Here is a 70463-nt window from a genome sequence, read left to right as displayed (position 1 = left end):
ACACACACACACACACACACACACACACACACACACACACACACACAAGATCTGAGAAGAAGGACGCTCAGTCGAGGAACTGCCTCTATCAGATTAGCCTGTGGGCAAATCTGTGGAACATTTTCTTGATTAGTTATTGATGTGGGAAGGCTTAGTCTACTGTGTGTGGGCCCATTGCTGGCAGGTGGTTTTGGGCTGTATAGGAAGTAAGCTGAGCAAGACATTGAAAACAACCCAGAAGGCAGCATGGTTCCTGTTTCTGCTCATGCTTGAGTTCCTGTCCTAAGTTTCTTCAATGATGGACTATGATTGGGGCATTTAAGTCAAATAAACCTTTATTCCCCCAAGTTGCTTTTGGTGATAGTTGTTTATCAGAGCAATGGAAAGCAAACTGGGACAGAAATTGGTACAAGGAATGGTATCTAGTTTCATATTACTAAGCTTTGCTGCCTTGACAGGACAAGGGGCTTCCTAAGGTAGGGACCCTCCACTAGGTATAAAGGAAACAGCAGGAGCAAGTGTGGGATAGATGTTGTCTCTGCCCTAGCTAGGAAGAGGACAAGTAAGGTAGCCATATTCAGCCCTAGCCACAACAGCACAGCAGGATGGGCCAACATGATGTCGCTGGCTCATGTCATTCTATTGTTCTTCTGCAACTGAAAATATTCACAGACTTACATATGGCATCTCTGGGCCAAGATAGCGTTCAAGCTAGATTCAAGCTCTCTTGAATCCCAAGCACAGTTTGTCCTCTTCCTGGTCCTATGTAGAGTCACAGGATTTTTTTGTAACTCATGACTCTCAACAGCATAGCAAGTCAATCCACGGAGTAAGGAGGAGGGTGGGCATGGCTGGGAACCTGGTGGTACCTGTGGAGTGAACATTCGTATCATCATGCCGGGTGATACGGAGGAGCAGAAGGCAGCACCAGGCCCAGGGTGCTAGCCTAATCAGAACTCAGCTATGCCAGAGACGGCCCCACTGCCCTTGGCTACTGGGCTGTTTGAGAGGAAAATTGAATTATAATCTTAACATCCTTTGTACATTTGGAAATTTGTCAGAGCAATTAAATGCTAATAAGGCGAGGGAGATTAAATGGATAGTTTCCCTAAAGATTACCCTCCACCACCCAAGGTCAGGTAGAAATCGGAAGTTATGCAGTGATGGAGTCCAATCACTCTGGCTGAATAAATGTCACATGAAAGCAAGGAGTCATTCAGTTTTCCGTATTTGAACATCTCATTAGAGTCCGTGTCATTTAAAGATGTATTGGGTGGAAGAAAGGTGACATTTGAGGTTTCTCATGGTAAGCCAAGCCCTTAATTATCTGATAGAGGTTAATGTGGCCATGGTATGGGGGAAAGCTCGGCATAAAAAGGACTAATGGATTTTGTTAAGAACAGGTTTCATGGTGAGCCAGTAGCGTGGGCCATCCACTAGAGTGTCTAGCAAGAGTGATTCTTTCTTGCTGGTTCCCGGACAGGTTGAGGTGGAGACCATGGGGAAAGGGATGGCAGGGTGGGGAAGGTAGCTCAGTGGGAAAAGTGCTTGCTGAACAAGCATGAGGACCTGAGTTTAGACCCTCAGAACCTCTGTAAAGACAGGGCTTGGCTATGACGTACAGTGCTGTGCGCATGCTCTCTCTTTCAGACGACCACGAATGCAAAGGATGAGACTGTAGGAAACTATCCCTCACCTCCAGAAACGATGAAGGCAGGAGCCCAGACACAAACTTTTCTAGAGAAACCCAGCTGAGGATGCTGAAGGATTTGTAAGATTGAGGTGAGGCCCAGTGCAAACAGCCTGAGGATCGGCCGTGATTCAGGCCCCCTCAGTGGGCACGTAGTAGGCCCTGATGTTTACTGCCCTTGGAGTTCTGTGCTGTCCTGGAGTGGACTGGGTGACTGCTTCTGATGGGCAGAGTGATGATCCAAATGATGTGCTGCCTTTCCCAAGAATTTGCTGCAGAAGATGGTGGCTGTGGCCTGTCCCCACCCCTTTAATGTGATGGATTGAAACCAGGGATTTGTGCATGGTAAGCAAGTGGATTTTTACCAACCTGACTACATCCCAAGCCTTAGAAGTAAAGAAAAAGAGCATAGCTGTAAACTTAAGAGGTTGGTTTTACATAAGGAACCATAGAACCATGACAGGTGGGGAAGCTGCCATTCCCCACCTGTCCTGAGGCAAATAAGCACAGCACTGGCTGTAGGGTAGAGCCAAAGTGTGGAGCCAGTCTTTAGACTGCCTTTCTGAACATCCATGTAAGGAATTTTGCCAATTTGTGGTCCTGTTCTTCTCCAAGAGTTAGGAACAGATGGTTGGCCACAAACTAGTGTGGTGGCTCAAAACAGCACGCCAACAGAATTTGGTGTGCGCCATATTTCTCTCATCTTCACACCTGCTGCTCTGAGTTGTTACAGCTCTGATCCATCTCTGAACTATTTAACAAAATGCTGATGGTGACAGTTGGCCAACTGTCCACTGCAGCATCTTCCAAACAGCAAGGACACAGTTGCATTTCCCAGGACAGTAATATTTTCTTAGAAAACTCAAAGGTGATCTTGAATCTTCATTAGTTCCTCTTTTTATTCTACTTACATTTCCTGGGTCTCCTGGGTAAACCAGGTCTTGTGCTAGTGGTGGAGGTCACAAAGATAAATACAAAACTACCATACTGCCCGTGCCTTCAGGGGCTTAAAATTCTTATGATGGAAATATATGAATACAGCTTTTCAAGTGAATGAGAAGTGTTGGAAAATATATTTATTGACTTAAGAAGATTTAAAATAAAGAATGGAAGGGGTAAAACAAAATTACCATTAGTATTTTGTTTTGCCCAGTGCACTCTCCATTTGGGGAATAACGACCAAAATTAGGAAACCGAGCAAGTGAAAGCCTGTCTGCTGCCATGTCATTGGTGAAGTCCTGTGTTTTGAGTGAGCTGTAGAATCACCCTTTTCACATGATTATGTGGATGAGTTGAGCCAAGTTAATTTAAAATCCACAAGCTGGATGCGGATTTAGACAATTCTTCAGCTTTAATTGTTTTTAAAAGAAGAAATTGATATGCAGAGAGAGGAGATACTTGCCCAAGGCTTTGTAACAAGTAAATTATCCTCCCAGATGGGAGCCCCGGTCTTTATAGTCTGAGTCAGCATCTGTATGAGGCTCCCAGGATGTCTGAGAGCTGCAGTAGGTAGGCTTGGCAATAGATTAGTTAGTCACCAAGTATCTCTTTTTCATATATATTACATGAGATATATGATAGTAGGCCAAGAAAGCACATGCTTCATTCCAAGAGTCACTGGGGCTTTGGCATTAGCTCACTTGATCATTCTTCCTCCAGCAGACAGAGCTGCCATGCCCAGACGATACTGTGCTTCACTCCCACTTTAGAAGGAAGGGCACACATCTAGTGTGTGTCTGGAGGTGGCCCAGAATTCCCCCTGAGCAGCTTTCCAAGTAGTTGGGATGCTGGATCAATGGCCTTAAGAAGAGAACTCAAGTACTCAGTGTAAAGTATCTTGGCAAAAGATTGGCAGTGAAACAAACATGTCCTTCCAAATGAGCTGATAAGCACATTTATTGAATTTCCATTGAGTAATTTAAATTTTTATGTTTGAATGTGTGTGTGCACATGTGTATATGCCAGAAGGTGACTCTTGGGAGCTCTCTCCTACCATGTGAGTGCCAGGGATCGAACTTAGGTTGCCAGGCTTGGCAATAAGCACCTTCACCCATGAAACCATCTTTCTGGACCTCCAATAACTTCATGAAAGGTGCCAGGGATGTAGTATGGAGGCGATAAGAATTTTCTAGAGGAAAGAACTACCTTCCAGTCCTCACTGCAGCCCACACCCTCATAGCTTTACCCTATCTAGCACCCATTCTGAACTCCATTTTTCTCATCTGAAAGATAAAAGGGCTAAACTTTGGTCAATTCCAGAAACAAGAGTTTCTCTTTTCCCACATGTAAATAATGTTTACCTCCCTCAGACATGCTGAGAACTTGGTGACCCATGAGATCACTAATGTCATTATCATCAGTAACTCTTCCTTCAAGCCGAGGATGTCATCATTGAGATCAGGCACTGAGAGGCCCTTGGAAAGGTAGTTCATTCAGCTCATGTTATGCTTGCAACCTCAGTTGGTGGTGTTGTCATTTGTGTTTGATATCAAGAGTCCTCAATTTATAGAAGAAAACGCATTTGCAATTTTTGGTAGACTTGCTCATATTCCCATGGTAGGAGCTGGGGTTTCTCTGATGTTTCTGCACAGTGGGTAGTCTCAAGAGGGCCTGGGAAATCTATCTTCAACCACAAAGGGTTAACTATGAACAAAGCTACTCATATTGACCTCCTGAGATGCTTGCTCTTTCTCTACACACAGAGAGACCTCTAGCCTGGCATACTGTAGGCCATTCAGACCTAATGAGCTCACAGGAAGAGACAAGATATCACTTCATTTTCCTTGCAGTTTTTAGTCCACAATGGGGTGCCAGGGGGCAGGGCAGAAGAGAGGACTCCACTAGCTTCAGCTCCACACTCCAATGACACCACTGCTGCTCTACCCCAAACTTTCAGATTCCATTTGTAAAAAAAAAAAAAAAAAGCTGGATGCTTCACCATGTCTTCTGTGATAGTTGTTTTCATTTACTTTGCCGACGCACCTGCCAAAAGCAATTTAAGGAAGAAAGTGTGTACTTTGGTGTGCAGTTTGAGGAAGCAGTCCATCACTGAAGGAGCAGCAGCTGGAGTACGAGGTCACATTACACCAGCAGTTAGGAAGCAAAGAAAGATGGGTGTTAATGCTCAGCGTGCCTTTTCCTCTTTGCTCAGTCTGACACTGCAGTCCATGAAATGGAACTGCTCACAGTCAGCAGGCTCTTCCCACCCCCAATGAACTCAGTCTGGAAACTTCCTCATAGACATGCCCTAAAATTTGTCTCCAAGGTGAGTCTAGATCCTGCCAACCTGACAATCAATACAAATAATCGTTTCTACCTTCTTACGGAAGGCAGCTCATGTTATGCTTACAACCTCAGTTGGTGGTGTTGTCATTTCTGTTTGATATCAAGCGTCCTCAACTTATGGCACATGCTGCCGTTCTCATCTGTTATTTCTTAGAGCGGGTCTCACCTGCAACTTAAGTCAGTTACCAAGAATACTCCTTAACACCACATGATTTTCTCCACAAAAAAAAAATGTTATGGGAGGGTTAGGCCTCATACAGGCACCATAGCGTTTTTCTGGTCTTCTCATCTGTCAAGCAGAGATAGTAATCAGGTAGTAACTACATCAAAGGGTTGATGAGGACTGAGACAATGGACAGTCCAGGCCAAGTGTCTAGGAGGAATTCTTTCTTTAGGAGATCCAGGTCACCTTCAGGAACTGACTTAAACATGTCACTTGTCTTGGCACAAGTCTTGTCTTCCCACTACGTCTTTCACATATAGTCTCACCCCAGAGAAAGGGACCTTCCAATTCCAGCAGCTTTCCTCCTTCCCTTCTGGAGTGATTCCGTCAAGGTCTCAAGTCATCTAGCCACTCTGGAGTTACTTTCCTCCCCTTACACATCTAATCTGGGCTGATAAGTGCTTCTCAGTAGTCTCAATATTCCCAGACAAGGACTTAGCTTACATGGTTGCCCAAAGACCAGTCACTGTAGCCAGAGACATGGACTGTGTTGTTGACATAAGCTCAGACAAAGTGTTCTACCTGATGATGGTGAGAGTCAGGTTAAATAAAAGTCCAGAAGAAATGAGAGGCTGTGGGGACAGAAAAAGGGTTGAACAGACACTGGGAATGAAATCAACATCCACCACACCTCTCATTTTCTGAATGAGACCAGAGATGGAAAAGTCCACAAATTGCCCCATTATTCCCCATTATTCAGAAATATCTCTCTTCCTGCCTTGTTCAGGTCAGCACCAGTGACAATCAACATGAACTCAGAGCAATCAGCACCTCCCTAGATCTCCATGGTCAGCTTTGGATACGTTGGATTTCAACGTCCCCCAGTCTCTGAGTCTAAGGGAAAGCTGGGCTCTAAGAATTTTTGCAGCCACAAGGATAACCTTCAGTTCTTCCTCCCTCTGCTCTCAGGGCCTCCGTGAGAACCAAGAAGCTCCTGCTACTTTTAGGAGGAAAAAGTGCATCCTGATGTGCAAACATGCTCGCATATTCATGTGCTCAGAATCTCATTTTAGCTGCAAGAAGCTTCATTATAAGATGTTCACGTAATTAAGCAGTTTTCTTCCCAGGGCCCGGGAGCCTGTCTATTCTTCTCTCTCATTTACACATCACTGAGATTATCAGAATGTGTTTTACTACTTTAAAATGATATATTTTGGTTTTTCCAAATTGATCCACAACAGGAGATAAAATACATGAAAATTACATGTTTTAAACACAGGTTTGTGCCACTTCACAGCCTTGCTACTAGAGCTGGAATCTGTAGGTTCAGGTTTTGCTGTTCTGTTCTAACTGGGTCCTGAAGCATTTGTCACATGCCTTCCCTCCAGATTGGCGTTTATGACTGTCTGGTGGGTACAGCAGCATTCTCTCTACTGAGAGGCTGAGAGCTGCAGATGAGTCAAATGGACTTCTCCAAAAGGGTGGGCAGAGCCTCCTGACGGGTACCACTGAGGGTCAGCCATTACCACAGGGCTTCTGCACTCTCTCACTCTGCGACCAGTGAGCCTCAGGGCCATGTGAGCTGATGGCACTCTGCCCGAGAGGAGGTCAGGCCTTAGGGTACCCGGGAGCCAACTGCCCAGTTAAACTCTTGGCGATTGCTGCTCTCCCAGACGAGTGGGATGGTAGGGGAAGTCTAAGGCATCATGTCTGGCTGCAGACCCTTCTAAGCCTGCCTTTGAGGATCTATTGGGTGACCAGCAGTAGGCCATGAGTCATCTCAGGAGGAAGCTAGCTTCCTGCTCTCCAAAGTCTGACTTCATGTCTGGGATGCAATGGTTGCTGCCTCCCCTTCAAGGCATCATGGATATTCCCAGAGTGGGGCCTCAATTCCTCCTTGAGAATGGACCATGGAGCTATTCGAAGCCAGTACATATCAATGGAGACCCCAGCCTCCCCAAATTCATGTTGAACTGAGTGACATTGGCGGAGGGCTAAGAGTAAGATTTGGTCTTTGGTCCTTAGATTTGGTCTTTGCATGGTGCTTCAAAGATCCTGCATGTTAGATTTGTGTGATTTAAAAAAGTTATTTCCTTTGAGTAATTTGTTCCTCTACCCTGTCTTCAAACTCCCAAACTATGTCTTTCATGTAATCTATTTTGTTGGCAAGGATTCCCACTAGGCTTTGTATTGGATTTATTGATTTTATTTTTCATTTCCAGTTGTATTTCAATTTTTTATTTAGAATTTTTACCTATTCATTGAATTCTACTTCCATATCCTAAATTGTCTTTCTTATTTCATTCATTGGTTTGTTCTTTTTCCATCCTTCAAACACTTTATTCTTATATTCTTTGAGTTCATTCAAGTGTTTATCTGTTTTATTTAATTTTTTTGAACATGTTTATAATTGTACTTTTGAACTCTGTGTCTTCTCTTAAGTAAGGGACGATTACCACGGGATTGGCAATTCCTGTGGTGGACAGAGTGTCTTGGCTCTTGTGCTGCTTATGTTATTCCCATGAGTCCTGGGCATCTAAAGTTAGGTCAAGGGGTGATAGCCTGCATGGTTGAATAATGCTGAGCCTGAATGCCAGGGATTCTTAATACAAAAATTCCAGTGCCAAGTATAGGATACTTCATTATGAGTTGCTGGCCATTCATTGTCTTCTTAGTTAGAGTTTCTATTGATAAAACACAATGACAAAATGCAACTTGGGGAGGAAAAGGTTCATTTCACTTTACACCTTGTAAGTCCATCATTTAGGGAAGTGAGGGCAGGAACTCAGAGCAACAACCAGGAGGCAAAAAATGGAGCAGAAGCTATGGAGGAGTACTACTTATTGTCTTGCTCCTCTGGCCTCCTTCCTTGGCCTGCTTTTTTATATTCTCTAGGACCACATGCCTAGGGATGGCACTGCCCCTAACGACCTGGGTTCATTAAGAATAATCATTAATCAAAACATGCACTAAAGACTCACTTACAGGAAATCCAATTGGGCCATTTTCTAAGTCGAGATCCTCTCTTCCAAAATGACTCTAGCTTGTGTCAAGTTGACAAAAAGACTAACTAGAGCAGTCACAGAGGCCCCAGAGTAATAAGAAACCAAAACAATATAAGCCACAGAACTAGTTGACAAGACACTATTGCTGAAGATATCACACATCTTGGGTACAATATGCGGAGAAAATTAAACTGTAACTGAACTGGCATCCTCTTCCTGATGCCAGCTTTCACTGTCCTGCAAAGTGCAAGGCAAGCTATTTGGGAGAAAAGACTTTGTCATAGTTAGCTTCAGTTGTCAACTTGAGATTCCTGGGAAGAGGGAACTTTTCCCTCTTCCCCCATTAGGGAAGCTATGGCCACATCTATGGGGCATTTTCTTTATTGCTAATTGGCGTGGGAGGGGTCAGGCCATGGTGGGTGTACTATGCATAGGTAGATAGGCCTGGGCTGTATAGGAGAGGTGACTGAGCAAGACTGGGAAAGTAAGTCAGTAAGCAGCATTCCTTCATGGTCTCTACTTCAGTTCCTGTCTCCAGGTTCCTGCCCCAATTTCCCTCGGTGATGGACTATAATCTATAAGGCAAAATAAACTTTCTACCTCAAGTTGCTTCTGGTCATGGAGTTTACCATTGCGACAGGAAAGCAAACTAGGACAGACATTGATGGCTTTACCAAGGACTCCACAGACTATGGAATCAACCTGCCAGGCAGTGTGTGCCTGCTGGTGCAGTAAGGGCATGGCTGCTACGGGGCAACCACCCTATGCTTAGTTTTGAGGCTCATTCCATATAAGGGAACCTGTGCCTGGTACGTTAAAAACCCATGACTAAGCAGGTCTTAAGCTGCAGAACTTACTAGCGTTGTTTAGTTGATGCAGAACTGTCCTGCTTTATAAACGTGTTTATACTCACAGGCAAGTGCTACTCTCAGTTTTGATGGGGGAAACTACCTTGAAGGGGGATGAACAGAGACTCATGGCTGCTCAAGCTATTGAGAATAAGTGATGGTCATTTGCTCAGCCCTTAGGAAGACAGCTAAACCACCATTTCTAAGGATCAGAGAACAATTCAGAAGAGGAGGTGGGAAGAGAAGAACTTCACTATAGAGCTATGAAATACTGTCTTCTGGCATGTGCCATGGCACAGACAGTGGAATGATGCTCTCACAGCGGCAGTGGGCCTGTAAACAGTCAACCCCAGATGGGAATGCGTGTTGCATACCCCCCCTGCTCAACAATGGGACACTGATGGATTCTGGGGATGGGCAGATACTGCCTTCGGTTATGTACTCACTGATGTGCTCATCCAGCCCCCGCAAATAGTTTCAAACCTGTGGTTTCACAGATGGCCTGATTAAACTTAGTGGGTTACAAAACAAAATAAAAAGACACGGATGTGGGAACAGGACTTGTAGGCAGGAGGTGGAGTGTGATTAAGGAAGAACAGACTCTGCAGGAAGGACATGGCAGCTTAGGACCAGATATGCCTCTGGGGGAGGCAGTTCTGTGGTAATGCTACCCCTCCATACACCCAGATATGGACCCCAAGCCCACGGTCTAGCCAGGGAGCATCTCAGGGCTTTCCTAGGATCAACCTCTCAACTGTCCACACTGCTTCTCCTATACAGCTTTGGGTTGGGGGATGTTTCCCTATGGCCTTCCTACACCCTGCTGGGGTCCCCTTACATGGAAAAGGCCTCCCGAGTTAGGTCCATTTTGCTCTTCACACTTGTCAGGGCCCACCGATCCCTACCCCTTACTCCCACACCTGTCCCCTGCTCACAAAATACACCCATCTTTGAGCACAAGACAGGCAGCAAGGGTGGCCCAAGAAGGCTGTGAACATAAGCGGTCATTCTGGTCTCAGGCTGGCAGGCTGGGCTGAAAGCTAAAAGGCTGTAAGTCCATTTCCACGTCCCTCCTCTGTCCTCACCTTCCACTCCTTCGTCCCACTGCACAGGTAAAGGGACCTGCATATAGGGATATACCATCACTGTACCCCAAGGTTTCTAGGCCTCTGAACCTCTGAAGTGTGTATGTGCTCTTTGCCCAACTGTTCTTCCTTATTAGCAGGGGTCATGCCCATTCAAAACCACCTCAGGACTGCCGTGAAGCACTCCCTGAAGATCTTGGAGATGTAGCTCAGCATTTGTGAGACACATACATTCCTGTTTCTGATTTTCCACGCTCACCAGGACAATCCCAAGGTGGTGAGAAGGGCAGGAAGGGGGCTAGAAGGAGCTGTCACACCCATTTTCTCCCTGTGAGCAGCACAGAGGGCAGAGTGAGGATGACTGAGGAAAACCCTGTCAGTATCTTTCTGTCGTTCAGTGAAAGAAAAGCACCGAGGGGGAGAAGCATTGTTGGCTACAGAAATAAAGCCATAGGATGTGGCAGAGGCAGTGGCATGGCAGCAGTGTCAGAGTGAACGCGGTATCAGGGAGCGCTCTGTCACGGGGGGAGGCAGGGGTGTGTGTGTGTGTGTGTGTGCCAGGCTAGCCTCAGATTCACTATGTAGCTAGAGAGTCTGACTCTAGGGCTTCCACCTCCCAAGTTCTCCGACTGTCTCTCTCTAGGCTTGGTTTGCATACTTTTCTGTGTGACCTCCACAGAGCTGGGGCGTGTGGGGAAACTGGTCCTAGTGGCCCTGAGACATACCACCCAGGGCCTCTCCTGCCACCACGGGCTCTTCCTCTGGCATATGGCATCCCTTGGGTCTGGAGATCCCTGGAGGCCAAGCCCCCATCCCATCCTTGGGCCCTGACTCCTTACCAGAAGCATTTGATGCCTCAGCTTCCAAAGAGAGTTGGACAAGAAGCAAGCGGAGCATTCTGAGCTGCCCTGACGTTGTTATTTGAAAGAGGGTGATGGGTATGCTGAACGGTAGTGGCTAAAAGTTAACACGTGTGCCTGGAGGTGTGAGGGTGGGGGCAACAGTGGGTTCCACGCTGCCACAGTGTTGTCAGTCCCCATCCAGGGAGAAGAGAGAGGCAGAGAGACCGTGTTTGCAGTGCCAGGATGTCACAGCACACACATTTATGGGATGTCGGACAAGCAGCCAGGGTCACACAGTACTTAGCAGCCACAGTCCGTCTGTGTCCCTCCATCCCCACAGTTCCCAGTGTACTGCTCCGGTCAACAAGGCCTGCCCGGCACAGCGTTCCGGAGCCCAGGGCCTCCCAGAGCCTTGGGTGTGTGCACATGTGTATGTGTGAGGCAGACAACCATACGCAGGTGCCTGCGTGTACGCGTCCACCCTGCGTCCACCCTGGCTGGGTGTGCAAAGCTGGGAGTGTTGGGCCCACCTGCTCAAGTGGCTTGAGCACAGTAAAATGGGCCCCGACTCGGGGTGGTGCCTAAGTGTGTCTGAGGGTGTGTAAGTGTCTGGCAAGGCATGTCCTGTGACGCGCATCTCTCCGGGTGGGCTCTGTGCTGCCCAGGACCCCCTGCGCATGAAGCAGCTCCCGCAAGAGCACCCTGCTGACCGTGGACCAGCCGCCATGCATCCCAGGGTCCATGGACCAGTGCAGTAGAGCAGTGCCCAGCTCGTTAGTGCAGCTCCAATCAGCAGGGGCAGAGCGGGCCTATCTGGGCACATATTCCCTGGGCAGCCCAGCCCAGTTGTGGTCACGCAAGGCCTGGTCCACTGTCCTGATATGGCCATTGATCAAGTCCTTCATCTCAGGCGTGAAGGGTTCCTGATCGTGAGGGCGCCGGCCACGCCGCCTGAAGCTGCCTTCTTTGTTGTTCTCCACGCAGAGAAGCCGCTCCTCACTCACCGACACGTTGAGGAAGGCCACCATCTCCCGCAGTGTGGGCACCAGGCTGCGTCGCAGCTCCTCATAGTGCACAACCAGCAGCCGCTTCCCATACTTGAGCCAGTCTAGGACGTGTGAGGACCACCATGAGGCGTAGCTGTTCACGAAGTCTGGCCATTCTGGAGCAAGGAGAGAAGCGCTGCGTCAGGGCTGCCTTCCGGGGCTACTGGCTCTGTAGGGCCTGCCTAGGGGGCAGAGCTGCCAGTTTTAGACTTCTCACTCCCGCTGACCCACTTGGGAGTCCACTATCAGGTTAGACCTGGAAGAGTCCTAGGACTTGACTCTTGAGTCTGAACTTGGGCAACAAACAGCCTGCCGTGGGCCAAGGGAAAGCTACCTTTTTTGACCTTTGGGACTATCCGGGACAGCAAGAAGTGTATGTGGGCCCCAGGGTATGATGTCATAGAGAGATAAAAGGATCAAAATCCAGAGGAAGCCCAAGCGATCCATCTCATGTCAGGAAACCTGGGTGATATGTGTTACAAACATATGTGTTACAATCATATATCACCCTGTAATAACATAACAATGTTTGTAACATATACTGAACATGTAACGATGAACATGTGACAATATATGTTTGTACATTGTATATCTGTATATTGACATACACTGAAGTCCTTAGACCAGGATGATGGCATGTACAGAAGGGGCTTTTGGGAGGCAGGCTAGGTTAGATGAGGCCATGGAGCAGAGGTCCCTTGAGATGGGATTAGGAACAGGCTTCTCTGCCATGAGGCCATGCAGCACTGTCTGAAAGCTTAGAGAAAGGCCTCACCAGACATTGAGTCACTCTGCTTCTAGAACCACAAAGAATAAAGAACGATTACTGAAGCCCCTCCCTTCATCTGTGATGCCTTGTTACGGTTGTTCAAGCTGACTAGGAAGGAGGGCTGGAGACCAGCACTGCCAGCCACCACCCAGGCGCCCTGGACAGATCAGGCTACTCTGCAGGCACATCTGGAAATGTGGATCTACAGAGATCTCCCTCCCGACTACAGCAGCCAGTGAGGGCAGCCTAGGAAGGACCGCCACGCCAACCTCTGAACACAAAGCGGGCATGCACAGCCTCTTCCCATCTCTGAATGGCATGTGGGTATGGCCTCATCTTCTAAAGGAGGATCTAACTGACTCCAGCAGAGAGGCAGACAAGGCCATGCCAGCTAGAGCTGGCTCAGGTCCGGGCAAGCTCTGGGTCTCCATGCCCTCATCACCCACCTAGGAGTGGAGAGAAGAGAATTTTGGCCTGCCGCCTGCATGGCAGTCACATAAAATGAGACACTGCGCGGACAGAGAAAGCTTGGAGAAGGTGGGAAAGAAGTGACTGCAGCCAGGCCCTTCCACAGCCAGGAGTGTGCATTCTGAGCCTGCAGTCAGTCCCCTGCTCAGGCCACCCATCCCTCACCTTTGCTCTTCCAGTTGCGGTCAGGGGCATAGCCCAGGTGTCCGGCGCATTTCCTGTTGAATTCAGCAACTAGGGACCGGTAGGGGTTCCGGATCAGCAGGATGGCAGAGTCAAACATCTCAATCTCCCTCCGGCCACTCTCGTGCGTCTTCACACAGATGGTGCGCCGGCTCCGCCAATGGTCCTTCTCACCCTTGAACCCTGCTCAGGGGGAATGGAAGGACCTCTGCAGAGGAAGGTTCCCCCGCTCTCATTTGGGGTGATCCTACTTCCACCATAACACAAGGACTGACGCCACCTGAGGGGACTCTTTCGGGGCGTGGCAGATATACCGACAGGAGAAGCCTCCAGGGGAGTGACTCTCGACTCAGGTAAAGTGTTAACAGGAGGTGTCTACCAGTGGGGAAAATGATGTCCACATTTACAAAAGGCAAATTACCTACTGCAGCCCCCAGGGGTCAAAGGGCAGGGTCCTGACCTATGGACACAGAAGGTGACACACATGTTGGGCTTTCCAGGGAGATTATCTTAGAGGAGCATTGTAAAGAACTTTGTCCCAGACGAAGACTGAGGCTCAGGCGGGTGGGGCATGTATACAGCATCTCCACGACTACAGAGCTCCGCTCACATGCCTGTGGTGTTCCTGTAAAGCCCCTACCTTAGTGGCTGTCCTCATGCCACATGCTGTCACAGGTCCATGGACTATCACCTGAGTACAGGTTCTCTATTCCAGGCTCCAGAGCAGTTCCTCACCCACAGCATTTGAAGGCCCACAACCTTGTCTCCATGAATGGAGAGTTATCCCCCAGACCAACATCTCCGCTCCCTGCATCCTTCCCTTGGCTCGTTGGGAAAGCACTGTGCACTCAGAACCCAAGTGACAACTGGTTGAAAGACCAGACTGCACTCATTGGTCCCTAGATTCCGTAAGTCCTTGTGGCTCCCTGTGGGGAGCTGTGGACCATTTGACGGCTGGTGCTGTCAGCTCGGTAGGTTGGACCCAGCTAGGAGACAGGGGTGCACTGCACACCTTCGAGGGGCCATGAAGCCCCCGGTTATGCCCGTGAGGGGCCATCTTGATTGCGTTACCTGAGGGAGGAAGACCCTACCCTAGAAGAAGGTGACACCATTCCCTGAACTAGAGTTCTGAACCTTGGAAGAGGAGGAAGCTAGCTGAGCACCGCATCCATCGCTTCTGTTCTTCCCCACCATGGATGGATACAGTGTCCCCACCCACCCCAGCCTCCTGCTCCCCTGACTTCCCCGATGGATTCCATCTCAAACTGTGAGGCAGATAAACTCTTCCTTTCTTGAGTTGCCTTTGTCAGGGTATTTTGACACAGCAGCAGGAAGGATATATATGACAGCAATAATGGAATAAAAGCAGACCCCGACTTAAGAGGCTGTGGACTAGAATGTGGCGTCGCCCAGCTGCAGAGCAGAGGAGCTCAAGGATACACAGCTGAAGAGATTTCAAAGTGGGACATTCTGGAAAGATGTTGCCTGGAGCCCCTAGCCCATAGGTCAGCCTCACCCAGGACACCCAGCTCAGAGAACAGGCTCCATACATCTCCACAAGCTTGTCTTGGAGTTTTGGAAACAAGAGTCCAGATGCCTCCCTTTGGCAGTGGTTGCAAAACCTCCATATCTACAGGGGCAGCAGCGCTTCCCTGGTACCTGGAGAAAGGCAACTTTCAAACCCAGAAGTGGGGATTGCCCAGCAAAGCTCGCTACTGCCAAATACCAGAAGCCCTTGCCTTGACTGATCTTACCAAACAGGCTAGGATGCCATAAAAGGATGACTGAAACTGACTAAGTTAATGTCAGGCTGCTGTCTGAGAGCCCACAGCCCAGGTGCCTTCTGGCAGCACTGAACCTGGCTAGTCCACTCTTTGGCCAACTATCTACATGTAGACACGGGCAGTTGGTACAGGCCTTCCAGGCAAACACTGTAGGTCACTGCAGCCTGGGCACAGAGGCCAGCCAGAGAAAGCAGGGTCATGTGCTCAGCTGGCAGTGGCCCCCCACATCTGCAGGCGCCCCAGCATCTCTATAAGGTGGGGCTGACATACTGCTACTTGAGCACTTGCCGCCAAACAGGGCCCATCTGTCCCTCTAGATTGTTTTTGTTTGACAGTATCAGCTTTTTAGCAAAACAAACTCTGGCTAAGAAACCCAGGCAAAAGCTGTGCCACTTGACAAGTAAGAAATACATTTTGCCAAATTTAGATGCCACTTGACTTGTCTAAGGTTCTCGAGCAGCAAGCAGACTTGGGCCATTTAAGTTAATTTACTCAGAATAATGAGGCCTCTTATTTCTGCAAGCAAAATATTAGAAAACAAAGTTCTTGACCATTTCTGGACAGATTTTAAAAACTGCATTTTTCTTCATCTGTGGCCTGGTAAGGCTGCACCCCGCTGAGGGGATGGTGATCAAAGAGCAGACCAATTGGTTTATGTCAGAGACAGTCCCTGTTCCCATTACTAGGGTACCCACTTGGACACTGAGCTGCCCTAGGCTACATCTGTACAGGGATTTTCATTAATGGTCCACGGTTGGAGTATCAGTCTCAGAAAACACCTCTGTGTCCAGATTTTTTTCGTTCTGTTGCTCTCCTTGTGAAGTGCCTGTCCCCTCCAGGTCTTTCTATAAGGTTTCCTGCACTCTGCCCAAAGTTTGGCTATGAGTCTCAACATCTGCTTTGATATTCTGCAGGGTAGGGTCTTTCAGAGGCTCTCTGTGGTAGGCTTCTGTCATGTTCCCTGTTTTCTCCCTCTTCTGATGTCCGTCCTCTTTGCCTTTCTGAATGAGGATGCAGCCACTCCTGATGAGACCTGATAGACTAGGATCAGATGGAAGGGGAGGAGGACTTCCCCTATCAGTGGACTGGGGGAGGGGCATGGGCAGAGAAGAGGAAGGGAGGGTAGGATTGGGAGGGGAACAGGGAGGGAGCTACTAGTGAGATACAAAGGGAATAAACTGCAATTAATAAAAATAAAATATTATAAAATAGTCCCAAATCCTGGACTGGAAAAAAACTGCATTTTTAAAAATGATGATGAACTACCCCTTTGTCTGAAGGGGAGAAAAAAGAATGAGCAGATTAATTTTCACTCTTAATAGACTAGAGGGCTGTGGGAAAGTCTGGTGCTCCGAGAGGGGCTGGTTTGTGAGGGGCCGGCATGGGGTGACCTCTTCTCCCTGTAGAAGCCTGCCTTACCCTTGTTGTAGAGGGTTCCATCAAAGTAGTAGCTTCCAGTGTAGAAGCCAGTGGCGTGTTCGATCAGGTGCCTCGCCCACGTGTTCCCAGCTCCTGGGAAGCTTGACAGAGCCACGAACACCTTAGACTTGTTGGGCAGGAACTTCCTGTCTGTGCAACGGGTGTCTGAAAGCCCACAAGCCACCAAAAGACACTGTGAGTGAGGGTCCTCCGCTGGAGTCCTCGGAAAGGGACTGGCGATGAAGGGGCCTGCAGCCTACACTTGCACGTCACTGGCTGGGGAGGCGAAGCCTCCCATCCCTGGCTGGATGTGGTGCCCTGGGATGCTCACCATACCATCTCTACGGGGAGGCCAGATTCTGCCAGGGCAGGTGGACAGGGCTGTGTCGGGACCCAGCCGTGTCACTGCAGTGCGGTGAAAAGAAGCTGGGCCCATCTGAGGCCAGCAACTGTTCTCAGGACTGCTGGCAGCAGCACAGGTCACTGGGGGACAATCTCCGGAGACACTGGACAACCGCGGGGTTGCTTCTCCTTATGAGATATTCCTTTCCATCAGTCCCAGAGACTCTCAGAGGCTCGTGATGATGCTCCCTCAGGGGTATTGCCAACACATGGGGGTTTCTGAGACCTAAGTGCCCTTCACGTGCCTCTGAGGCTTAGGTCTTGAATTATTCCCCTGAGCCTCCCTCCCTCTCCTCTTACACTACCAACCCCAAAGGCTCATAGCTTCAAAGGAAGCCTGGCCTTACCCTCCCTACTGAGTAGAGCCAATGGGAATTCCATATACCCTGTACCCGTGGCTGTACACTGAGGCATGCCTTAGCATTTCTAGCCTTAGGAGCTCTCTGGCCCCAGGCTGATGCCAGAGTCCAGGGGGTAGGCAGAGCTCACCTTGGACAGGCGTCTGGTAGACCTCACAGTAGCCAGGTAGCTCCTGAGCCTCTGGGGCCTGGCTGCACAATGCTCCATCCACAGCATCCCGCAGGCTGAACTGGGGGGTAGGGTAGGCGCAGTAGCAATCCCAGCCCCTGAGGATGGCAAGAGGAAACTCCTGCGGGGAGGGAGAGGAGGAGCAGGAGGTGAGGAAGTGAGTGGCTCATGCCTGCGGCTTAGAGGTGAGCTGGTCCCCACGGAGGCCACTTACACAGGGTCAGCAGGCTCTGGGTCCAAACCTGGGTACTCACAGCAGTGAGATGTGACTTGTGCTCAGCAGGAGCCCTGAGTGGAAGGTGACGAGCCAACAGGCACCACACTGCATGAGACACACCGTGGAGGAGGGGAAACCTGGGCCCAGGATCTGACTAGGCATCTTGCAGGAGCACTAGGCTGGGTGAGGACAGCAAGCCAGCTCTTCGCCACAGGGCAGCTCAGGGTTTTTTATGTCACATCATTAGACAACCACACCTTGATCCCTGACAGGGGGTCAGCTACGCCTCCAGGGAATGGACAAAGCCAATCCTTGGCCTAGAGGTCCCCAGCAGAGTGGGGACAGATTCCTATAGTCTTTTACCCCCCATAGTTGGAAGAGTAGAGAAACACAAGTCTTGTTCCTTCCTGACATGCTCAAATGATTGGGGTTTTCTGAAGAAGAAGTGTCTACCAGGCAGACAGACTGGACACACTTCCTTCTGAGGTCCCAGCCAGCTCTCAAGTGGGCTCTTGCTCCCCTTTGGCATGTCCACATCACACAGCAGAAGGAGCATCCTGAAGACCTGGATGGCATTTCTGGCTCAGTTGTGTGTCACTGGTCAAGACCTTTAACCACCAAGACTCTCGCCATTGGTAAATGGTAATAAAATATAGCATGTGGAAGGATGGCTAGGTGACTTGGGCCCCAATGGTTCTGCATGGTGCCTGGCATCCAGTAGGCATTCCACCTAGCAAAGGGCCATCTTTGGCTTCCTTTCCCCTCTAAGTGTTAACTACAGCTCATTCCAAAAAATGCACACACTTCCCTCACACGTGTCTGCGAGTACCCACTATGTGCCAAGCCTCCCACGCGGAGCGGCAGGGCTCTGAGGCACCGAGCCTGTGTAACAGAGGGAGGCAGTGGGCAGAGGACGGTGTTTGCTGAGAACGGAGCTGCTGCACAAACCTTTTTATTTTTTGCCCACAGCAAGAAATCTCGTAAATAAATAAGGAAAATCAATAGTGTTTTCCGTGCGTGGCTTGGTAAAGCTGAGGAGCTGTGCACTCGTGTTAGACAAGAGATAGTGTCACAGCCAGGGGAGGTGAGGTGAAGCCTGAGGGACGCAGCCACAAGAAACACTGATTGCTGACCCCAGGGCTGACTGAGCAGACCCTCTCCTCTGAGCCCAGAGACCCCTGGCTCCCACCCCCATCCTTCATACCAGGCTGGCAGTCTACCCACTGGCACGGGGGCTGACAGGTCTCCCTGGGTCTCTAAGGAGACTTCACACATGGCCACATAATCTTTACAGAGAAGCCCCTCTGGTGTTTTGACTTTCCCCATAGCTCAGCCAGCATCTCTGGAAGCAGGATTCTCTGTGGATGTGACCTGGTGAGAAGTAGTGTAGCCTGTGAGGGTTCAAACATCCCCTCTTCACCACACTGGTGTCCTGCCTTTCTCTACAGTAGTTCCTTCATCCCAGCAGGGGCTCCCAGGGCCCCTTGCTGCCCTTTGGGAGTACCCCATGGCTCATTCCAGCACGTACAGGCTGTGGAGGCTCAGAGTGAGACCTCACTTAGAAATAAGGTCTTTATAGAGTTAATTAAAATGAAGTCATTAGGTTGGGAAGGCCCTTCATTGTGACTGATGTCCTCACAGGAAGAACTGGCCATGGGCAAGCATCTAACAACACAGGGAGATACAGGCCAAGGAGAAACCAAGGCTGCTGGTCCATCCACCTGTGGTTCCGCTTTACATACCTGCTGTTTAATGTGCCCAGCCTGTGGTGCTGATGAGGCAGCCTGGGTCAGCTAAGGAACTGCCTCTCCCTGTTCCCTGACTACTGAGACAGGCTCTCACCCCTGGGCCTTTGCACCTGCTATGCCTGGAATGTCCCTCTGTATACACCCTCTCTTACTTTCCTCCAGCCACCATCTCAGTGAGGCCTCCTTTGCCCACCCCTTTCCAAACTGCAGTACCTTCCTATGCACACCTTCTCCTATGCTGTGCACGAATACTGCTTGATAAATTCCTCATGAAGTGCTCTGATCCCAGATGCACAGCCTGGTCAGCTCGGGCAGGCAGCATTTCCATCCACCTAGAGGTCCTCCTGTCCTTCCTCCAACACCTCTCCCTCCCTCAACCCAAGCAACTGCTATCTTGCTTCCCATCACTGCCGATCAGCGCTATCTATTCTAGAGCACCATATAAACAGAATCACTGGGTGTGTAATTTTTCAAGCCTGATTTCTTCTTTCATTCAGAAAACCATTTGTTTAATCTGTCATCACTGGTTTACATGTCAGTAGCTCATTCCTTCTCACTATCATAGAATTACACATGTGGACGGACCATGGGTTGGCAGTTCCCTTTTTGATGGCTGGCTGAGCTGTTTCCAGATTTTAGCCACTGTGAATACAGCTGCTTGAAACACCTGAGGATTTGACTGTCTCATGTGCAGACACCTACCCTTGCTGCCTGGTTCTTCATCGCCTTACTCACCAGCACACAGCATATTGTATCTTTTACTTCTTTTCCTGGTTTGTTGTCTGCCTCAATTACGAGCATGAAAACAGAGAAGGGATTTCTGTGTCCTGTGTGTGGCCACATCCTCAGGGGCTAAAACAGTGTCTAGTATACGGCAGATGTTTCAGTAAGTGTTTGATAAATGAACAAGTAAATGGATGAGTGAGTGAGTGAGTGAGTGAATGAATGAATGAATGAATGAATAAATGAACATCCTTTCTAGACTCCAGCATCATCAAAAGCTGTTGGCAACAAACCATGCCATACTCCTGGCCAAGGTCGAGAGCCTCAGAGGGTATGAGAGAGGAGAAGGTGGCAGCACCTTGCAAGCCCCCCCGCCCCGGCTCTGCTACCCTGGGATCCTGGAAGCAATGGTCTTTACAGCCTGAGTGTTCTGACGAGGCCCCGGGCTCCTGGCTCTCCCCGAGGCGCTGGCGCTGAGGCTGACTTCCACTCTCATACCCCACTGCCCCCACCAGTGACCCAAACCCTTCTGCTTCCCTGAGTGGGTTAAACTGTCAAGTTTCTGGGTGTTTGCAGAGCAACGGAAGAGCTGCAGACAGTAATGCAGTTTTATTTACAACATAACCGCCTCGGCAACATCACTGGATTCTGAAAACACAGAACAATTTTCAGCCCCGTGGGATTTCGAGGACACGATTTCCATAAAAATTAAATATTGATGAATCTTATCTTTCTGCCAACTTCCTAGCTCTCCCATGGCCCTGCCCCCACTCCAACCTTCAATGAGAGAAAGAGACAGAGGGAATGGAGGTTAGAGTTGAAAAAAAAAAAGCCAGAAAAAGCAAGCAGAGAGCCAGAACACAGTGTCAGACTGTTGGAATCAAGCAGAATTCGGAGAGCTAGCTAGGCCTGCTTCCTGGGCCAGGATGGACACACAGCCTGGTCTTCATCTTGGACCTCTGGCCATGAGTTAAGGTGCCCAGGATGGGGATTCAGGTAGGAGTGGACTCCAGGCAAGGCCCAGGTCTTGCAGGGAGCCGTGAACAAAGGCCTGGCCTGTGGCCATGGATATCTCCATTCATGAGAGTGAGCTCTAGGGGTTGAAATGATCTCCAGGTGCCTTTCGGAGAGACTGGGAGTGTGGGTAAGGCTCAAAGAAAGGGGCCAGAGGCTTCACCTGCAGGGCCTCCGGCATCTTCTCAATGTAAAGCTCTCACTTGACAGGCTCTTGCCACACATCCAGCCTCAAGGTGCTGGCAGCTAACACTTAAGCATCCATCCTATGGGCACAGGAAAAGTCCGAACATGTTGGCTTGGGGAAAAAAAACCAGTGTCTTCAGGGGACCTATAGGTATCAGTAGGGGTGGCATGGCTTTGAGCAGACCTGAGTCCATGAGCAACAAACTAGACCAACTCCCAGAGAAGGCCTCTCGTGAAAGCCAAACACCATCAGACAGAACTGTGAAGACCCGCCCAGCCACCAGGAGCCCAGGGGCCTGGTGTCTATTGACCAGTGCAAGAACAAGCTTCCTCCAGTCAGCCTCTCAAACGTCCCACCAGCAAAGGAGCCAGGGCCAGAGACGTTATCAGGATCGCCGTCTGCACAACGAATTACTCAAGTGGCAGCACTAATATAAATCATGGCGTCGCTGGACCCATGTCACTTTCTCATAGGCATTCTCACCTCATCCGGCTTAAGAAGTGGAGGGTGGGGTGACAGGGCCCCAGAATCACAAATGAGAATATGGTAGGCAGGGACTAGGACCCAAATGATTACAAGTTCAAGTCTTTCTCTGGACCAATTTGAGAAGGACAAGACACAGCTGAACAACATATCAAAAGCCTTCCATGTGTACATGTAAAACCACAAATCCTTATTTTCCTTGTTATGATAGCTCCAGGAAATAATTGCTAATGCACTCACAGGTAAGAAAAGAAAAGTGAAAAGAAAAGAGAAAAAGAAGAAAAGAAGGAGCTGGGCAATGGTGACTAGGTGGCACACACCTTTAATCCCAACACTCATGGAGGCAGAGGCAGGTGGATCTCTGTGAGTTCGAGGCCAGCCTGGTCTACAGAGTGAGTTCCAGGACAGCCAGGGCCACATAGAAAAACCCTGTCTTGAAAAACAGAGAAGGAAGGAAGGGAGGGAGGGAGGGAGGGAGGGAGGGAGGGAGGGAAGGGACCTGAGATGTCGCCATCAGTAAAGCGCCTGTCTGGCCAGCATGAGGACATGAGTTCCAGAGCCCATATTTACAAGGAGCGAATGTGGTGGTTAGCCTTGCGATTCCAGAACTGGGGAGGTAGAGTCAGATCCCTGGGGCTGCATGCCAGGAAGCCGAGCCTTCTTAACAAGTTCCAGGGGTATGAGAGACTTTGTCTTAATAAAACTCAAGGTGGATGGCTCCTGAGCAATGGGCCCAAAGTTGTTCATTGCCCATCAGGGCACATGTACACAGGTGAGCTTGTGTGTACGCATGTGTGTGTGTGCACGTGGCTGAGCTTGCACATGCCCTCCCACCCCATATGCATATACACAACAAGAGAAAGGAGAGAATGGAGAGGAGAGGGAGAAATAGGGAGAAAGAGAGAGAAGAAAGGGAAAGAGAAGGGAGGGGAGGAGAGGGAAGGAAGAACTGGAAGCCACACAGTCACAAAAAATCACAGTGTGGCAACAGAAGTGTACAAGTCGTATTAGAGAAGAGGATGGATGTAAGATGCAGTGGCCCAATGTGTACACCAGAGAACAAAGCCCTTGCGCACGCGCGCACACACACACACACACACACACACACACACACACACACACACCTAGAAAAGGCTGCTTCTACTTTCAGCTGGTTTTTTTCTGATGCACTAAAGTTGTAGGTAAGATTTATTTCTATTTCTGCACCTTCCGATTTTCTGTAATGGATACCTTTTTACCTTTGTAACCTCCTAAAACAATGAGTGTTTTAAAAGCATATACGCAGTTTAACGTCGCAGGTTCTGTGTAGACTTTCAGGTGACTGCTGTGTGCAGTTCTAGGGATGGACCCCGGGCCTTACACACAGGCTGTGCAAGGGCTCTCTAAGTGAACCACATCTTCAGATCTTGCTCCTTTGAGATCACATCTTACTGTGCGGTCCAGGCTAGCACTAAAACCCACAATCATCTGGTCCCTGTGCCTCCTGAGTGCTAGAATCGGAGGTGCATGCCACCATGTCTGGCCTAAAGCAACACTAATGAGCTGCTCCCTGAAAGCACATTTACAACAACTAGCCAAAGAAAATGCTTCTCTGTTAAGGCTCACAGATCCCAGACTCCCACAGACCCCTCTGGCAGAGGCTTGAGTGCTGCATAGTTGCTGGGGGTCTCCCTGGGGTAGACTCCTCCCAGCTTCTGAGGCTCAGAGGGACTCAGAGCAGGTACACCCGGGGAGGGAGGTGCAGGGTCATGCCTGCCTTTCCAGCGGGGCCAGACATTATATGACAGGGTGGCCATACCTCAGAAACCTGCCTCAGACAGTGCCAGACTTCACTGCTTCCGCTTTTAGAATTCTCACTCCCACTACAGTCTCTGCTCTTGCGTACAAATATCAGTCTTCAAATTAATTACCCTAGGCAGAACCAGTGCAAAGCTATCTAACCTCCCCCGCCCTGGCTGGTTCCCACCTTGCACAGAATGAAGGAGGCAGCAGGATCTTGAAAAGGCGCATGTTTCTTTTCATCTCCAACAGAACTTAGAGAAGACCATTTGTTTTTTAGGCTTTAAAAATGCATTATTTGGGGAGGGTAGGTGGAGATATGGTGGAGTAACTTAGAGCCCTAGCTGCTGTTCCCGAGGCCCTGAGTTCAGTTCCCGGCGCCCACATTGGGCGAACTGCCTGTTAGGCCCAGCAGGGAAGCTGGCGCCCTCTCTGGCCTCAGCAGGCACTGCACTCATTGCATGAATCTGACTCATACACACGTCATTTTTAAGACACATCATTTTCTTCTGTGGAGTGGCCACTGGTTAGGAACCCATGCTGTACACAAACAACCCTAATTCACTGGGTCATCAACACAAATAAAGATGTGGAAGGAGAAGAGACACTAGGTGGGAAGGGAAAAGGGACCAACAGAAATAGAGAAAGAGGAGAAAGTGATGGGTTGATAAAATAGACGATGTGTGCTGTGAAAATGACAGAGTTAAATCCATTAATATATAATCAACATGTGCTTGGAAAAATGGATCATTATGAGGTTGACTTGCTCCCAAAATATTCTTTATTGTTCTGTTACCTTCCCGGAGTTTCTTACATCCATGTTGTCTAACTAGTAGACTCAGACCTTCATCTATGAGCACACACAGAAGCTTCAGTGGGTAGCTCAGAAGTGGGTCTCTGCAGGCGGGGGCTCTTTCCTTTGCTTCCAGGCACCATCTCTCGCATCTGCTGCTCTGATCTCACACCCTCAGGCTTAGCTCTGCCCCATTCTACTGTGAGTACCTCCCACAAACATTTTCTATGTCTGTATTGCAGTATACTGGAGAGTTTGGCCATTCCCACCGTGTGTGGCATCTGAGCTTATTTTCTGGCCCAGTGAAAATCTGATGAGGTTGGCACTGGACAGTCCTGCTGTGACACCATTGCTGGCCTCTCTAGGCAAGGAAGTAATTGGATTGGGGACTCTTAAGAAGGTACAGGTAAGTGTTCATCGCTGCTGTGCCACCCACTCACCTTGTACAGGACAGAAGTCAGGAAATCACTCCCTGCCGAGGCCATGGTCAGGCCACCTTCCAGCACACTCCTTAACACAGGCACCCATGCTGAGAGTGGTATTCAGTGCCGGGGGGGGGGGGAGGCAGAGCACTGCTACATATTCAAGTTGGCTCTCCAGGGCTATGGTTTTACCTCCAAGGATCTTTCTTGGTCAGTGCCTGAAGTTTGAGATGTGACTCTTGAGGGGAGAGTTGCTGTCGGGGTGGGGTGGGGGAGCTGGGATCCTTGCTAAATATCCTATAATGCAAAGTTCCTGAAACAATGAATTCTCCAACCCCATTCCAAGGCCGTGACTTTGCTCTAGGATGAAGCCAAACCCAGGAAATCTGAAGGTTGAGGCCTTGAGTTCCAGTGTACAATGTGTTAGGGGGAAGACAAGGGAGACAGAAGGCAGCCTGGGAGCAGAGGTGCGCTCACTGATGGTTTTACTGCTCTGCTTGGCCACAGCTGGAATCCTTACTCCAGAGCCCTATCGTGGGCTGACCTCTGTGACAGCCTTGCCAAGAGTCTCTTAGGCTAGCCCGAAGAATGCTGCCTTTTTGGAGGATCTATGGAGGATCTACTGGGCAGACCCACTCTCCACCACGGAAATCATCCCTCCTCCAGGTGGGTCCACATCCCCTCGGGGCGTTAGGCTGGCAAAGCACCTCTCAGCTTGGCCCTTCCTCCCTCAGCCCCACCATTCTCTCTGGTCCAAAACATCCTGTCTACAGATGGAGAGTGCCATGCTACTCATAGCCTCTACTACCCCACCAGCAGCTTCCTGTTTCCTCCTGGGGAAAATTAAAAACAAACAAAAACAACCCCTTGCGTTACGGTAGCTACCCAAGGCTCTTTGTAACTTTTCCCACCTTTCACACCAGCTCCCAGATGTTTCTTGCAGGGGACTGTCCACTTCCCTTGTCCATCTGCTCATACTGCCCAGGTGCTCCAGACCCTCCCCAGAATTTGTGGTCCTCCTTCCCTTTAAGTGATCTCCACCTCCCTCAGCCTAGCCTTACTCAGCCATACACCCTGGCTCCTCCCCAGCCACAAGCTCCCTTTGCCTTGCAGTGCTCTGCACCCCACTCAATGCTGGGCTCTGCCGGCACCCAGCACATTATTTTACCGCTGTAAACATCAGCCTATGCAATTTGGCCAAATCCTGCTAAATGTGCTTTGCCACGCTCAACTCGGTGCTGTAAATGGCTCTTCCACAGCTGCAAACCCTGCGGCAATGAACAATGGGGCTCAAGGAAATGTCCCTTCCTGCTCCACCCGAAGGGGGCTGGGTAAAGGTGACGGGATCACTTCCCACGCCTGATGCTTGCTGTGATGACACGGGGCACATGGAGGAGCTCCAGTGAGCCAGGCCTGCTGCGAACACCAGCACCAAGCCAGTACCTTGCCCTTGAGATGCATCTGCAGGGAGACAGACAAGGTGCTAAGGTGCAAAACGGCTTCTGAGACCGGGAGCCTGCGGGGATCTTCTGGCACACTTCACTGTAAAACTGTAGCGATGTGGATTTGTGCCAGTAAATATGAAAGAGAGCTGAAAATAGCAAGGGGGTTTTCTCTTTAAATTACTGTCTGGGTTCTAGTGGACTGCCCGGCGGTAGACACATCCAGAATACTGGAGCAGTTTCCTAGGATGGCCCCTCCCCAAAGGAGAACTCTCCAGGAGTGGCATCTTCCACATCTCCACAAGAGCTGTAAAGTTAGCACAACCTTTGCCAAGGGCAATCTGGCAGCAGACACTGAGCAACAAAGGTAACTCCTGAACCCCACATCGCCTAGGAGAGTTTTCCAGTTTTTTCTTTTCTCTTTTCTTACAGATTCACTCATACAAAATGACCTAAACATAGTCTTTGCAGCACTTTGTAAAAGCAAATGACTAGACACAATCTAAAAGCTGAACAGTAGGCGACTGGTTAAATAAATTATAGGACATCTGTGAGGCTGGGAACGACTGGGGTTCACTTTCTACACCCATATGGAGCAATCTCTAAGGGCCTGGCTGGCAGACACAGCCAGTTCATCCAGCAGAGTGCAGGCACTGTGTTACCCGTAGCCCTGGGGTTTGTAAGAGACCAGCTGAGGAAGCAACTGATTGAATATTTAGTTTCTGAGAGTGGATGGGAAGCCAGGGCAAAGAGCTGCCTCCTAGGGAGGAGGCTGGGTGGGAGAGAGGCAGGAGAGAGCCACTTGCTTGGCCTCTCTCTACTGTGTTCTACACAAACACGTTAACTCAAAGCTAACATGAGGTGTCCAAGCCTGCTGGCACGGCGACTGCACCTTCTCTTCTTCGAGTTCTTTTTCTCATCTCTCCCTCACCTTCTGTCATGAGGAAGAGGTTGCACAGTCTAAAAGCACAGATGGTGGAGTCAGGAGTCCTGGCTGTGCTGTGTACAGCCTTATCCCCCTGCAAACCTGAGCTGCCTCCCACAGCCACCAGGGATGTGAGGAGGTCCCCTGCTGAGAAGATTAGAGCAGCCAGTCTTCAGAAAGCCCAGGCCCCTCCAAAGGGGGGGAGATCTGTCTTTCTCCTGCTTTAGGCCAGCGACCTTCTACATTCTAGAGGAGCTGGGGTCAGGGTCTTCTGGGGGAATGGCTCAAACTTTCAGGTGTATTATTTCTTTATTGCCATGGGCAGAGTGGACAGCTATGTGGGTGTCCTTATTCTCTCCCCACTGAACTCTGTTCCCACCATGAGAAGAGAAGCCAGCCATCTGCAAGTCGATAAACTGACCTTGGAGGTGACTGTACCGTGACCTATGGGCCCTGATACCAGCGGCTTTGAAAATGCTGGTGATGTGGAGCAGAAGTACGTCAACACTGTTCTCAAGAGAGAGGAAGGCGCCTATAAAAGCTTTGTTCTCAGTCCACCTTGCAAAGGAAGCATTTCCAGAGAGCTGAGGAAGCAGGAAGAGGGCAGTGGAGTTGCAGGGGTGGGGCTGAGGCCGTCAGGCCTGAAGCTGCCTCTGCTCCATCCCTTACACCTCCCCATGCCACAACAGGCCCAACTCAAGTCCCAGCTCAGTGCCTTAGCTGTCTCAGTTTCCTCACCTGCCAAATGCAGATCATCACCACAGCCACCCCATTAGGCCTTAGGAAGGTGAAATGAGTTCACACAGGTAAAGTACTTGAAATGGTACCACACATGGTACCTGTGGTCAGTAAATGGCTGTTTCTGTCCACAACCATGGCCGCCATCATCACTGCCATCATCATCAGTACCATCACAGGCCATGTCCTCTCCTCCCCTTAGCTCTGTCTGTTATGCTGTCAAATACCACAGAACATGGAGGCCACTGCATCAGCCCCAGCTCCCAGCCCACTGTCACCTAGGGTGGAGATGGCCGAATGCCAGCCTGGTGCCTCTGTGCTCTGTAGACCCAGAGCTCCCTACACACCACACACACTCCTGACTTTGCTTTACAATCTCCACCTGCCTTGACCACTCCTCATCCTCCCACAGAGCCAGTATGTAATGTAGAGACAGTGGCTTTGGTGCCCTGCCCAGCCCAGCCCTGGCAGAGTTCCACTCCCCTCCGAAGCCTGGACTGAAGCACAGGCGTGGTATGGCATTGTCCCTGCAGTCAGTCACAGCCCTCAGTATAGACAATGGAAAGTCCATCACCTGTCCCTAAGGATTGAGCCAGCTCCTCCCTGAGTCCAAATAAGGCCAATTTAACATGTGACACTTGTGCCCAGAGCTTCCATGCTGAAAGGCACACATACACATTCTCTCCAGCTATACGCCTTCCCCATCCAGCCTCAAACCATAGTGGATGCTGCCTGTGAACTACCCAACACACCCTGACACTGGTACACAGCCTGGCCACGCCCTCTACTCCTTGGCTCCCAACTGGGCTGGTCAGGGTGGCCCAATATGGCTTGGCCCCACGGTATGCCTAAAGCATCACACAAGCGAAACAGTTCTTACTTTCTGGGAACAAAATCCAGAGCATGTCTCCACAGTCATGTTGGCCTGTGTCACGGAGGAGGAGAAAGTGTGGGTGGTGTTCTCCGGCATCGGGAAGCACCCTCGGTAGGTGGCAGCACGTCCTGCAGGGAAGGAAATGGGGTTCTGATGAGCAGTGGCATCTGTGCTTGGTGTTGGGTCCTGAGACCTATGTGAAATACGCAGGAGAGGTAGACATCGAGAGAGAGAGAGAGAGAGAGAGACAGAGAGACAGAGAGAGAGACAGAGAGAGAATAGGGTCCAGATTTGGTTGAGCCCAGCCCCTGAGAATAACCCACCATGGGACCCACAGTCACTAGGGTCTCTGAGAAAGGTCACATGGCTGTAATGCTGAGTTAAGGGATTGCTTTCTCCTGCAAGTGGTAGTGGGGGCGGGGTGAGGGGGTGAGTTAGCTGTTTGTTTTTTTTTTTCCTTCATTTTGCATTTTACTTCATGCTTGATCCCACAGTGGGTGATCTGACAGGCGGGTAGTCTGGGAAGTTCTATGACTAACAAAAACATGCACAAAGAAATAAGTGGAGTTGAGGATCTGGACTGCCCATTGCCTCTTGCTGTGCTGGGGCAGACAGAGCACCCCCGGGCCTCCTAGCTGGATGTCCAACTCCCACTTGGTTTCTAGGAGTACTTAATCCCGAGTCACAAAGGAATTTCTTGCCAAGTTGTTCAACCTTCTGGTGGAAAAGCTCAGCTTGCTTTTTGGTTCTCTTGGTACGAGCAAACATTCTGGAATGTTCCAACTTAACCAACTGCTTGGGGTTAAGTTTCTTGAGATGGTATCTGATTCGTATTCCACTCTCCTCTTCCCATAAGGCCTCCTGAGGCTTGACATCTGTCGTCAAACTTGTTGTGCTGGTCATGTCTCCTGGCTATCAGTACACCAGCCTTGGTCAGGGTGGGAATTTTTCCTTAAAAACTGTTAAGACCTGGACCTGGGAGCCCATCCTGACTGACCACAGAAGCGGGCAATCAGTGCACAGAACTAGGAAGGCTACCTATTGCAAAGAAAACAGCTGGCTTTGAGTCCTCAGGACCTGTCAAGCTGTGACTAGCCCTGTGTCACAGACTCAAGGACTCTTCCTCCTACATCCTCCAAGCTCTGAGGACTGTTATGGAGGCACTATGTGTCCCAGTACCAGCTCCTGACAGCTGTAACCCCACATACCCACACACCTGCTCAATACTGTGGAGCAACAGCCAAAGCCCACGGTGGCAAAGCCAGGTCACAAAGAACAACGACTTAGACCACAAGGCCACAGATCTCAACCACTGGCATGGGAGAGACACTAAGGACACAGGCTGAAGGGCACATGGCAAGGGAGAGTCTGGGGCAGACAAAGCACAGAGAAGGAAAGTAACCAGTATCCCAGGTGTCCAGCCCATGTCAGTGCTGGAGGACGATGGGGGTCATGAGACTCCAGAATGGAACTCTCAGAAAGAGGCTGTGTGCTGTCCCCTGGGCTCCCTGTAACCAGCCTCAGCACTGAAACACAGCGGGAGCCAAGGGGTGCTGAGTGAGTAAATGAACAGAATAAGGTAAGGTACATGGGGGCTCAGCATGACCTACAACAGGGAAGCAGCCCATGAGGCTTAGGAAGTCACAGAAGTGGCTGTGCACATCACTAATGTGACTGCTGATGGACAATGCCAGTAAGTGTAAACGGGCCTCGCTCTACGTCCCAGGTGAGGGCCCTCGGGCACTCAGGGCAGAAGAACACCGTCAGGGAAAGACGCTGACAAAGTGTCAGGCCTGACCCTGATCCCAGCTGAACCGCAAAAGCATGCTTTCGAGTATGTCCTAGCAGCTGCAAAGCTGCAACTTACAAAGGGTGGCTACCTGATCGTGTCTGACAGCCTGTTAGCACAGCTCCTGGAGAGGGCTGCAGAGTGCAAAGGTCAGCCACACAGCTGGCTGCAGACATGGCATTGACACCACTGCCAACATGAGCCAGGGTAGCAGTGCTGGCCCGCTCAAGATCAAAGCCTGTACTTAATGACCACACCATCTGTCCCTCAGCCAATCGGAAGCAGAGGCAAAACAGCTGTCTCTAAGTTAGTAGCTTGGCGGAGAGGGATGCTGGGAGGGTGGCCCAAAGTCTACTTCAGGCCTGTTCTGCTGGGTCTCACGAGTGAGGGATCAGGGATCAGGCTAACCATCTGAGGCAGAAATAAATAAATAAAATAAAATAAAAGACCTAAGAAGCTAGAATGGGCCAATCCAGTCCTTGGGAAGCCCAGGCAGGTGTTGATGGGTTTCTAGCAAATCCTTGAGCTTGTATGTATCACCAGTGTCTTCAGTCCAGACTACCGCCTCCTCTAGACCTCTGCCTGGGGCAGGAGGCACTGAGCACCTGTAGCACTCAGGAAGGAGTCAGTGTCCTGTACTCCGGCCCTATTCAAGCAACTGTGATCCACTGTGTCCTCGGCACTGGGCTATTTCTTCTCAAGCTGAGTAATTTTGAACTGTATGCTCACCTTTGGTGAGATTATCTATAAGAGCCCTTGGTGCGTAGGTTTGTTGGCATAGCTCTCCTGAGAGAGATTTTGGAACTTGCTCCTCTGAGGACCTCCAGAACCCCCAGGACCAACTTTTGTGTTGAGCTTGCAGGTCCAGGCAGACAGCATAAAGCTGAACCCCCAAATTCACACAAACGCATGCTCACATCTCAATGTCTACCTCCTCAAACCAGTTTCAGATTCGCCATGCCAGGGCTAGAGATCATGCTCCGTCCGGAGAAGTTAGAGAACAGACTGGAACCCGAGCAGAGAAGTGAGCCACCTGCAGCCACACAGCAGCCTAGAGTCACCCTCTCCCACGAGACACAAGGGAAGGTGTGCCCTGCCATGAGCCTAGGTGGTTAGGCTCTGACGGCCCTCACTGTCCACAGCATGCCGAGAATCAGTGAGGTGCGGCTGCCAGGGAAAGAGGGCACTGATGCCAGCCTACAGGATGTGAGCAGGGTGAGAGGGACATGCCGACACACAGACTCAGATGAGGCTGGCACACTCACGCTTCCTGGAGCCGGACTGCTGTAGCCCCACGCCGTACACGGACAGCCGGTGGACGGCACCGCACACGGAGCCCTTCTCCCCCTTGCACTCCTGGTTGCACTCCTTCAGGCTGACACGTGTGACTGGTAGCCGGTTCCCACAGTAGCACTCTGCACCAGCCTCCAAGCCGGCATATACATAGGACCTGCAGAAACACAGAGTGTGAGCGAATCCAAGCTGGGTCCAGCGAGAAGGCTGGGGGCCAAAATATGGAAAGGTCAGAGTCAGGGGGTGGCAGCCGGATCTCAGGGCTGGACTTGCAGCTGAGATGGGGTCTGCATGCCTGGACAGCGAGTGGCCATTAGCACGGCCTAGGGCAGTGGTTCTCAACCTGTGAGTCGTAAATCCTTTGGGGGGGGGGGTCAAACAATTCTTCCACAGGAGTCACACATCAGATGCCCTACATAATCAGATATGTGTATAACAATTCGTAATAGTAGCAAAGTTACAGTTATCAAGTACCAACAAAATAATGTTATGGTTGGGATCCCCACAGCATGAGCAACTGTATTAAAGGGCTGCAGCATTAGGAAGGCTGCGAACTGCTGGCCTAAGGAATCAGGCTCCACACAGGGCTGAAGGCCTTCTTAGGAAGCAAACCCCTTTGGTCTGTCTTGCCAGCTTGGAGACTGGACTTCAGTTTCGTCTATGGTCCCAAGCTACAAGGGGCCACACCAGTGAAGTGTAGGAACATAGTTCCCGGCCATCGTGCAGAGCTCCGGTGTAGAGTCTGCCAATTGCTGTGGTGTAAGTACTCATGCGAATGACCTCAAGCTGCAACCCAGGTCACAGGTGGAGATTTACGTGTATCCAGTGCCAGCACAGCTCTGGCCTGAAGCCCACGCAGCAGGTGACACTACAGGGCCCTGCTGGCAGCCCCCTTCTCCTCCTCCTTACCGGATGGTACCACCACAGCTAGACAGAGCAGCATAGGAAACAGAACCTACAGAGTATCGTACAGAGCCGTGGCTACCTGTTCACACTCCTTTTCCAACGTAAAAATCCCAGAATGAAAACTCCACAGTGATGAAGGCCTATCTGGCTGCTCAGGGGATGGTAGGTACTGTCACCTTAAATATGTTTAAGGTAGGTGCTGCCTCCTTAAATATGAAGAGGCTGAAATGAGACGTTGCCATGCTCAGGTTCAGCCTTCCCTTTCTCTGGGCTACAAGGCATGGAGAGGTGGGTCCTGTCCCTGCTTTCTCCAGGTATAAAATAGGGGACAATTCACGACTACCTAAAAGAATGGGGTAAGACTTGACATTTAAAAAAAAATGTAAATGAATCTAAGGGATAAAAACAGGTGAAGCATGCTGCTCTGCCTGTCTTCCAACCTAAACATGCACACACAGTTGAGCTGTGACTGTCCTGTCAGTAGAAACTACGCCCTGAAAAAGCAAATTCTGCTGTAAACACAAGTAGAAATGCTTTTCCTAACCACTGGATTAGTCCTCAATTTTATTTTCATTGAGGTCCTCTGGTCCCTTTATTTTATTTTAAACAGACGAGGAAGCTGAGGTCAGAGACTCCAGTAACTACAATTTTGATGGGACCTCGCCCTATTTGGTGGCATGCTCAGAGAACCCCGAGTCACAGCAGCGATGGGAACCAGGTGTCCAGTACTTGCCCGCACCCTAGTCGCATCTACGCAGATGCAGACGCACTTTCTCCTGGAGATTAGAATCTGATGAGTGAATCTGATGAGGTGTAATGAATGGTATCAGGATGGACAAGCACGTTGTCCCCAGGTTCAGAAACTGTCTTCTAACTTCATTCCATGCAGTTAACAGCCCAGCTCAACACTCACCGCTCAGCACAGGCATCCTGGCAGTGGGCCACGGTCATCTTTCTTAAGTCATAAAACACTGCCCCTTTCAGCGTTCTCTCTTGGCTCTCCTCACTGAAGCATCCCAGGTAACTGCCTGCAAAGGGAGCACAGCTGAGGTCACAGGCCCAGGAGGCAGGGAGGGTCCCAGCCACGGGCCTTCATCCTGGGAGCCTGCCCGCCTGCCGCCAGTGTGAAAAGCCAGGGTCTCCAGCCCCACCTAGACCACATGCTTTCCCAGAAAGCGGAGGGATGAGTGGCTCCTCAGCTTCCACAACAGCCAAGTGGGCAGCTGGGCAGCTTTCTGCTTCTTTACTCAGTTACTGGCCCACTATGCAGCAGTTGATGGCCTACTGTGCACCCAAAGGTGGTGCCGGGAGCCTGGAGTCAGCCTGACTGCAGCTTTTCTCTGCCACCCCTCTTCCCCGTGTTTGGGTCTGCATTTAAAAAGTAGTAGTATTCACTGTGCGTATCGATGGGTACAGTATAATGATTCAGCATATGCGTGCAACGATCAGTGCATACAATCAGTCACGGTGGTTGGCGTCTCTATACACCTGAGTCCTCGTAAACATTGGTGGCTTAATGACCTCACTCCCTCTTCCCTTCCTAGGCTCAGCGAGGCCTTCTGCTTCTACTATGGTCCCAAGACACAGTTCTATCACCTTCACACGAGCCAGAGGGAGGTTGGGGAAGTCTGGAATTAGTTAACCCGATTTTGTTCACAAGCAGGGGCCTCTGTAAAACAACAAATGTGCAGTGTGCGGCTCACACCTGTAAACAGAGTCTGTCAGTTCTAAGGCAGGTGTCCATGTGGGAACCAATATGACCAAGTGTCCGTGGGGCCCTCTGCCACCCCATGGCACTTCCCCAGTCAGTGACACTCAGGGATGATCCCATAGGGCGGTGGCACCACCCAAGCATGCACACACCAGTGGGAGTTGTGCTGGTAGCCCTGCCCTGTCACCAACAGGAAGGAAATGGCTCCCAGACTTGCAAAGAAACTTGGAGAATGCAAGCACAGCCCCAAGCGTGTAAATGTCACATGCATCATCGTGTTTTGAAGAAATGGCATTTGGGAATTTGCAAACACACTCTCACATGGTCCTCCAACTGGGAAGGCACATCTACAACCACTATGCTGGAAACTGGATAGGATACCTGCGCTGACGATGCACACAGCCTGAGTGCGTGTGTGTGTGCACCAGGAACACCTGTCCGGCTCTCTTGAAGCCTCCTGGCTTCACAGGGCTGGCCAGAGAAGAGTGAGGTCATGATTCCTCACGAGGAATGGTGGCTTTTGCTACATAGTGTCCGGAACTGCTCCACACCATTCCTGAAGCAGGGAGGGGCTCTTCTGTCTGGGAGTGCTTCCACAGTAAAGGTTAATTTAGACTCTGCTAAATCATCTCAATTCTCAGTGCCTCAGTTTCCCCAACTGTCAAGTGAATGCATTCGTACCTTTGCTCTGGATCAGTTCCCTCCTCCCACCTAGCCAGAGCTTTTTACTCTGGTCATAAGGCCAGAATCCTTCCCCTGTCACCCCAGCTCTCCACAGGGTCTTAGGACTTTAAGATGCTGGCTTAAAAACACAAGCAAGCTAATGCCTGGGATTGTCAGCCAGTTCCAGCCATCAACTTGTTAAAAACATCTAAATCGACAACCTCCTGGGATAGCATCCATTACTCCAAGTGACTCAACCTGATTAGGCACAACGTTCACCTTATCACTGTCTGGAAACAGAGGGCCACAGCTCCTACAGACCATACAGTAGTCCCAACACCTCAGGTGTAAGAGCAGAGGATGTCTGGTACAAGAAGGTGGCCCCCTGGCCACTTCTGCTCTAAGCCCCAGGGGCCTGAATTCCTGGAGCAGATAACAGACATGACAGCAGGAATCTCAGGTCAGAAGATGCCAGAGAGAAGCCAATAGCCCCCTTCTTCAGTATGGCCCTTGTAAACTCCATGCCTCCTGAGGCCACCTCCACGGAACATCAACACATGTGGCCACACCCAGCACGCCCACCACACCTTAGGACCCCTGAATCCACCACATATGACCGCAGAAAACATCCACCCAGAGCAGTGGCATGAATTATTCTCTGACTAGCGAAAGAAATGCTGTCTGAGAAACTTCTGACGTGTTGGACAAAAGCCCATCACAGCTTTCAACTAAACATTCCAAACACAAGTTCTGTAGCTGAAAAGGAAGCGCAAAGCTCAAAAGGCACCTGGGTCAAGACTTGCCAATGCTGAAAGGGGGCATCCCTGTTTCTGAGAATGGGATGCTGGTGGTTCAAAACTCCTGTTCCACCAGGGCAGGGCCATATGACCTGAGATGTGTAGATCCCTCCTCCGTAAGATGCAGCTTCCCCATCTACAAACTGGTGACATGGCACCAATTCTAGAAGCTGGTGGTTGTGAGAATTCCACACAAAAAATATGTATCCAATGTCTAACAAAAGGCTTGAAGTGTCAGGTACTCAGGAGTGACTGTTTTATGTTTAGCAGCTCATTTTTAATAATCAAGAACTCTGAATTACTTTACTTCCCTGGAACTCATATTCTTCACTGTTAGAGTGTCGAGAGCACTGCTTACATAGTAGGCTCTTTGAAGATTAAATTAAACAGGAGGACAGATGGGCATCTACACAAATGATGCTCCATACATAACAGATGTTCAAATAAATAACATCTATTATTATTCTGATCCTATATTTTAACCTGGGACCTAGTGGGCCAATGGATCAGTAAATATTAGCTGAATAATTAGCACATTAATAGAAGAGGGGAAAGCAATGGTTTCAACAGCCAGGCTGGCCTTCTGAAAGAAGCGGCTGAGTACCCAGCAGCTGGACTCTGTGTCTGACCAGCATAAGTGGAAGTCCCCCGCCCCACCCTGGCACCCAGCAGTCCTGTCTTGGGGTTCAGCCAGAGCTTGAGACACAGATGGTCCCTCTGGGCTGTAGAGGAGCAGAGGAGCCCTTTGTCACTTAACATAAAAAATGGCTTTTCTAAGGCCCTGACAGAGGCAAGAATGTGCAGAAAAGCAAGAACTTTCAAGGCATTCTTTGGGACGGAGGAGCTCCTGAGGCGGATTTATTACTTTGGGCTGAAAAGGAGGCAATGCATTACCGTCTGTGACTCTGCATCTGTTCATTTGCACATCAGAACGGACAAGTCGTGAGGCTATTAACAATGGCTTCGGAGATATTGGAATGTCTTTGGAAATTACTATCAATAAAAAACAAACTGGCTATGGAGAAGTTACTATTTTTCCCCTAGTAAACTTACTGACATTTTATTCCATTATGGATGTTGTCCAAGGTATAATGAAATGCTCGGTGATTGATGGAGACTCCTGCAGCTTCCGTGGCTTGCAGGATCCCTTTCAGGGGATGGCGGGATGCCCGGGCTGCAAAGAGACACTTGCTTTGTCTGCAGTCCCAGCAGCTGCCTAGGGCTACACTGTGGGCCACTCTCTAGACGATGCAGGGCCAGAGAGTCCCATAAGAGAAAGGGGCAGAGGCTCCCAGGCCAGTGTTCTGCCTTCCTCTGCATTTTCTGAAGACTTCCAGCATGTCATCACACTGCCCTCAGACACTGCTCTTTTAGACTTTGCAGGGAGACCATTCCAAGTCCCTACTGCCAAGCCCCACATCCAAGATTGGACCTTGGACGCTGCACTGTACAGCATTGATTCTGTGTGGCAGAATCAACCCTTTCTTTATTTGGCAATCAGGTACTCCAGAGGAGACGGAAAGGGGCTATCAACAGGTAAGGAGGAATGCCATTTTTATTCATACCCAAAGCCATACTGTTGGACAGCAGTTGATTACTGTCCTGCTCGTCATCTTGCCTGCTTTTAGGGGTCCTTCCATCACCACTGTGTCTTTGGAGGTTACTAAACGCTTCTCTTGGACCTAACATAGGTCGGAATCAGATTCCCAGGCCCCTTCTCTGAAGACTAGCTATAAAGGTCTGCTCTGCCTCACGTTCCATGCCATGTCCTAACCATCCTTTAGTAAGTCTGTGCAGTGGTTACTTGGATACCTGACTCCACTTCAGACAGAGTATTCAAGGGTCCAGTGCAAAACACACATGGGGCCTAATGCATACTGAACACATATTGAAGCCTAATGGTCTCCAAGAAATGAGGAAGAAACGAAAAATAGACTCCAGGTCCATTTGTCCAAGGTCACAGAGCCATGAAGTAGCAATAAAAAGAGGAACTCAGCTATGTCTTCAACAAGGATGCACTTCACAAAACTTCTTCTCAAGAAACCCATGGGCCCTCTCCAGGTCATTCACACTTTAGTCTAAGTTAATTGCCCTGCTAATGCCTGCACAGAGACCCAGCTTCTGGTGTGTTGGGAAAAATTACAGAAGGCACACACATATAAAATGAACTATACCATCAGTCTCTCTGTCTCCTTACACGCAGGCCCTGCTAAAGAGCCTCCTGTGAGGAACATCAAATGGATGATGTCTGAAACACATCATTCCCTGGAGACAAGAACCCATAGCCTTCCAGACTTCACTTTGTCAGGCCCACTGAGTCATCTCCGCAAGGCAAGAGAAACTTGGGTTTATTATTCCCAGAATAAATCAAGGGCTGGGAGGTGGCTCAATAGTGGAGGATGGGCCTAGTATCCCAAGGCCGGAGATCCGAGCTCCAGCAGCACAAAACAGATGAATCGATGAATCAATGAATCCCGAATCTTGGGCCTGGGACTTTCTCCTGCCTTCCCTACCCTGAACCTGATGCCCACCTGCCTCTTCTCCTCCTACAGTCTTCCCCTTAGCACTCTAGGCTACAAACTCTGCTCACGGTGCCTAATGCTTTATGTGCCATGCTTACTTCTCTAAGCTACCTACTCTGTGCACTGTGGGTATTACTTACGCTAGGCTCTCTATAGACTATGCTTCATACTCTATGTTCAGTAAGCTAAGCACTTATTTTAGGGACAGGAGCGCCACCTCCTCTGTCGGCTTAGGGCACAGGACCAGATCCAGTGGTAACCGGATGATCGGAGCTGACTGAGCTCAGCTGCCAGTCAGGCACTACGTCTGCACTCACTGTGTGCTCCCCAAGGCGCCCGGCATGTTCCCTGGGCTGGGGACAGACAACCTTTAGAACGCAGGGAAGAGCATCAGGCCAGAGTGGAGCGCTTCGACCTGCGACTCCCAGCAGTGTGGAGGCTGATCCTTTCGCTGCCCGCTGCCAGGCCTGCCACTTCAGGCTGCTCTGGGATGTGTGTGGAGCTTTGCCTCCACCAGTACCCTTCCCTCTCAGGCAAGCTCCATCACCTGCACCTGCTCTGTGGCACACCTCCTGGCTGCCTTCCTTCCTGGTCTTTCTGCCACTTCCCAGCAGGGTTTCCTAAGACCACTGCCCAGAACGACTCTACACCTGAGTTTTGGCTTCAGGGTTAGCTTCTAGAAACCCCAGACTATGAGGATGACGTTGGCCATTCACTCATCTTTCCCTCAATGTCTTCCCTCATGACCTGGGAAGTGATAGCGTCAGACACAGCAGCTTCACAGCAGAACTGTAGAGACAAGCCATTATTACTAATGAGAGCTTCCAGTTAGAGGGCCAAGCAGTTTGGGAGGACCCCTTGCCTAGTGGCTCTTGGCTTATGAGTCCACCAGGATGGTCTAGAGTAGTGGTTCTCAACCTGTGGGCTGAGACCTTCTTGGGGGTAAAACAACCCTTTCACAGGGGTCGAATATCAGATATTCACATGACTGATAACAGTAGCAAAACTACAGTTATGAAGTGGCAATGCAATCACTTAATGGTTGGGGGTCACCACGACATCAGAACGGTATTGAAAGACTGCAGCCTTAGGAAGGATGCGACCACTGACCTAGGAGCGGATAAGGGGATTGCCGGTGGCAACCAACGTAGAGGTTTTGCTTTGTTAGATGTATGAGAAGCTGAGATTACGCTCAATGGTCACCAGTTCCCAAGGACAGCAGCCGTTGCTGCTCTGGACGAGCCCAGCACTCTGCGACACACTGCTCAAAGCCAGCCCAACACACATGCACAACAGCCCTGCGGTCAGAGTCTCTGTCTCTAGCTCAAAGGACCCAGAGACAAGTGACATAACCGAGGTCACCCAGGAAAGTGTGACTGAGCCGAAATCAAAGTCTGCGGATTTGATTCTGGGGGACAGTGTCACACCCCTCAGCTGCCACCTGGCTGAGAAAAGGGACAGCGCACGGAACCCTGAGCAGGGCTTAAGGCCTGCACAGGAGCACCTACCCTGGCTGCGGACTGCTGGTCCAGGGGCCTCAGGGCCCGGGGTGGGTGGTCCCTGGGAGTCACTGGTGAGGTGGTGTAGCCAGCGCCTCCGCAGTGAGCTGCGGTTCCTCCGGGGCCAGCGGAGTCCAGGTGGCAGTCGGGCCAGGGGACTCCTTAGGGCATCCACATCAAGAAGTAGGTCAGGGCTGCTGTGCGGATCGTGAAGGCTCCTGCCATCCAGCAGGCCCACACCTAGTGCCACAGTGGCCACTGGCAAGGCCTGTAGGCTGCCAGGAGCCCGGAGGGCCTGTGGGAGGGCCACTCTGGCCCGCTGCAGGAGTAGCAGGCTGCCGGTCATCAGGTAGGCAGCCGTGAGGAAGAGCAGCAGGAACTGTGTTCTTCGGAGAAACTTCTGGAGTCTGAAGAAAGGTTTGGCCATGCCCCTGGGCAGCAGGGCTCCCAGCTGGAGCCTGGGGGCGGCTCCTAGCACCTGGGCAGGAGTGACACCAGCGCCTCCAGAAGCTTCATCCCAGCATCCTGGATCTTGGTACCTGTCAAGCACACGTGCTGGCTGCTGTCCTCCTGGGTTTCAAATGTCACCATCACTTCTCTCCAGCAGCCGCAGGTCCCTTGCTGGTAGCTTCTGCCCAGGGGTCACCATCTCCCCCATCCCTCAGCTCTCCCGGCCCTCATCAGTCTCAGGAACCTAGAAAAGTGGAGAAATAACATTAAGATGCAATAGGATCCATTGCTGCCTTCCTGGGCCAGGGTACTTACTCCCCAGCCCTGTGACTGATTTAGCAAAGGTGTGAGCTCTGTGTCAGGAACACTGGACAAAGGGTTCAGGTTCCAGCTCTGCTGCTGGCCAGCTCTGTGACACTGAAGGAGCTGCTGAGCCTCTCTGGGCTTCAGCTTCCTCATCTGTGACACAAGGATGACACCCTGCTTTGGACGGTGGCAATGAAGGTCCAGTAATGGCAACAGCAATAAATAGGAAGAGGGCAAGCGACCATGGCTTCTATTGAGTTACCATCAGTCTCACGCACTCTGCAACATGAGTTATGCGATCATCTCCTTTTACTCTAGCCTAGCTAATGTACTATAATGTGCCCCCTACAGATGAGAAAAAGAAAGGAAGAGTAATCTCCTGAAACTCCACAGCTGGCAAACACAAGAAGCAACGTTCCAACACCTCTGTCCGGATCTCATTTCTCAACTACTACACCATAACACGAGTATGCCCTCATGCGCAGGTGTATACTGACGGTACTTCAGAAATGCACACAGTGAACTGCCTCCCTGAGATGCAGTGAAGCTGTGATCTGTATTCTGGAGCTTCTGTAGAGGTTGGTCAATGATTCTCTCTAAGACAGAGGCCCAAGGGAGTAAAGGAACTTCTTTCCAGGGTGCAAAGGGCAGGGCAGCACCGAGAAGCTGGGGGAGCCAGTGTGAAGGAGGGACAGGCCGCTGGGCAGGGCTGCATGGTGCCCATCACGGCCCAGGCCGTGTTAAGCTGTGGTTTCCACTGGCAGCGTCTCTAACGTAGCTATTGGGGCTGGTGGGGGCTCTGCAGCTGCCAAGAGCTGGGGTGTTGTGTGAGGAGGGCCTTGCACACAAGGACAGGCTTGTCCCAGAAGAAAGGACCCTGGAAGCATGACTAAGCCACTGGCCGTAACTAACATGGTGAGGGCAGCGCTTCAATGGCTGTTCTGTGCACAGATACGACCTGCTGGGTGTGACAAGAAAGACAATGTTTTGGCTCTGGGGCCCAGCATTCCAGGCTGCAAGGAGGCTGGGGGCCCCAGGGGCCATCCAAAGGGGTACAGACCAGCCTGAGCCTTCGGATTAAGTTTTGAGAGCTATTGGGTCTGAAGCCTCCAGGAGGATAGGGCAACACAGGTCCTCATCAGCAAATGATACTGGAATCCAGCGGAGTGGGGAAGCCTTTGCAGATGGTCTCAGAGCCTTTCCTTTCTGTCTAAGCTGGTGTGTTGCCAGACACACCCCTGCCAGCCTCAGATTTGTAAAAGCACAGAGGAAATCCCATGAAATCCGGACTGATCTGCCTGCCCCCATCCTGGGCTCCTCCAATCCACAGTGCACAGGCTACCGGGTGAGCCTCCTTAGCTTGCGAATCTGATCATGGCTGGTGTTCTCCTGCTTAAAACCTCTTTTCAATAGCTCCCCAGAGCCTGGAGATAAACTGCAAGCTCCTTAGCATGGCACACAAGGTCTCCTTGTGATCCAATCCATCCCAGCACATTCCAGCCTCAGTGTCTCCAGCGTGCACGCAATACATGCTCTGATGGCAGCAGGGCCTCCTGCATTCATAGCATGTCAGTCTCTATTTCCTCCCTCTTCCCGGTGAATGACTCCTAAGGCTTAGCATAAATGTCACTTCCTCCAAGCTTTCCCTGGTCACATCCACCCACAGAAACAGACAGACTCTCTGGTCCCCAACAGCCTGTGCTAAGCCCATCCCAGCATTCACCACTTTGGTGCAATTAACATTGTCTATCTACTTTTCCATCATCCCCAAAGGACACTGATCAACCCTAGTAGATGCCATCCCCTATTCAGTTTTGTCACAGTCCCCCAGCATGAAACCTCACTAGTCTTTGCCAGCAAAAAGGCTTGTTTTGTTTTGTTTTGTTTTGTTTTGAATGAAAGGATGGCTTAAGTGGACAGGAGAACCCTGACAATATAAGCCTGCTCCTGAGGGGTCTGAGAGCAGCCAAACTTCAAACCCTATTCATCCATAGCTGGGAGGAAGCCTGACTCAGGGGATGCTGACATGTGGTCATCCAGTGGCCTCAGCATCACTGAGCTGATGTGTAAGACACGCATAGATTATCAAGAACACCTACAAGATCCTTCTACAAGAAGGTTCCCAGGTATGTTTGCAAAAGGAGTCTGGATGCAGGTGGCTAGGATACTCCTGGTGTAACATGCTGAAAACTAAAATAACAGACAAAAGGTGGGACATCTGCTGTGGAGAGTTTCTGGTGAGATGAAGCCGACAGGTGGGCGACAGTTCCTCCCCTGCAGCCAGGGTGTGCTGTGACTCCCATCTTACGTGACAGGTTGGATCTGCATACATGAGACAGGTGGAGGGGCCGTGGGAGAGGCATGTCAGCATCAAGCCATCAGGATCCAAACTTGCCCAAGCACTCCAAGGCCCTGCAAGTCCTCCTACAGCCCCTAGACGCCGTTCTGGGGTGTTTTTTTTAATCCGTGTGGTGCTGACAGTCACGTGCGGGCCAGAGTTCCACATCCTAAGGCCTCAGAATCAGGCTTTCCTTCTCAAATCTTAAGATGGCAAAGCTGATTCCTAAGCCAGAACCCTGAATGCAAGTGGGCAGGGTCCACACTCAAAGCCTCAGGAACTCTCCCTGTCCTGATCTTCCACCACACTTTACCCAGTGCCTACCCCTACCTGTCTGTCAGGCTAATGAGGCCCCTCCAGGTCACAGATCATACCTGACCTATCTCCATATCCCAGATCCTAGCATACAGCTAGCTGAGTGGCAACAGCAAGAACTTGTTAACTCGAGAGTGGCTGAGCCAGGGACAGGGAGATTTGCAACATGCATAGAGCTCTGAAGCAAGCTTAGAGGTGTGAGACAGCAGAGCCAACTGAGACCTGGCAGGAATCTGGCCACTTTTCATGGAGCTGGAAGGCCATTGGTAGACCCACTGTACCCCACAGCCCCCAGGCCTTCATTATAGCAAACCTAACCCCAGGGCAGGGCCTTGGGCTCCGTGCCTGTGAATGGGTAAGTGGGAATGGCTGTAGGTCCACAAACTGGTTGCCTAGACTGTGGCACACAACGGTTATGAACACCAAACAGATTCAGGGGAAATGATGGGGGACAGACCTGCAGCAGGTGTTCCTGGGAAACTGTCTCCTTCCCCCAAGCCTCCTACTCCCAGGATTGGCCCAAGAGCCTCCTCTTGGTTGAAGGTAATCTAACTGCTGTTGGCAACTGTTAAATTTTCAATGACACCATTTATTAAGCTCCTGTAGTGTGAATAAATAGATTAGATGGCCTGCGCACCTCATGGGCCCCTCGATCCTCATGGGAGGCAGGAGGCCTACTTCCCACCAGTTGAGAACTGTCCCTAGCCCTGACTAGAAGATCCAAGCCAGTATTCACACCCAGACCACCTGCTCTGGGAGCCATCATGGCCAATAAGCTCCCTGCCTCTTTCTCCACTTGAGTTCTGGCTCTGCACATGGTAAGATTTATTCTTAAAACGTTAGTGGGTCTCCATCACAGGTCTGAAACTATGCCAGGCAGAAGCTCCTCCTGTTTTGGGCTTTCTAATAAGCACCGACATGAGCAGGCTGGAAGGCTGCTTCTGAGCCTTCTGAGCCCTTCCACTCTCTGGAAGTCTCTGCCCTGCCCCCAGCTTGATTAACAGTTGCTTTTCCTGACTTGGAAACCAGGGAGTACCTTGGGTGAGGGTCTGGAGCACCCCACCCTCCTAGAACCTCCACTTGAGGTTCTGCTCAAGTCGGACAAGTACCCATCTGCCACCTCAGTGCTTGGAATTATTTTAAAGCTCAGGGAGGAAGTTCCTGAGATCCCCCAGGAATGAGGCGAGATAACTGAGCCAAGAGGTATCTGGGAGTCCCAGAGAAGAAAATCAAGCTCCTAGAGCAAGGGAAACTCAAAAATCTGGGCTCCAGAGGAGAGCAGGTGGCACCTACCTATGGGCCAGGTTGAGGCTGGAGCTCTAGGAGCAGCAGCAGAAAGAGGAAAGGAAAACACAGAAGAGGAAGGAGTCACCAAGGCTAGGGTCCAGTCGTGTGACTCCACCTCCCTTCTACCCTTTGGCTAGAGACAAAATGCACTAGTGGGAGAGCAAATGACCAGCTCCCCACATGGATCATAGCCACTGTGGCCACCAAGAAAGTGTGACTCAAAGCTGTGCACACAGAGGAAGCAGCCTAAGGACAAAACACAGGGTCTGGCAGACTGCTCCCAGTCAGGATGAGGACCTAGGCCCCAGCTGCTCAGAGTCACTGACCAACTAGAAGCCAGCAGCAATATGCTCTGGGACCCCAGTGAGGCTGTAAATGGGGCTGGGCTCCAGTGCTCTCCCCCCCGTTACCCCTCCCCATCTCTGCTGCCCTGCTCAGTGCCTGTCATCTGAACCCTGTCCCTCACCCAGGGGCTGTGTCCTTGCATCCCAAGAAAGCAGGTATCTTTGTGCACAGCACTAGTGATGCTATGGCTGGCCAGAGCCCCATGACATGGAGGAACTGGCCACACTCCCCCACTGTCACTCAGTGTCCTGACTTGTTCTCATTTCTAGCCCCTTCCTTCTCATTACAGAACCCTGTGTCCCAACCAGTGTTCCTGGCCAGTGTGAGACGTTCCAAGCCTCCTTGCAGTGAATGTACAGCAGCCACCCAGCGATGCTCTTCTCAACTCACAGGCCTGAAGTCCTGTCCCACCCTCAGGGCTCAGCCCATAACACTTCCTCCATAAAGCCCCTCAATCCCTGGAGCAGAGTGGCTCTCCAGCACTGACAGAGAGGCTACATGCACAGGGGTGACCCATGACTGGGCTTGGGTCCTACGTTGATGCCAGCTGCTTGTTAAAATCCCTACATCCTCTCGAAGCCTGTAAGCCACTGCCAGGCACAGTGAGCATCTCTGACCGCTTCACCCCAGCATCACCTGTACTCCTGGCCTGCAGCTGAAAAGCTGGGGTAAGGTACCCAGAAAACACAAACTGCTGGGCCCTTACAGGGATGGGGTAAGGGCTCCATCTTTGAAGAGGCAAAACTTCAAAACTCAAGAGAAAAGATTCAAATAAAAATGTTTCTTGGGTTGGAGCGATAGCTCTGCTAGCCAAGTGCTCGCTCTGAAAGCTTGATATCCCAAGTTCAGGTCCCCACATCCAGGCAAAAGCCAGGCCTGGTGTGCTTCTATAACCCAGTGTTGGTGAGGTGGAGCTAGGCAGAGCCCCGGGATCAGTGAGAGACACTGCCTTTTAAAGTACTGTGGTGGCACACACCTTTAATCCCAGCCTTCTGAGGGTCGAGGCCAGCCTGGTCTGCAATGTGAGTTCCAGCCAGCCAGGCGACATAGCAAGACCCTGTGGCAAGCCAAACAAAACCCAAACAACAATAACAATGTAGAGAGCAAGAGAGAAAAGCACTGGCATCAACTTCTGGGCTCTGAAGGTGCTTGCACACACACATACTCCACAAACACATGCAAAATTCCTTTAAAAGTATAAAACGTACTAGTCAATTTGCTTCATCACTTCCTAGTATATACACAGGTCCAGTGTCACAGGGTAGCCCATTAAAGTACTTAATTATGCTTTGCCAGTCACAAATAGTAAGGGTACCATTGCTAAGGTCAAAACTCCATTCAGTGCAAATGGGGTATACAGCCTTCAGGGGACTCATGGGTGAGTCATATAAACAGTAACGTTTTAGATGTCAAATGAAACGTTACAAGTTCTTTCACATACTACCAAGTGTGTGGCATGAATAAGCACATAAACAGATGAATGAGCGGTCTTCCCATGGGCTCCTGACATTAGTGTATGAGTCATTATCCCTGTTATATAGAGGCAGAATGGGGAACATTAGGGGCCAATTAACTCTAACAGAGATAAAGAGCTAACGCTAGGCAGAACCTCAGCTTCTTCCTGGTTCTCAGCATGGGGCATCGCCTGCCCTGTCCCATGGCCTTCGTCTGCCCATGAAGACCCGTGCATGCCCTGTGCTGGAGTGCCGTCCATACGTGGCTGGGATTCTCCCTTTCTGTTTGGTTGACACAGGGCCCAGTCCTGCATGACACAGCCAACCACAGCCCCTTCAAATCAGCCCCTTATTTGTTCATCTGTCCTTGGGCCTCTTCCGCTGATGGCGAGTCCCTGAGGGTGGCTGTGCCTCACGCAGAATGTCACAGGGTTAAATAGGCATTACGACACCACCGAGGTACTTGGATAAATCTGGGCAGATGGGCCAGTCCTCCCTGCCTTTCTCTGGCTCCTTTCTTGCCAAAGGACAGGGACTCACGCTCTGAGAAACAGCCCAAGACACCTGGCACAGCCCTGTCTTTACTCAGGAACCCTGCATACCAAGGTGATCACCTGCTTGAGGAAGCTCATACCCCAAGGGAGGGCAGGATCCTAACACCTACAAGGAGGCACACAGCACTGTAAGATCTGAAAAATTAATCCAGCCCAACTGCCATCCACTTCTATCCCCACTGGAAGGCAGGATGTGTACAGAGTTCCTTCCTGACCATGGCACCTCAGAGGCCCACATGGGCATAGTGCTTTACATACAGGACAACACAGTGGTCATTAAAGTCAAGATGCAGAGAAATCAGGGATAGGGAGGATAGGGAGAAAGAAAGGTTAAGAGGTCCAGGGAGCAATATTAATAATAATCAGGGCTGATCATCATCATCATCAGGGATTACCACCAGACCAGCCTGGGATCAGATACCAGGACCCCACCTAGTGCATTTCACTGCCACTCATGTTGTGTAGACATAGATGACCAAGTTTTAAATGTTGACCCACCCCCAAGTACTTAGTCTTGACCTCACAGGGAGCTGATCTCAGGAAGACTGGCCAGAATGAAGTCAGATGGAAGTCCAAGCTGGGAGTGTCTACAAAGAGAGGTGTATCAATCCCATTAGACCATGCTCCCACATGGCTAGACTGAGCCTGGGGGCTGTGGATTCCCAGGTTCTATTTGGTGGCTCTACAAGAACCATCTGTGAGACTCACAACTTATGCTGCAGTCTCTGGGTCAAACTGGCCAGGCTGAGGCTCACTTTTAGCAGCAGGCCAAATGACGGCTCAGAGCATGCCCTCTGCTGGGAGAGGCAGAGAGGAGAAAAGGACAGGAGTCCCATCTTTTGTCTAAATCCAAGTCGCTCTCCACATCTGGTCAGGCCTCAGGGCAGTACTGAGACTTCAATGCTCAAATGAAAAAAGACGACCCCTTTATCCCTTCTTCCAGAGCTCTATGGCAGTAACTCTGGGTTGTCTGGGCCAGCCATGATGTCAGGAAGATAAGGGGAGCGTTGCTCCCACTACCCCCAGCTCAGCAGCTGGCCAAGCTGCCTTCAGCCACTGCTAGGGAGAACTCTTGCTCTTCACTGAATCTGGGGGCTTAGCATCCCCCCCCAAACGGGGGTTCAGCTCAGACCACGTGTGTGGTAGGAGGTCATGCTTGGAAGAAACAAAACCTGCTTCTACATCAAGGAAACTCTCCCTAGCTCTCTGCCCAGCACGTGCGGCCATTCAGTTAGGGAGCTATCAAGTGGGGAACACTGTAGCGAGAAAAGACCACCCAGCATTAGGCTCCTCTAATTCTTTCACCCCCTGCAGCCCTCACTTCCTGTATCTAGTGTTGGAATCCTGATCCCACCTACAGGTCCCCACACTAGCTGGCCTGAGTGTCTCTCTAAACAGAAGTATGCTGTCCCGGTAATAGGAGAGAGGGGGTGACAAAAGTCCAGTGAAGTCCCGCGTTTGTCCATTCTGTCTGGAAAGTAGTCTGCTATGGAGAGTGAGGACTGGGTCCCAGGGTAGGGCTGTGGGGGCTGGAAAGTGCCACCCTGCCAGTGGGCATGTGGGGCAGAGGTCCGCTGGTAGAAATAAGTACTGTCAGCGGAACACAGACTCCCAGGAAAGCAGTTAGACAGGCTCCCCTGAAGCAGCTGACCCGGCCAGGGACGCTTCTGACCAGCAAAGAAAAACACCACACACAGCATCCAGCCACGAGTCCCCATCCGCACCTTAGGAAGACGCAAAGCGCGACACCGGGTAATTCTCCCCCAAAATACATACGTTTCAGTTTTGCCTCTGCCTGTGTTCAAGTTCAACCGATGGGAGAAAACCCTTTGCTGACCGGAAGCCTGGCTTGGGAACGGAACCAGAGATGGGGAGAAGCTTCTGGCGAATGTCTCCACCTAGGAGGGAGGCAGAACGCACCCCAAACCCTGCTCTCAGCCCGGTCGGTCGGGGACTTGGACTCGGTACCCCCGGGCTGGTGCAACTGCCTGCGCACCCCTGGCCAAGCACAGACATGGCGAGGCACTCCGCACACATCCGCCGCGGTCCTGGCGCGCCAAGCGCCGGCCCGGAGAAGGAGCCCCACCAGCGCGCCCTGCGCCCCAGCAGGTGCAACCCCGCGTGCTCCCAGCCGCGTCTACACAAACTTGTTTGCCCGCGGCGGTGTGGATGGACTCGCAGTTCGTGCCAGGCTCCTGGCTGGGAGACCCCGAAGACAGGACTCACCCCACGATCGCGGCCGGCCGGGGCACTCGCCTTCCGGGGCGCCGAGCCCGCAGCCCCGCAGTGCCCGGACCTCAGACGCCCGCACGGCCGCGGCGCCCGCAGCGAGCGCACCCGCGTTCCCGGACCCGCGCCGCACGGCTCCCTCGGCCGCGGACTTGCGCGCCGAGCAGCAGCGGGTCCGGCGGGCGCCGACCCGAGCCGCGGGCGCGGAGTGCAGCGGGCGGCGGGCGGCGGGCGCGGAGCGGCGAGCGGGCGCCCGGTCTGCACATGCTCACTCGCGCGGCCCGGGGACAGCGGCCAGCCTCCGCCGGGTCCTAGAGGCTCCCGCGCGCACGCTGCCAGGCTCCCGGGAAGGGTCGCGGCTTGGCTTCGTAGCGGGATGGGGGTGGGAATGGCCGTGATCTGTCCTGGCCTGCGTGGCAAAACACACACCGCGGGTCACACGCGCTGCTCGCCACCGCCACGCCAAGACGCCGACACCACTCCGGTGCACCCGCCCAGCCACCGCCAAGCACTGCAGCCGAGCTGGCTCTAGCGCACACCACGGATCACACCAGATGCACACAGGAATACACTGGGCATTGCCACTCACAGTACGCCGCCACACTCGGATGCAGACGCGGTGGCAGACGCGCAGTGGCTGATACAAACACACACTGAATCACCAGACACCCACACTCACACGCTCTGCGGGCTCTGCTCCACTCACTCAGAAAAGAACCAGGACACAGACAGGTGCACACACGTTCACAACCACGCAGTTTGTACCACTCTAATGTAAACACCCAGACTTATACTGGATTACTGTCCCGTACAGGGCTAGCTAGGCACATTCTCCTCACCCACCGTGTTACACATCCACTCAGAAAGAAGCGCTTGCTAGAAACACGCGCGCGCGCGCGCGCGCACACACACACACACACACACACACACACACACGATTTGAGGCAGAACCACAGAATGACAACCCTGATGGCAACGATACTCACCATTTCCCTACACACCCGGGGTTCTGCGGTTCTGTGAGCAGCTTATCACCCTCTCACACTGACACAGGATGGCAGACCTGCTTCTTGATAAATAGGGACATTGTCAGAGAGAGAGACAGAGACAGAGAGGGACACACACACAGGGAGAAAGAGATGGAGAGAGAGACAGAGAGAGAGAGAGAGAGAGAGAGAGAGAGAGCGCAGCCACACAGACTGGACCTAACCATGAGGGCTTACCACACTGAGAAGCCCCACTCCCGTCTCCAAGCTCCCAAGTCACGGCATCCACCCTGCTCTGGTAGGAACAGCAGTGGGCCCAGTTCTCACACAGGGCTGACAGCTGAGATGCTCCTGGAGGTTGAAGGCAGGGTAAGAGGAGGCAGCGGGAGCAGGTGGCCGTGCCTCTAACCGACTTCCTGAATGGAAACGTCATGCTTCCAACTACCGCCAGGGGCAGAGCAGCTCAGCCGCTGGAGGAGAGCCCTTTCAACAGGTGCAGGGCGGCAGAGGGGCTTAGAAGGGACTAGTGGAGAGCCGCTGGCTGAGCAGGGCACCCTGAGGATGAAGAACTTGCTGAAGTTTACACCCAAGAACCTTGGGTCTGGGGATGAAGGCTGAGCTCTCTGGGGCCCTGGGAATCTTGGGTAAGAGCACAGGGAGGGAGGAATTCTGTGCTATCTCAGCAGTCCAGGCTTGCAAAGAAAGAACCCTCTCCACTGCCTTTAACAATTGCTATCAACAGTAACTCGCCACTGTGCCCTCTTACAATGCTGTTTGTGTTTAAACCCTCTCCAGGACTGACTGGCTACATAGTTTATAGGGTCCAGTTCAAAAGGAAAATGTGGGCTCTGTGCTAAAAAAAAAAAAATATTATTTATTAGAATTTCAAGACACGAAGGTATAGTTTTAAAACAAAGTTCAGGGTCACTAGGAATTGCAGACTCTTGTGTCTCGCATAGGCTTTAGGCTCATGAAGTCACCCATGATCCTCTTATATCATTTGTCTTACTTAATAGTTAAGATAAACTGGGTGTGGTTGTAGCACTCTGGAGGAAGGCAGTATGGTCTACAAAGCAAGTCCAGGACAGACAAGGCTACACAGAGAAACCCTGTCTTTAAAAACCAAAACACAAACAGAAAACAAAAACCAAAACAACAACAAAAACCCAAACAACAAAAACCCACAACAACAAAGAAAAATAGTTAAGATAAACTACCTTCATATGCATCCACTTCGAAGATGATGTTCTTGATGCACAGAGGGAGATGATTGCCGAAGGGCGGCAGGGAAGACAGTCCTGGGGACCCCCAGACCAGCTCCTCAGGATTCCAGGCACTCCTCTGCAGCTGCTGCTTGGGGGGGGCACATCTATCAGCAGCTACAGGAGACATCAAGCTGATGGGTCTGTGTGAAGCATTATGAAGGATGGAGGGGATTCAGGGGAAGAACTTCCTGTCTGGCTGCACCTGCGATGCGCAGCACTCCAGGAATCAGCTCCTGGTCTCCACGTGTAGAGTAGGTAGGTGTGCCAGCCATCTCTGACAGGAGGCACTGAGAAAGGAGGTGCACAAGGAACCCATTGAGCACTTAGTTGAGAAGGATTTGGGAAAGGCAGTTTGGGTTTCAAGATGGACAGGAATATTTCCCTGCTGGGTCGACGCCCTTCTCTTCACCACTGTGCAGATAAGGGATCAAGAAGCCGCCTTAGAGAGGCCTGATAGCAAGGTTCCTTTCAAACCCTGTCAAGCTCCTCCCTGTGCCTTGATCTCCTTTGTGCATAGCTAAGATCCACTGGTATTTGTCTCCATATCATCTGTCCCCATATGGCGGAGACATCCTCATGTTTTAAGGACTTCTATGGCTGTCCCACCACTGAGTTGGTACAGAACCAGCTATTCCTGAGCAATGCTGTCAGCCCTGATTCCCTTGCAAGGCTGAGACTGAAAATTAAAATAGTCTCAGCTCACTCTACTCCTGTCCGTCTGTGTTTGCCTGTTTACTCCATCTGTTCTTCTTTGTGGACTTCAATCATTAGGTCCCAAGTATATGCATTGCCTCCTGGAAAAAATCCATCTCCTGAATTTTTCCTCTTTCCTCGCCTCCCTCTCCTTCCCTTTCCCTCTCTCCCCCTTCCCTGTCCTCCCCTCCTTTCTTCTTTCACGCTGTGCTTTTTATTTTAACTTACTGAGAAAGACGCCCATCCTGTGTTAGATTCCTGTCGAACACTGGACACTATTGAGCCAGTCCACTAAAGAAGCATCTGGCGTGGACAAGAACATGAACCGCAGATCTGAGCCAACATGTATGCGATCTAGCGTTGTAAGCACCGCATGCAGGGTGTCCCTGATGGCCAGGACTGCCGCGCACTGCTCAGTGTCCTCCAGACCCTCCACACTTGTAGTGTTTGTGCCTTATGATGGCACGTTGCCCGGGAGGCCTGTCCGGCTGGGAAGTCCAACTAGAGTGCCCACCCACTTTGATCACTACCTTCACTTGCTTCGGCATTTGCTGGCTCATGGCCCCTTTTTGAACCTTCACAGGCCCCACAGCTAGAATTGGAGCCCCCAGATAACCATGGGAAATTTCTCTCACGTAGAGCTATTCTATGAAAAATCCTTTGTACACACACATGCTCAATCTGTATCCATTATGATTTATTTATTTATCAACTCACTCATTCATTTGGGTTTGGGACAGTTTTACTTCATGTGCCAGACTAGCTTGTACCCACCAGCAATCCTCCTGCCTCAGCCTCCCAAATGCTAAGGCAGTGCTCCCGAGCTGTGGGTCATGACCCCTTTGAAGGTTGGTGGAACCTCCCTTTCACAGAGGTCGCACATCAGATACCTGCATTTATCAGATATTTGCATTACTGTTCAAAACAGTAGCAAAGTTGTAGTTATGAAGTAGCAATGAAATCATTTTTATAGTTGGGAGTCACCATATGAGAAGCTGAAGGGTCACAGCTTTAGGAATGTTTGGGATCATTATGCAAAGGTTACATGTGTGAACCAGTTTGATGGTTAACAGTATAAATTTGATAAGCTCTAGAATCACCCAGAAGACAGCTCTCTGGGCATCCCTGTGAAGAATTAACAAGATTAGCTTGAGGTGAGAAGACATACTGGATATGGGTGATACCGTTCTACCAGCCAAAATGGGCACAGAGAACGGAGCTAAGCGCTGTACTTCCTGTTCTCTGCTGCCTGAAGTAGACCCAATGTGTCCATCTGCCTCAGGTTTCTGCTACCGTGGCTTCTCCACCATGAGGAATTGTGCCTTCACACCGTGAGCCAAAATAAGCCCCTTCTTCCTTGAGTTGCTTCTGTTCCACATTTTGTCTTAGCGACAAGCCATTGCTTGTCTTGGATGTAAACATGTTTTGTTTTTTTTTTTATCCAGGTGTGGGATGTGGGACGGATTCAGATGGTCCACAGCAGCAGACTGTTTGCCTTATGCAGGCTCTGAGAGGGGCTCTTTCCCAGATGCAGATAGTTTAAATCCGAGGATTCCAGAGAGGGAATAAAGGCCAGAGCCCAGAGAGCAGGGGAGGCTTCGAGAAAGACAAAGGCTGCTTCTCCCTGCTGCTCCCAATTGCTCTTGATGCAGTTTGGCGAGAAGTTGGAGACATCGTGAAACAAAGACTGGACTTCCCCAAAGTACCGGATGACCCTAACCAGCAGGAAGTGGCTAAAGAGAACTGCAGCCCATCCCCACTAACCTCCTTTCTCTCCTACCCACTATTGGAGTGTTGGAAGGGATTGGGGTGGAGAAGAGAGGAATTAAAAAATATATAGTTACAAAGTACACAACAAGCCCCCATGCCTGTCTTAAGCATAATCATCTTCTCAGAGTCAGTGTGTCTAACATGCCGTTTTTCAGGAACCCTGGTAAGTCCCTAATGGATGCTGTATTTCATTTGAAGAACTCAAGAAACTGCTTATTCTTGTTCTAGTTGTAGATATCCCTGTTGGTCCCCAGCCACCTTGGGATCGGCTACAGACCACCATGGGGACCCTGGAGAAAAGGTGGTGGCTCTCTCTATAGTATCCATCTGTTGGGAAGGAGACTGTACCTATCAGCACGGAGCACCTGTGGCTTAGTGTTTCCTTCTCTATCCATGCAGCTCTTGCTCCACTGCCCTGGCCTTTAGGGTCCATAGCCTAGACAGCCCCTAAGCAGCCTCTGAAGGTTGCCTTTCAATCCTGTACATTTTCCAAGCATGTGACCTTCCAGGATTTGACATCTCCAAAGAGAAGCTGCAGTTTCCTTTTTCCCTCTCGGTCTTATGCACGGTGCTATGAATCCATCATTTCTTTGTCTCTCAGGAGACCTGAGGCTGGCATCAGCACTTTGCTGGGCGCTGAGTATTTATTCTCTTTTTTCTGTGAGGGCTGCAGTGACTTACATGTGCCTCTGTAAGACACCAGCTACACACAGATGGTAATTTCAGCCCCTGCTGAGGTGGGCCTGCAGAACACAGGGCTGTGGGCATGTGAACAGGGCAGCAAACCTGTGCCTGCCTGGGACCAGGTAGCCTCCCTGACTGTTGCTTTGGCTTTGAAGAGGCTGGACTACCAAGGTGCAGAGCAGAAACCCTAGAAAGTTACAGGAATCCAGAGGTGGCAAAACGGTACAATGTAAAAGACATGTTTTTGTTGCAAGACCCAAGAAAGATGTGATGCCTGATGCAAGCTCCTGCCTCTGAGTTCTGGTGTCTAGCTAAGGAAAGCACGTTACCTCTCTTGGAGATAAAGTTTTAATTTAATTTTGATTTAATTTCTTTCTACTAGCACAGTATCTAGTCTGCAGCATATAGATCTAGGAGCAATTTCAACTTTCAGTCTCACTATTAAAGAATACTTTTTTTCTGAGACCATGACTGTCTAGCTAGTGTTACTTCTGATGGGTGCTGGAAACTGAGAAACTTCTAGAAAGGATTAGAAATTCGATTGAGAATGCTAATGATTCACAGAAGATGTCAGAAGAGCAACATTAGCTAGAGTTTGGAAAGAGCCATTCCACACCTCATGGATGACTTGGAGTTCAGGACATCAGTAGCTGTAGCTGTGGTGGGGAAAGCCAGAGTTAGGCAACAAGAACTAACCCAGAGTTGGAGGCAGAATTATTCTGTCTCATGATGAGCAAAGCTGCTTCTCTGGATTTAATCTGTTCTGGTGAAGATGATGTGAACACTGCTGATATGACCAAGGGTCAAGAAAATCCTATCACCTTGGCTGACAGGCAGAGGTGGGGTTGGAGAAGATTCACTCTGATTTGGAAGGATGTTCAACCATGTGGAAAACACTATAGCATTGTGGTTCAGGCTGTGAAATGGGAGAATGTTTGATGTCCAGGTTGTGTTCTAGCAGAGTGCAGAACTAATAAACCATATCTCTGATGATTCTTCCAACTCCCAGTCCTGGCCTTGAGCCTAACAGCACGGCATGTGCTGGTGGGATCTTAGGTGGGGGTTGTGGCTGTCTGGTTCTATCTTCCATGGGTGTAAAAGACAGCAACTGGTGTGATTCAGAAGAATATAGAGCCACGAAAATCTCATCGTGCCAGCAGGAGCTAGAGTAGGTGTGAAGATCATGGTGTGAACTAGCAAGCAAGGTCTGGTACTGGAGGATGGTAGAAGCACCTCCATCCTGCTTCACTCTCTCTGCCTATCTGGTCTGCACCTATCAGACACTCACTCTTGGAGAAGCAGCTCAGCCTTGCCCCACTTTTATAAATTTCCCTGGAAGTCTGTCACCAAAGGTCTTGAACCTACAAATGATCTAAATTAAGCAACTGGCATATTTCTTCCATATAGCACCAGTAAAAAAGATCACTTTTCATTTTAGAATAAGTTAAAGCTCACAGTCAAGTTTAAGGAAAGTAGAGTTATTCTGTACCTCCATTCATCTTCCCCACGGCCAGCATCTTATATTTCTAGAATGCTTTTTGTCAGAACTAAGACCTTGGCTGACATTGGCACATGGCTAGTAGCTAAACTCCAAACTTAATTTGGATCTCACCAGTTTCCCCATTAACATCCCTTTTCTGTCCCGGGGTGCCATGCAGGGTTGCAGAGTACATTGAGTTGTCTCATCTGCCCAGTGTCCTCTGGGATGGTTTCTCGTGGTGCCTGGGCTTTTTCGATGACCTTGACAGTCTTAAGAGCACTGTCCAGGCAGAATATCCTTCAAGCTCATTTCAAATCAGTGGGTGTCTCAAAGCAGAGTGGTTGTTGAAGCTGCTGGCATCTATAGACACTGTCTCCAAGGACAGAAGGTCCGCTGTCCAGGATCCAGGAGAGGAGAGCTGTGCAATGTTTTGAAGAAAGTCAGGGAAAAAAATGCTTCTATCCAAGAGGTTCTAACAGAATCAGGGCTGGCACATGGCTGGAGGTTGAAATAACATTCTGGGGATATCAAGTTCTGAATGTGCCACTGGCAGATATCAGAAAATATAGCCGTAATACAAGGGCCACATCTTAATTCCCTGTGCCTCCTGTACCCCAGGAGTCTTCAGGGCACAGGCGTTCTTTCTCTGTCTCCTCTGCATCTTAGGTGATTCAAGCGTACCAGTGGGGCCTTTTGAGAGGAAGAGCTCTTCCTCTCAAGCTTCCTCTCAAGCTCTTCCCAGCTTCCATGTCTGGCTCTGGCCCTTTGCTCCCCATGGACAGATCCATCCATTTTCTCAGTGACAGGGGCTCTTTTGGCTGTTTATCCACTTGTATCTGCAGCCCTCCTCCCTCACATACTCCTTTTAGCCTCCTCCCTAAGACTTCCCCCCAGTGGACCAGTGAGGGATGTCCCCACTTAATCCTCTGCTCAGACATCTAGTCAGCTAAGACAGGAACTGCCCCATCTTCCCCCAGAGGCTAGCCACTCCTTCCTGATGCCAGTCCATGGAGGCTTCCCCATCCCTCCACACACTCTGTAGCCACAAGAGGCCCCAACATCCTCCACGCCCAACTTGTTCCCCTGTCTCATCCATAGGTTCCTCTTCTCTTTCTCATCCATAAGGATGATCCTGAAAGTTCTTCTCTATTTGCGCCTCTCCACTGTACCTACGCTCTCCTCTGCTTTGACTCTATCCTCATCCACAGCTGTCTACCCAGCATCTTTTGTAGAAGATCCACTAGCTTCTAATACCTCTTAGCTATAACCTCGAAGTAAGCCTCCCTTTCCTGTCCCGAAGCTTCTTCTATCCCCTGAATACCTTCCCTTGAGTCATGGCTCTACCATCCTCCAGTGACCTGAAATAAACTCCTGAGTGTTTATTCCCTTCTCTTTTGCCCATCATTTCCTCATCCACCCCACATGCCTAAATCCTGTTTGGACGGCTCTCACCTTCTCAGACCCTCTCTCCACGTTGCTGCCCATTCAACATGGATGGAGACTTGACAGTCGTCTGTCCCCTGTGGTGCTCTCGCTGTGTACAGAGCAAGCGCAGACTCTGGGACGCTCAAGGCTCCAGCCCGTCATCTTCAGCCTCCCTCCACCACAGTCCTGTGTTTGTTTCCATTGTTTTTCAGACAGCTCATGGTGCATGCTATCCATTTCTCACCCCCTAGCCCCTGTTCCTTCCGCCTGGAATCCCATTTCTGCACTGTCTTGATCTCTGAGACTTTCATCTTTCAGGGTCCTGGGACAAATTTCTACCTCTATCCTATATAGAAGCCCTCCAAGACTCCATACCTGCAATCAAAACTCTGCCTCTCCGTCAGGGTTCTTATAGTTTTATGCTCAGGCTAAGAACCAAGATGGAGAGACAACGGTATCAAAGGAGGAAAGGAGCGGGGGTGTATGTGTATGTGTTAACGTGTACTTGGTGTGTGTGTGTGCACATGTGTGTGTGTGTGTGTGACTGCATGTGCATGTATGCTCACATGTATGTGTGAGTGCATGTGTGTGCATATTGTGTTGAGTGCATGGCCATGCATGTGCTTGTGTGTTTTGTAGTTGGTGCTGGTGTTTACTGCCCAGAAAGTACTGATTTCTCCTCAGCCAAGAAGGTCGGAGGTGTGTTATTACCTAGGATAAATCTGTGGATTTCTGGGTCCTATGAGAGGAGTTTTGTGTCATTTTATTTAACTCTCTCCAAAGCTTTATGCAATACATGCTGGTTGAGTTCCTTTTGGAGAAGAGAAAATTGCAGCTCAAAGAAGAGTGGCTAAATGACTAAGCCAAGACCACACAACTAGAAAGTAGAAATGCTGGGGCCAGAGCTGGTGCATTGGATCCAAGGATCCCTTCCCTGTGTGCTCAGCCTCAGTTTCCGTGTTTATCCACCTACTTACTCTGTTTCTGCCCATACAGTACTATGTGTGAGGCAGATATGGGGTCCCTGAGCACCTGCTGGGGACAGTACGGATGGGTGGTGGGTGAGGGCTGGTGGGAGGCACAGGACTGGCCTGGGGACACAGAGGGAGCTGTGCAATTCAGAAGAGCCTTCTAGCCTTGCTTCCATTGACTTGGGCATCCCAGAAGAGAAATAAGTACATTTTAAAGGAAAAACAAATTTTGAAAACATTTAAAGCAAAAATTATCTGAAAAGCAAAATTATTACTTTTTTGCATTTTTTTTTGTATTTTCATTGTTTGTGTATGTAGGCGTATGTGTTACGCTGTGTGTGATGAGTGTGCATGGGTGTGTGTGAAGTGACAGTTATTTATAGGAGTTGTCTGTCATCACATGGGGCCGGGGAACTGAAGCCATGTCCTCAAGCTTGGAGGCAAGAGTCCTTACTGCTGAGCCACCTCCTTTGTCCATGAACAACATTTTAGAATGTTGAGAGGAAGGTGTGGTTCAGTTAGGTCAAAAGTGTGGAACAATTCTTGTGTTCTCAGGGGAAGGCAGGGGCATCCTGGAGACAGACTAGGAAATGCTAGGAGGTTAGGGTTCTCCCGGAGCCCAGAGCCTCAGCAAGCCTTTTGCTGGTGAACAGGTGTTATGATCTGGAAGGGAAGGATGGTGGGTTCTGACCACCATTTCTGGGTCTGCCTGACTGTTGCCATGACAACCAGTGGTGGGGCACATGGAGAAATATCTTTGGCTTTTATTTGAGGGTGATTCTCAAGTCTCAGGCTGAGTTGTGACCAATATCCAGGCACCTGCTCTTCCCTTTGAGGGTTAGGATTAGGAGCAGTTTCAACATCCCAGAGACAAAGCCCCAAGGTGTGGCGCAGGGCTCCACCTGGCCCCTCAGACTGAGGGAATGGTGGGGCTCGGGTGTGGGTCGGGCTCTCTGGTTAGCCTGCACCTGGCTCCATCCTCCCTGCAAGGAGCAGGAAAATGAGAAGTGACAGAAGGTGCCAGGAGTCATCGAGACTCTGTCACCTCGATTTGCAGGCAGACGGAACTGTTCCTAGTGAATACGGCACTTCAGTGACACCATGTCCCTGAAGGATCCGCAAGCAAGACCATGGCTCGGGTCTCTACCCCTACCTGTCCCTGCTCAGCTGTTTCCTGTGTCTCGGCCTCCCTCTGGACAGCCGCAGCCTTGCCTTCTATCTTCAGAACTCCTCCGTTAAACCCCATCAGAACCATCTTTTATTGTCCATAAAGACATCTGGCTTCTCTGTGGCAAACCCTAAGTATTCTTTACCAATCTTGAGGACCAGTCTCCTAGGAACAAATAACTCTTTGTTGTTTTTTTTTTTTTAAAGATAACCTTTACAGAGCTTGCTTATAATAACATCTAACAATTACGGGGTCAGACTCCCAGGAATAATGAATGACTCCATCTGTGTTAGCTGTCTTTGTTGTCTTTTATTTTCACTGACAGATTGAGAGTTTTCAGGCTGCAGCATCTATTCCAAACAGCACTGTGTTGCTTCTGAAACCATCTATATCCCGCCCTGCTTGTTACACGACAGACCTGGGAAGGAAATGTTCCAGAGGGAGCCGTTAGAGAAAAAGAATTCACAATAGCCCCTTCCTGGCACAGCCCAATTCACCCAGGGTTACTCAAGACATGACTCTCAGCCCCGCAATAAATTTGCTGAATCTTCAGACTGGATTGAGATTCCCAACTAATCAGATGTAGACACGAGTGTGCATACACACACAGGCACCCAGGCATCTGATCATATATGCCATGCATGTATACCCTGTATATGCATACAGTCTTGTGCACATGTGCAAACATAAACAATACATATATGCGTGTTGAAGCCACTTTGTGGTTGGACAGGGACACACAGGCTCAAGCACATGCCAAGTGCATGGTGTATTATGGTTCATGAGCACAGGGATCCCCGTGGCAATGCACACGTGTGTGCACGCGTGAACGCACATGTTCCCTGGCTCATGTATTCGTTTTCAGTCCTGACATCACTGTGTGTGGTGTGTAGAGATTTGCTACAGTGGCTTGGGTCCTCCAGTTTTTCCTTTTCCCCCTTCAGCTCAAGCCCTGGCCTCAGGCTGGAGGCAGTCACAGCACCAAGCTGAGACACTAGTAACACTGTGATCAAGGTGGAAGCCAGACTCATGCCGGCTCCGCCACTGCCGTGCCAAAGGACCTGGCCAGGCCTCTGCTCCCGTCTGAATCTCAGCCTCCCCTAGTGCACAGTGCGGTAGAACCAACAAGGACAGGTGTCGCAGCCTCTCAGTCCGTAAGGCCCCAGCGGGAGCAGGCTCTGTGCCTCCGGAGGGGGAAGCCACAGACCTCTCTAACTCCCTCACAGCCAGCACATCTCTGCCTCCCAACCCGGCTTATTTACGATGCTTTTAGCTCCAAGCAGACCCACTTCCAAACTCCTGCCCCTGACATAAATTACCTTAAAGGCCCGATTTGTATCACTGTGGTTGGATGGCGCCTAACCAGAAAGCACTCTGGCTTCTCAGCAGCTTCAATCCAGGTGGCACTATGGATTGTTTTTTTCACCCTAAATGAGCACTTCAGAAAGGGGGGTTGAAATCTTCAATAGGTTTCATTTTTAGGGAAAGCAATTTTGACTTATTAGGCACTATTGGCTTCAAAAATGTGCTTGCTAATGACTTCTATTTAAATATTTTCCTCCAGCTGAGACACTTTAAAAAATATATGGTTTTAATGGATTCAGCGTTCTCTAAATGAGGATTTTCCCACTGTGGCCTCTGAACTTTCTTGTCAGATCCTCTCCAGTGGTAAGGGAGTATCAAGCAGGCCACGTGAAAACTCTCTTTATTGGAGATCCCTGGAGGAGGGGTGATGGCCACGGCTCCCTCTTCCTAGTGATTACAGCAGTAATCATTTGCTCTCACTGGACATGGGACCCCCTAGCTTCCCACCCCTACATAATTAAATCTAAGACGGGGAGGCCTGCTTCCCAGCCCCCTGTACCTTAGATCCTTCTCCTTACAGTTCCTCTTTCGCTCCAGACAAGAAGATGTGGTATTGAAAAAGCTCCAAGCCCCTGCCTGTCTTTGTGAGGTGGGACCTGTGTGGACTCCTGGGGCCTGGCACCAAGAGACCCAGAACTGATTTCATGGTCTGCTGTTTCATCTTCAGACTCTCACTGGCTGGCGAATGAGGTCCCACAATCTCGTCTGCTCTGGGTTCTGTGTCCCACACGGCTGTGGTTGCCTGGCTTGCCTGGCAACTTGCCTGGCTCAGGTTCTCCATTCCCACCTCTCATTTTCCTCTATTTGCATATGCAAAACCCAGCCCTACCATTGTAGTTCACACATCAGACTTTGGGAAGGGTATAGTAGACAGGGGAGAAGGGCACACTGCCCAGGGCCTGACGGACACCAGAGGCCTTAAGCATGTTTTAAGCATGTTTTAAGCATGGACAACAACAACAAATCATCTGAAACTGCAGACATCCTGTCTGTACTTCCTACATGGTTGCATGAGGGACAGCAGGAGAGCACGTGGACAGCACGTGGACGTGTCTAGCACAGGAGGACTGGGTGACACTGTCTGGCACTGTTGCCATCCCTTCAGGACTGATTTCATGCCAACCCTTTATGAGGTCTTTTCCTGGCTGCCCTTCCTTTCCAGGTAGCTGGCGCCTGTCTGTGCTCCCCAGCCTCCTTTCTTGTCAGTACTACAATTAGACTGGTGTGTCACAACTGTCTGTCAGGAGAGCTTAAGATCACTTTCGTTTGCAAGTGCCAGGAGCTCACTCAGGCTTGAGCAAAGAGAGAGGCTCCTTGGAAGAAGGAGGGAGTCTCACAGAACATGGGTGAGAATGTTGTCTGGCCTCAGTGAGCTCTGAGATGAAAATCTGGAAGCCTCCAGAAGGGGAGGATGTCTTCCTCTTAGTTTTCATTTTATTTGAATTTGGGTTCTTGCACACAATCTTTTTCTTGTTTCCCTTCCTTCCTCTTTCTCCTATTGTTTGCTCCTGGGCCTCCAACCCTTCTCATCAGTTTCTTCTTCATGGCCTTCTGATTTGACTTCTGATTGTAGGCACTACAAAGCTGGACCATTCCTGATTCAGTGTCCTGCAAAGGCCTCAAGGCCCCTCAAGGCCCCTCTGGCCCCTCTGGCCCCTCAAGGCCCCTCTGGCCCCTCTGGCCCCTCAAGGCCCCTCTGGCCCCTCAAGGCCCCTCAAGGCCCCTCAAGGCCCTCAAGGCCCCTCTGGTCCCTCAAGGCCCTCAAGGCCCCTCTGGCCCCTCAAGGCCCCTCAAGGCCCCTCTGGCTATGTCTCATCAACCGCAGGCAGGTCAGTGTTACACTCTGGCCTGCCAATTCCTTTACACCTGCTGCTCACTAACCCAACCCACCTTCATTTACAGGACCCACAAACCTTCATCTTTGCCTCTTACAGTACCCGGTCCATGCCTAGACTACAAATTGGCTTTGAATATGGGAAAGCATGAACTGTGGAGAAGGGCTTGCCTTTTAACCTGGAACATAACTTGAGCTCCTAGCTATTGTGTTTCCTGTGGGAACCTAGTGAATGAGGCTGTGCCAGAATAAAAGCCTCTGAGGCAGCTAGGACACTAGGGGAATGCTGGAGGACTTTGCCTGGTTCCTCAGCCCCTTGAAAAAGACTCCTGCAGACCTTTGCTGCCCCCTTCCCCAATCTAATCGGGGCTCGTCTTCTTGAATATGCAGCATGCTGCTTCAGGATTTAAGCTGATTTCTGCAGGAGGGAACCTGCTCACTCAACAGAATCTGTACTCTCAGAAATTATTAAAGGAGCAGAATTAAATTCACTGGGGTCAGAGGTCCAGGAATGTGAGAAACGCAATACCAGCAGAACCACAGTTAATTGGCACCCTGGAACATGTTGGGGGACCAGAAATGCAGCTGCACTGTGTGCTCTGAGACCAAATCTGGTGACAGAGACCCTGCTCCCTCGGTGTGGCCCCTGAACTCATAGCTAGCTAGTGTTCAAGGCGTCTTCATTTAGGACAATCTGCTCCTCCTGGACTTCTCTGCAGAACAGGACAGGTGCAGGTGCAAAAAAGGAAAAAAAAAATAGCACACCTGGGTAGCATTCCTCAGGCTAATCCATCCAGATGTGGGATTTGAAGCATAGGACCATCGATGCTCCTGAGAAGCAGCTTCATACCCCTCTTCCTGAGTTCCGCCATTGACAGCATTGAGAATGGCTGAGAAGGCCTTCTCCCTTTCCTGGTTTCCACGTGAAAGGTTTTTCTAAAGCTTTCTCTGGTCCCTCTGTCTCTTTATCCTCTCAGGAGTGAGCTGAGTGATGCCGAGCTCAGTGCAATTGTGCAAGATATATAACGTCCGTCCTCATTCTTCTACTTGTATGAACACAAGGTTGCACGTGAGGGTGTTGTTTGCTGAGGTAGACTGCTTGGAGTCCCCCGTTTTTTTAGTAAAGCCCAAAAGCTACAAATATCTTCTAAAGTCAACGTGTCACCATTAACCTTCCTATCTTTAATGCAAGAACCATTAAAGAAAATCACAAAATTCCAAGGCACAACTGGTCTAATTCAGATGTTTAGGAACAAATGTCAGATGCCTTCCCAGCTGCTGTGGTTGAATAGTGAATGTCCTCAAAGACATTGTGTTTTTTGTAATGGCTTGTTATAGGCATCATCTTTAGCCAACACTGGGAAGCGACAAAGCTACAGGTCTAGCAGGCCTTCTGGTCATGTTGGAATGTGCCAATGGAGCTGAAGGCTCACTGTATCCTTCTCTCTGCTTCTTGACCACCGTGACATGAGCTGTTTGCTCCTCCATGTGTCCCCTCCATCATGTGTTGCCTTGCCACAAGCCAAAAGTCACAACACCTGTGAAACCTTGGAAACCATGAGCCAAGACGAACACTTTTTCGTTTTAAGTTACTAACCACAGCCAAGACGAACATTTTCTTTTTAAGTTACTAACCACAGGTATTTCATTACTGTGATAGAAGGTCGCCAAATATAGAGGAGTCACGACCATGTGCTCTTTTTATATCTTTTCATATCCAAATCTGGCTTTTTAAATTCCAGTTATGTTTTATTTCCCATAGTGCACTGAATGTTTGGAAACTGTGGGCAAATCCTTATTAAACTGTATCTCACCCCCCCCCTTTGGGTTATGAACAAATTTGGAAGTAAAATTAAAAAGTAAAAATAGAGGCCAAAATGTCGGGCTATGTAAGTTCTAGAGACCAGGTGAAAAACATGGCAGCATGCCTGTTAGACAACTGTGTTGCTAGCGCTAAACTCCAAACCTGGCAGCCCTCCCCACCATGGCAGACTGCACAGACTGCAGCAAGCTTTCCACAGGGAGGGAGGGCCATGCCTGAGTGACACTTGTAACTGGGTGACGTTGAAGAGAGCTATTGCTCTTTTGTTCAGTGTGTGTGTGTGCACGTGCCTGGGCATGCAGGCATGTGGGTGCACATGCATACATGTGTTCAGGAGCATGGAGGGAGGATAACAGCCGGCATTGATCTCTTCCTCCGTTGCTTGCTACCTTATTTTTTGAACTAGGTCTCTCAGGGGACATAGGGCTGGCTGGGCCACACTGGCTGCAGCTAGCACCAGGGATCCTCTTGTCTCTGTCCAACACTAAGACTACAGGTGGATGCTGCCATGCCCAGCCTTTCCTGCGGGTGCTGGGACCCACACTCAGTCCTGCTAGTGCAGCAGCATCTCACCGACTGAGCCGTCGCTCCACACTCAGCTTTTGTACTCTGTAGCAGAGGGGCAGAGAACACCCTGTCATTCAGAGACAGGCAGGCAGACAGACAGACAGAGACAGGGGTGAGAAGAGAGACCGACTCCCTAGGAGCCAGCACCCAGTCACGCTAACCAGGGCGTTGTTCTTTCCTCTCTCCTTCTTGTTCTCTTCACAGGAAGCAACAGTAACTACGGACTTTAATTTACTTTCTAAATAAGCTTCTGGTCTGTCTTCTCTGTAATGTACAACTGACCCTGGCACACACCATCTCGCTCTCCCAGGAAGCAGCAGCAATGACACCTCACTTGCTTGTTTTTCTTTCGAGTCCAGAGTCTACTCTTCCTCTAGCAGAATACTCCTAGAATGAAGTCCGGTCACTTCTTGGGATCTCTTGCTTTCTACAGCTCTGTCCCCATCTCCAGGCTCATCTCTGTCCTCACCTGTTCCTCATCATATGTTCCTGTTGCAGCGTTTCCTGCTCTGGAATTCCAGTGCATCCTGGCTCCCATTCTCTAGAGGCTTTAATATGTGTACTTTGTCCTGATAGTTTATTTTCTTTTACTTTTTCAGCTGGAAAATTTTAATAATCTTTCAAGGTTAAAAAAATGTAGGAAATCCTTACAGTGGTATGATTAGGGTCACAAGTGCCTCCCACTGGCTGGTTTTGGCCTCTCAGTCTTCAGTTGCTGACATGGTGTTGGGAGGTTGTGGCATCTTAGGATTGTGACCTAGATGACAGAAATGGTAATAAATTGGCCCCAGACACTGTGGATTGTTTGCTAAGTGAATGAAGTGAATATTCAGATGTGCAGGTAAAGGAGTGCAGGGATCTGCAGTGAGAGCTAGGGTGTCTGTGGTCCTGCTTGGCCATGTTTGCTCAGAGCTCCTCAGAGAGCATAGATTTCTGGAAATGTTGAAGGAACTGGATAAGGTGTGATGCTCTGTCTTCAAGTGTGTCCTAAACATCTGCCAGGCTGTCATGGGAAGGAAGAAACAGACATGTTCTGGGATCCCCAACTAGTCCATGTATTTAGTAAGGCAAATTTTGTCACAATTTAAAAATTAAAACCTCTATGCTCTGCACATCAGCCATATAGAATGCACTTGGTTAGTTTTTGATCATCCATTTAGTTGTGTCTCACACCTGCCTGTCAGGGGTACATCCTCCCGCAAAACACACACACACACACACACACACACACACACACACACACTCACAATTGATAGGAAAGAGTGTGTTGCTTTGCGGAGGGTCAGTTGTGAGAGGATGAGCCAGGACGAACACCTAGGACCAGCTCATCCCAGAGCCTACACTGTTGGGAGCTGGCCCCAGGGGATACAAGCTACCTGTTAAGGTGGTGAGTTTCCATTTCTGTATGCATTCAGTGAAAGGCTTGATCCACCATTTAGCTGAGAACAGAGAATAGAAAGCAGTCAGGAGACAGCCAGAAGGGCACAGTGAACCAGAGGCCCCCTGAGCCCTGGGCTGTGAGCTCACCCTCTTGCTATTCCTAGTATCATAAAGGTTAGTACAACAATGGTTTTGGCATAATGAGCTTCTTTTAAATAAGATCTACCTGCCCTTGGGTGCTCAGTGATTAAAGCATTTGCCATGGATCAGATCCCCAGAACCCATGCAAATGCCTGGTGTTCACGGTGGCTTATCTGTAATCCCAGCCTCAGATGGACGGCCCAGAGCAGCCTGTCTGTCTAGACTAACCATATTGGGGATCTCAGTGTTCAACCGAGAGACCCTCCTCAAAGAATATGGAAGTGAGGTAGAGAGAGATTCCTGGCATCAATCTCAGGTCTCCACATGTATGTGCTTTCATGTGTATAAGTAACCACATACATAATCTGCCTACATACAAAATATGAACGTGTACACATATGCAATGCACACACATACATTCACATACACAGAGGGGCCTACTTGTCCTCTAGGCTGTCCCCACATGTGGAGTCCTACTCTACCAAACATTCCAAAACTTTTAACAACCCCTTTAGAAAATGGTGCTTTGATTGATTAGTGATGTCTGTCAAGGGCACAGAATAGTAGCTGGTAGATTCTTGCCACCCATTTGTCACCCTTGTTTGCTCCAGAACATACATTTAAGTGCTAAAGAGGCATAATTGGATAATAGCTGTAAAGCTACATGCATGGAAGACAAGTCCAGAGAACATCCTCTAAGAGCCAGAAAACGGATTAATTTCAACATGGAGATTCACAGCCATCCAGATTCCAATTCCCTACATTACTCAGCTTGCTTCCTTGTGGGCCTGTCCTTTAATTAGGAGGCTCTGCAAACACTTCAAAGCTAAGCAGCTCCCAGCCCAGTGCCTGTCCCTGCCAGCTCCCAACCTCCCCCCAGCAGCACCCCAGAGAGCCAGACTGGATTTTGATCACACAAATCAGGATGTATGTTTCCCACTGTGAAATAAATAGCCATCCCCCAACCACATCTTTATCCCTGAAGCCAATTAGAGGCACAGCTGGCTTCCCAAGCAGAACTGGGAGGGAGGCACTCTGTCTCATCTCCACCTTGGTGCTAAAGGGAAGCTGTGGCCATGTATCTTAGTTGCCCTGGCCACCAGGAAACCAAGGAGCTTTTCTTGGACAAATGACCCACAGACGGCCGGCCGTGTGACATCCTTGCCAGTCCAGTGACACACATCCTCTTCCCGATGCCTCAGATTTGAGATGGTAGAGATAGGAGCCTGGTAGATTCTGATTTTAATGATAGTTCTACCGTGAATTTGCTGTGTTGGTCTGGGTGAGTGGCTGAACCCATCTGAACTCACTGTGTTTATTTCTGAAACAGGAATGATGTTATAAGCCGTCGTCAACATGGTTTCTTTTTCTTCATCCAGCCTGCCCTCCTGAACAAATCTCAATTCTACTTTCTGCTTCTGCCTTTCAAGCCTCATCAGCTCTCTTCCATATAAGGTTTCTGCCTGGTTACATAGGGCTCAATTTCTTGGACTGGGTGTGTTTGAAGCCAGAGAGGCCACTGTCTGGAGCTGCCGCAGTCTCTCCTTGTACAGGCACATTAAGTTACCCTTGGGACAGATTTCCCCCTTCTAGAGAAGAACTGAGAGAGAGATAGAGCTTGCTCTCCTCAGAGGAAGGACATTTAGCATACCAGAACTGGTTCCTGGGGGGAAAGGGGCCAGTTAGAGGCCTCTTTTTTTAATTAAATTTTTATTTTTTAATATTAATTACAGTTTATTCACTTTGTATCCCAGCTGTAGCCCCCTCCTTCTTTCCCTCCCAATCTCACCCTCTCTCCCTCATCTCCTCCCATGCATCTCTCCAAAAAGTCTACTGATGGGGGAGGTCCTCCTTCCCTTCCACCTGACCCTAGCTTATCAGGTCTCATCAGGACTGGCTGCATTGTCCTCCTCTGTGGCCTGGTAAGGCTGTAGAGGCCTCTTGAGAGGAAAAGATTCATGAACTAAACTTCCTCATACCTGTGGTTTGGGATCAGAGTCTGAGAGGTCTAAATGAGATCTGCTGCAAGCCAGGGAGGGCTCAACAGAGAGAAGGGGGGACTGAAGGCCCGAGCTTTCCTTCAGGAAGATGTGTTCTGAAGACACTCCTGCCACTGGAAGCTAAGCTTGTCCTTAGGAGCTGAGGAAGGCCGCAGCTGCTGAGAGCAGAACTGGTCCACACAGCTGCCATTAGCAGCCGCATGTGGCTATTTAAGGTTAAAATCAAATTAATTACAATGAAATAAGCTTGAAAATTTAGTTCTTCAGTCGCTACTGGCCACGTTTCAGGGGCTCAATTGCCACATGTGGTTAGTGGTTACAGGGGAGTGGAATGACAGCATGCCCACTGCAGTGGGACCTTTCTTCTCTCAAGGTCCGGTGACCCTGTGAGGGGGGGGCAGGGAGCTTGTATCATACCTTGTTAAATACTCAGCCCCATCTCTGGGCTTCCTCCTAGAACAGCAGTTCTCAACTTCCGAAATGCTTCGACTCTTTAATGCAGTTCCTCGTGTTGTGGTGACCCCTGACCATGAAACTACTTTGTTACCACCTCATAACTGTAAATTTGCTGCTATTACAAATTATAATGTGCATATATATGGTTTCTATGTGGTCTTAGGTGACCCCCAAAGGAGTCACAACCCACAGGTTGAGAACTGCCCTCCCAGACACTGCTAGTGGGTGGTGCTGGGGCTCGGTCCCCTCCCCCAGCTGAGCAGCCAAAGCCTCTCTAGACAGAGCCAGCTGTCTTTTCAGCCAGTGCAAAACCACCCCAGGTGAGCCCTGCTCTGAGCCTGGCTCCCCATGGACAAACCCACAGCTGGTCTGGACTGGTTTTCTTCAGGGCCCCAAGAGAGGAGCAACTGAGTACACAGAGACCCCATGCAAGGGACTGAGCCGACGTCTGTCCAGGCTTGTTCACAGGCAATGGAAACCAGTTCATCTGTGATGAGGTAAGAGCCCTTGCAATCTCTTCATTTCCCCCAGTACTCTCTCTGAGCCCTGGTGCCTGGGGACTGAAACTTCAGCACATGAGCCATGGGCTTAGGACACCAACTCCACTATTCAGTGTGAGCTCAGCTGCTTCATCTGCAGCAAGACATGCCGCCTCCTGAGGGAGGCTGTTGTTAAGGAAATGGATGCAGAAAGCATCTACCTGCCCAGAACCCCCAGGTGCAGCTGGCGGGGCTGCAGAATGACTCTCACTGGCATCTGGGCTTAGTTTGCCTGTTTCTTGAACTGAGTGCCCTCCCTGGAGTGCCAGGCTCTACCTGGAGTGGCCTGTCATTTGGGCAGTGACTCGAGCTGTCCCAGGATCATATGACCTGAGCCCCGGGGCATACCATGTTTCTCAGGCCATCTTGGTCCATTCAGCTCACCTTGGAAAAATACTTAATACCTCTTGCCAAATGAAAAACAGCCCCAGAGACTTTGGAGGTAACCATGGCAACCATCTTCTAAACTGGATTATTGTTACTTTATCAGAAAGTTCTCTTCTCCTTCTGCCTCCCAATGCCCCGAAGTTGGATGAATTTTTAAATGTGGTTTTATTGTATCTTGGAGCTAAATCTTTTCTATGTGCAGCAGAGACT

The 70463-nt window shown here is 50.2% G+C and overlaps 1 protein-coding gene across 1 annotated transcript; it reads right to left on the bottom strand.

Annotated features, from left to right (window-relative positions):
- Positions 1-10964: 10964 nt before the first annotated feature.
- Wscd1 (WSC domain containing 1) lies at positions 10965-40614 on the bottom strand. Its single transcript, XM_055613120.1, has 8 exons — positions 40052-40614; positions 33764-33878; positions 31917-32101; positions 28869-28990; positions 17479-17638; positions 16588-16752; positions 13367-13567; positions 10965-12080 (listed from the first exon to the last, which is right to left on the bottom strand). Exons 1-8 carry the CDS (start codon positions 40467-40469, stop codon positions 11728-11730), a joined length of 1719 nt encoding a protein of 572 aa, XP_055469095.1. The 5' UTR covers positions 40470-40614; the 3' UTR covers positions 10965-11727.
- Between the last annotated feature and the right edge of the window lie 29849 nt (positions 40615-70463).

Source organism: Psammomys obesus, unplaced genomic scaffold (assembly GCF_907164565.1).
Source record: "Psammomys obesus unplaced genomic scaffold, mPsaObe1.curated_primary_1811, whole genome shotgun sequence".
In the NCBI taxonomy this organism is placed as follows: Eukaryota; Metazoa; Chordata; class Mammalia; order Rodentia; family Muridae; genus Psammomys; species Psammomys obesus.
This window is presented reverse-complemented; position numbering and strand designations above follow the sequence as displayed.

Bases quoted from the DNA above. Each gene is read 5' to 3' on its own strand.
- Wscd1 (XM_055613120.1), bottom strand. From the start codon at position 40,469: ATGGCCAAACCTTTCTTCAGACTCCAGAAGTTTCTCCGAAGAACACAG. The intron at 33,879-40,051 runs GTAGGTGCTCCT...CTCCCTTTGCAG, and splicing joins ACCAGCAGTCCGCAGCCAGG to GCAGTTACCTGGGATGCTTC. The intron at 12,081-13,366 runs GTGAGGGATGGG...TCCTTGCTCCAG, and splicing joins CCGCAACTGGAAGAGCAAAG to AATGGCCAGACTTCGTGAAC.